The 70,212-nt window shown below is 47.1% G+C and overlaps 3 protein-coding genes across 3 annotated transcripts in view; 2 read left to right on the top strand and 1 right to left on the bottom strand.

Moving 5' to 3' along the window:
- Pgam1 (phosphoglycerate mutase 1) overlaps nt 1–1,444 on the bottom strand; it is a 6,215-nt gene extending 4,771 nt beyond the window's left edge. Inside the window, exon 1 of the mRNA XM_055591639.1 lies at nt 1,198–1,444. Within this exon, the coding sequence (XP_055447614.1) occupies nt 1,198–1,336 (139 nt within the window). The 5' untranslated portion in view covers nt 1,337–1,444. The remainder of the gene's footprint in view (nt 1–1,197) is intronic.
- Nucleotides 1,445–17,260: 15,816 nt separating this feature from the next.
- On the top strand, nt 17,261–49,366 carry Rrp12 (ribosomal RNA processing 12 homolog). The gene is made up of 34 exons (XM_055591664.1): nt 17,261–17,489; nt 17,957–18,186; nt 20,500–20,583; nt 21,849–21,925; nt 23,369–23,474; nt 23,660–23,776; nt 26,324–26,462; nt 26,547–26,674; nt 27,187–27,285; nt 27,801–27,892; nt 29,608–29,719; nt 29,943–30,040; nt 31,210–31,324; nt 32,975–33,117; nt 33,266–33,387; nt 34,590–34,654; nt 34,743–34,905; nt 35,271–35,425; nt 35,605–35,672; nt 36,151–36,244; nt 37,944–38,102; nt 38,208–38,288; nt 38,475–38,580; nt 38,779–38,886; nt 39,323–39,480; nt 40,682–40,773; nt 40,925–41,089; nt 41,190–41,359; nt 41,568–41,693; nt 43,252–43,301; nt 45,561–45,627; nt 46,772–46,839; nt 47,176–47,258; nt 48,440–49,366. The coding sequence occupies exons 1-34, from the start codon at nt 17,351–17,353 to the stop codon at nt 48,543–48,545; spliced, it is 3,885 nt and encodes a 1,294-aa protein (XP_055447639.1). The 5' UTR covers nt 17,261–17,350; the 3' UTR covers nt 48,546–49,366.
- Nucleotides 49,367–65,425: 16,059 nt separating this feature from the next.
- Nucleotides 65,426–67,524, top strand: Frat2 (FRAT regulator of WNT signaling pathway 2). Its single transcript, XM_055591560.1, has 2 exons — nt 65,426–66,538; nt 67,046–67,524. Exon 1 carries the CDS (start codon nt 65,595–65,597, stop codon nt 66,288–66,290), a length of 696 nt encoding a protein of 231 aa, XP_055447535.1. The 5' UTR covers nt 65,426–65,594; the 3' UTR covers nt 66,291–66,538; nt 67,046–67,524.
- The last annotated feature ends 2,688 nt before the right edge of the window (nt 67,525–70,212 follow it).

Here is a 70,212-nt window from a genome sequence, read left to right as displayed (position 1 = left end):
CAATCATCTTGCCCAGAGAACAGAGGGAGGTCGGGAACTAGGCATCAGCAAACTACCACAGGCTTATACAGTACCTCAGGCCACAGAGCTAAAGAAAATGGCTTCCTTTTCCAGCACTTTCCTCTCTCTAGCCTCCCTTCATAGGCCTCTAAGCGTTCTCATTTCCTGCGATCAGGATTTCATGTCCAAGCCTTCCTTCATTTGAAGAGGATGTACAAGCCCAGAGAGGGCAACGGAGACTCACAAGACCACTTCAAGCGGGCATCAGCAACCCTTTTACACGGCTGCTGCTATGTCATAGAAAACTGCAAGGCAAGAGATGCCCTAATCAGCAAACACCTCTTCACTCCAGGGATTCTCCTGGTGGCCAGATTTGCTTCCTTATTAGCATTCCAAAATCACAGCCTTTCGGGGCGCCATGCCTGGGTAGGCAAAGGCAAACCTTATCTCCTGGATTCTTCCACCCTTTGCCCAGCTTCTGTCCTTGGCCACCAGCCCGCCAGTTCCTCACACTTACTTGTTACTCCACCCAGAAATGGGGCAAGGACACTGGATTAGAACTAAGTAGGTATGACCTTGGACGAGTCTTTCCTGTCACTTTTCTAAACTATAACAAGGAGACAGGGAGATAAAAAGGAGGGAAATAAAATCCGCCTGTTTTATAGGGCTATAGAGAGCATCAACTGAAATAGTCCACTCACATCTCTGGATTTGTTTTGGACACAGTATCTGCGGTATGCTACTGATCTACAAAGCTCTGAGAAGCACGCGGGGTTTCCAGGTGTCTCGAAGGCCAGACACCCCCACCTAACTCTCCCCACTGCCCAGGACGAGCCCGTGGCCTGCCTCTTCGCCATGATCCGCAGAAGCCTATTGGGTTAACTTGGGTACAGCCACTGATGTCACAGGGCATCCTCCGCCAGTCGCCCCAGGTCCTCGTGGTACCCGAGAGGGTCGCCACAGGTGGGGGCTGCTCAGCGGGGTAGATTTTCACTTAGCATCGTCTGCGCCCTCTTTTTGGCACACTCCAACGGAGGTGACCTTGACAAGCGGGCTCCCCACGCCGCGCTACAAACTCAACCGGGGAGGCCGTCCGAGAGGCCGTCCAGATGCCCGTCTCTGGAGAGGGCGCGGGGGCTCAGGCGGCCTACTGGACGGTGCGGGCCCCGCACGCCACCGCGCTCGACCCGCTCGTACCTCGCAACGCCTGCCCGCCGCGCTTCGCCTCCTCGTGGCCTGCCGGGCTCAGGTCGGCGTCGTACCAGCCGCTGAAGCGGTTCTCCAGGTTCCACGCGCTCTCGCCATGCCGGATCAGCACCAGCTTGTAAGCAGCCATGGCGACAGGCAGAGGATGCAGCAGCAACTGAGGATGGCTGAGATTCCGCTCGCAACCCGACTCCCCCCGCCCCTCGGCCGCGCCTGCGCACTCGCGCTTCCCCGCCCCGCTCCCGCGAACTTCCTCCCCGAAATCTTTCCACTAGCTCTACAGACCTGGCCCGCCTGGTGTGCGCATGCGCCCTAAGCAAGTTGTGCCGCCCGCGAAGGGAGGGCGTGTAGGGCTCCGGGGCGGCAGTGCGCACGCGTCGTAAGTAGCGGTACCGCGTGCGCCGCACCAGTCACGGAGCGCACGTAAGCAGGGAGGGTGGAGGAGCCGGGCAGGAAGCCTGAGGCCCAGGGCGCCGGCCGCTCCGTACGTCCACAAATCCTCTCTCAGCCTCACTTGTAAAAGTGGTACCCGTCTGCCAGAAAGCGCTCTATAAACATAAACATGGGTTGTTGCTCTAACGATGTTCTTTTTGTTTACTTTTTTCGAGCCAGGGTTCCTCTGTGTAGCCCTGGCTTCCCTGGAACAAGCTCTCTAGATCAGGCTGACCTCCAATTCAGAGATCTGCCTCTGCCTCCGAAGTGCTGGGATTAAAGGCGTGCGCCATCACCCCAATCAGAACACTTCTTTATATTCCTTTTTTCGGGTAAAGAACCTTATTGCTGATTCTGCATCTTTGACACTGTTGAAGCTCACGTCTCGGTCTACAGGTACAAGCTTTAAGCTTATCCTAAGAGAAGCAAACTTTAGGCCCTTTATAACATTTCAGAAGGAGATGAATCCTAGTCTCTATCCCTCCTCACCCCAATTAGTAGTATCCACTTGTCAGGACCAATTTCTTCTGCCCAGGCTGTAGTCTCTTAGTTTATGTCCATTTAACCTCTTCATGAGCATTAAACATTAGCCATGTAGTGACCTATTACTAAGGATGGGCTAGTCTCCTGAATTCTTGTCCTTTTAGCAGAGAGCAAAACCACCATTTAAACAGCTAACAACTGAGCCATGTTCTGCATTTTACAGAGAGCCAAGAAAAGTTGTAACATGAAGGGGTCAGGTACTTCCTACAAGCTATCAGCTTTGTTAGTGCTTGATAAATATTAATTGGCTTCCTGCTTCCCTTCTGGTTTTGTTTTTTTTTTTTGTTTGTGTTTTGGTTTTTGGAGACAGGAGCCAGGGCTGTCCTGGAACTCCCTCGATAGACCAGGCTGGCCTCTAACTCAGATCTGCCTGCCTCTGCCTCAAGTACTGGAATTAAAAACTTGTGCCACCATGCCCAACTTTCCTGTTTTCATAATAACCTGTAAAGCAGTACTCTTAGAGTACAGATGAGAAAACAGAATAGACAGTTCCCCCAAGGTTACAGAAACCAGGAGTTCAGTCTAGACCAGTTTTTTGTTTGGTCAATTGTGGGGTTTTTGCTTGTTTGTTTGTTTTTTGAGACAGGATCTCGTTATGTAACTCTTGGCTGGCCTGAAACTCACTACATAGAGCAGGCCAGCCTCAAACCTGCCTTCCAAATGCTGGGATTAAAGATATAAGCCATTCTCCCACTTTTATTGTAACCCTCAGTCAAACTGCAGCATCGCTCAGCCTCATCTTTAAAAATGAACATAATAGACCTGGCTGCAGTGGTCCCAGGTTCTTAAGCAAGAGGACTAGTTCAGGGGCAGCTTTGGCTACAAGACAGGCTGTCTCTTCCTAAAAAAAAAAAAAAAAAAACATAGATGAAAAACCAAAACACAAACTGTTCAGAGGCCACCCCTGCACTAACTAGCACCCACCACCTCCCTCCTGCCTCTGGGAGAAGATGGAATTCCCTTTGGTTCATAGCTTCCAGTGCTGCACAGCTAAGACTACCCTTTAAGGGCAGGGTGGGCACAGCCTCCAACAGGGAGCCTACCAGCAAAAGCCTCTCAGGAAGTTCTCCCTCTGTCTTCCTTGTTGCAGTCCGCTGGGGCTTTGTCAGAGGTCCCAATGAAAGGACAAAGGGAATGTTAGTTCTGTATCCATGTCTAGGAGAACATTTGGCAAGGTCTAGGGCTGGAGCCTGGGCCTCCCAGGAGTTATTTTGTTTTTCTGGGAACCCTACTTTCTCCCCTGAAGGGGTATGGTTATCAGTCTTAAGACAGCTGTGTCTGAGGTATTCTGTGTCCCCTGCCAACACTAACTGATTCAGCTTTCTGCTGACGTTGACCCGTTTCTCCCCTCCAAACAGTACATTAGATGCTGTACTTCTTAATAAATTTGGATGGCATAATCATGAATTTATGCAAGACCTTCCTGCCGCAGCTCTTTGTCTTATTCTTTGTTTCTCCACCCCCACCCCCACCCCCATGCCCTAGTCTTCACCACTCAGGACCCTGTTCCTCCAGGTTCAGGCCCTCACTCATCCTCACCTAATGCCAGGCCTCTGTTCTAAATGTTGCTTTTCACACTCCATCTTTAGTTACTTTGTCTTGGCCCTAAGCTATAGCTCCTCTGTGACTCCTTACCAAATCCTTCTCCTGCCTCACAAAATTCAAGATTTCTGTGCTCTTACCTAATCGGGATCTTTCATTCCCCAACAAGTAGGAAATGTAAGAAAAAGGTGCCCTTGGAAGCCTGATTTCAAATATGTCTCTGATTTGGTTGTCTTTGGGACTTAAAATGTGTTACTCCCCTTCTCCAGTTTCCCTCCCTTCTAGGAACTAAGACAATTATCACATGTGCACTTGCATCAAGTGCTGCTGGCAGAGATCAGTGGATTACCTGGTGATGCGTGCAGTGGACTCCGTGTTGACTCCAGCAGCAGTCCTAAGTGAGATAACCGTTCACAACATTGTTAACGTAAATATTATTAACAGTGTGCCCAGGAGAAAGAAAACATTAATGAGGACATCAGGGAGCTTACCTCCCAGCGGAAAACCTAGTCAGGGATGCCTGTTTGGAGAGATGAAAGCTAAGCAAACAACTAGAATGTGCTTTGCTCTCTCTCTCTTTCTCTCTCTTTGTGTGTGTGTCCTCTCTGACTCTCTCTTCTCTCTCTCCCTCTCTCTCTTTCTGTGTGTGTGTGTGTCCTCTCTCAGACTCTCTTCTCTCTCCTGTGTGTGTTGGGGGGGATAGTATTTTCTTTTGATTTTTTTTTTTTGAGTCATGGTCTTACTGTATAGCTTGTTCTGGATTTAAACGCCCCACCCTCCTGCTTCAGCCTCCTGAGTGCTGATATTATAGGATTACATACACATGGGCTTCTACGCACAGGTGGCTAGAATTTTCTGGGCAGTAGGCCAAGGGCATCTGTCACCAATCCTGGGGAAGCACTAGCAGGCCTGCCTGCCCAGCCTCTGGGTGGAGCCTCTCTCCTCCTTAGAGTCTGGTGGACCCCAGTACCTCCAGTTACAGCATTGTATCCTGTGTATCTGAGATTATCAGAGGATTTTGGGGTTTTGTTTTTGTTTTTGTTTGGGGAGGCTGCTTATTTTTGTTATCATTTTTGGGTTTTATGTTTTGTGTTGAAAAAGGGTCTCCCTATGTAGCCTTGGCTGTCCTGGAACTTGCTATGTATACTAGCCTGGCCTTGAATTCAGAGAGCTTCCTGTGTCTGCTTCCTGAGTGCTAGAACTAAAGGTATGGACTACCAAACTCAAATGTAGTGATTTGAATAAAAATGGCCCTCACAGTTCATATATTTGAATGTTTAGTCATCAGGGACCAGGACTATACTTTTTGAGAAAGATTAGAATTAGGAGGTGTGGCTTTGTTGGAAGAAGTATGTTGCTGATGCTAAGCTTTGAGGTTTCAAAAACCTCAAAGAGAGAGCCATGCCAGGCCAGCTCTCTCACTCGCTCTCTCTCTTTCTCTCTCTCCTCCCTGTTGATTAGGATATTAAGCTCTCCTCTGCTGCTCAAGTCCACGTCTGTCTGCTCCCTGCCTTGATGATAAAAGACCAACTCTCTGAAACTATAAACAAACCCCCAGTTAAATACTTTTTAAAATTATTTATTATTTATGCAGCATTCTGCCTGCATGTGTGCCTGCCCATCAGAAGAGGGCACCTGCCCATCAGATCTCACCATGAGCCACCATGTGGTTGCTGAGAATTGAACTCAGGACCTTAGGGAGAACAGCCAGTGTTCTTAACCTCTGAACAATATCTCCAACCCCATTAAATGCTTTCTTTACATCTTGTTTTCATCAGTAAGAAGTCGATCTGCAGAAGGAGGAGACTGGAGGCTTTTTTTTTTTCTTTTTCTTTTTTCTTTTTTTTTTTTTTTTTTGTCCCTATGAAAATGGCCTTTAAAGGCTGTGCAGCCAGAATGCAGAATTCTTAGGCAAAGACAACCATTCAATGTGCATCACAGCATCTCACACCTTGGAAGCTTAAACCCCATCACATCAGGGAGGCCTCCTTTGTTTCTGTTTTTAAAGATTTATTTACTTTTATTTTTCATGCATTTAAATGTTTTGCCTGTGTGTATGTGTACAGACTGTAAGCATGTCTGGGACCCTCAGAGTCCAGAAAAGGACATTTGCTACCCTGGAACTGGGGTTATAAAAGGTTAGAGAGTGCCATGTTGGTGCTGGGAACTGAACTGGAGTCTTCTGCAGGAGCAGCAAGTACTCTTAATCACTAGGCCCCAAATCAGGAAGATTTCTTAAGCTCTATCGAAAAGAATAAATCCATGTATCTTCTCTTCAGTGTTTTTTTTTTTTAATCTTATCTCTAATGAACACAAGACACACACACACACAATGTGTCATGGCTGACTCTTCTGCCCTCCGAAGTCTAAGCTGGAAGCAGAGAAATATTTACATGTAGATGGCTGCTGGCCACAGCTTGGACATGATATGACCTTAACCCTCCTGCCCATTTCTGCAAGTGTCCAAGGGATCTATTGCACAGCTTCTGTTAGCACATGGCCTCTTCTTCCACCCTGAAGACAACTAAGAGTCAAACAGGGTCCTACTATTCTTTGGATAGAAAGTGTCCTCCCCCGAAAGAGCCTGTATTGAAGGATCCCTGTACATCAGCATTAGAAGGAGGACTTTGAAGAGGTCATCAGATATAGAGGGTCCTGCCTCTCTCAATGCACTAATCCAGAGATGGATTTAAAATTTAAATAGAAAAGAAACAAGTTAAAGGATCAAAGAAAAAGAAAAGAGCTAAAAGGAAAGGGGAAAAGATAGGCAGTTGGTAAGGAGAAGAGCCATGGAAAGTGGAACTTATTTGAAATAAGCGACTCACTTTGAGGACTGTGCCCTGGAAAGAAGTACCCTTCACCAAGGCACTTTCTTCACACTTCCTCGGCTTCCTGGCCACCATGAGGTAAGTAAGCTCTAGCTGCCATGGTGTACTGTCAGCTGTGGGCTGGCACTGATCCGAACCCCCCCCCTACTTTAGTCATTCTCGGCAGTTCTGACTTCACATGCCCCCTTCACCAGGATGCCCCTGCAGGGTCCGTGCTTGTGCCCTCCGACCTCACCCGAGATCTAAGAATGCTGCCTAAGCTACAAAGTCCCACTGGACTCCATCCAGACTTAAAATTCTGGACCCTATGAACCCAAAACTCCTCTTCTAAAGCAGTGTTTGATTCTGTAGGCTCAAGGGAACTTCCTGGTTGTCTAACCACTTTCAAGCAATGAGCTTGTGGGCTGGAAAAACTCAGAAAGAGAGAGATAGCAGCCACAGCCCTGCTATGTTCCACTATCCCTGCAGTACAATGGAACCTCCTTCAGCCCGTCTTCTCCATGCATTTTTCCTACACAGTATGGACTTATCAAGTACTGAACATTCAGTGAGGGCCTGATTTAGAAGGAGGGGGGTGAAGCACATTATCTGAGGCATGGAAGGAGTGGTTGTCATTCAGCCCCCAGGACTCCCTGTGAAGACACCACATGGCTTTGCCTGTAGAACCATCTCTCACACTCAGCGCCAAATGTTCAGCTCCGTGCTGGCTGGGAGAAAACGTCTGCCTCAGAGTGGGAGGAAGGGAATGAGCCAGGGTGGTGCTCATGGCCTCTGAGCTTCCAGGTGAAGGAGCTGTGCTTCCCTACAAAACGAAGCTCCTGTTCCAGCCCTCAAAATGTGCCCTCACTGAAGATGACCAAAGCTGAGCTGGCACTACAAGAAAAGTAAAAAGAAAACCTTCCTGAGGGCTCCTCTGGCCTCAGACCCTGGCTTCAGCCAGGCATGGTGGTACACGTCTTTAATCCTAGCATTCAGGAGGCAGAGGCAGGCAGGTCTATGACCTGTGAATTCAAGGGCAGGCTGATATCCAGTTTCGAGTCAGCCAAGACGACATAGATTTTGTCTTAAAAAAAAAAAAAAAAACTAAATAAATAATGCAAGAAAAAATTCCTGGCTTTAACCTGCAGGGCTTGCCCAGCTTTGGGACAAGCCCTCATACTCATTTGGATTTATTTTATCAATGCCAGACCCTCTGCTCCTGAGCCATGTGTGAGTCCACGATGATAACAATATGCAAAGCATGGCAGGGCGCAAACTTTTCTGAACCATCTACTTTCCTTCACATAAAACTGCTTTCCCAGCCTATATTGACTAAAATTGGAGTACAAAACAGGCTGAGCCAGGCATGGTTGTTCACACATGTAATGCCAGCACTGATGAGGCGGAGGCAGAAGGATCACTGCAATCTCAAGGCCAGTCTAATCTGTATAGTGACATTCTGTCTCAAATAAAACCCAAAAAGTGCCTGCAAGGTGACTCAGTGGGAAAAAGCACTTCCTACTAAGCTTGATCACCTTGAACTCACTTGGGGGATCAATGCAGTGAAAGGAGACAGATGACTTCCACAGTTTTGTATACTACAACTGTTGCAGAATATCTGATCCCATTGTAAACCCCCAAGATTGTGAACTGTAAAAACCTGTTTCTTGGGCTGGAGAGATGGCTCAGAGGTTAAGAGCACTTACTGTTTTTCTCAGAGGACCTGAGTTCAATTCCCAGCAACCACATGGTGGCCCACAACCATCTATAATGAGATCTGGCACATGCAGAACATTGCATACATGATAAGTAAATCTAAAAAATAAAATTAAATATTCTTTTAAAAAAAAAAAAAAAAAAAGCCTGTTTCTTTTGGCGAGGTTCAGCCCTAATGCACACCTTTAATCCCAAAACTTTCTGTTTATTGTAAACAGGTGATTATGGTGTGGGTTGGCCCTACCATGCACTTTTAATCCAAGAGCTTTCTGTACACAGGATTTAATAAAGTTAACCCGTGGTCAAGAGGCAGAACAAGAAACCAGCTGACAGAGATTAAGTGGCAAGGAGGGAGTCAGGTGCAGTGGTGCAGGCCTATAATCCCAGCAGTGGGGAGGTAGGGCAAGCAAGCAGATTGCTATGAGTTCAAAGCCAGCCTGGTCTACAAAGTGAGTCCAGGACAGCCAAGGTTATACAAAAGACACACTGTCTCAAAAAAAAAAAAAAAAAAAAAGACAAGGAGAGGCATTGCGTTGAAGGGTATTTAAGACAACAAGGAGAAGATAGAGCTCTTTGGCTTTTAGCTTTAGGCCTTGTCCTCCTGAGCTAAGTAGAAAGGCTTTTTCCTTCTGGGACATGAGCTGAGTGGGAAGATCAGCTGGGTGCTTTATCTGCCTCTCTGAGCTAGCAAGTTTTCAGCCCAGCATCTGGCTCCTGAGTCTTTGTTGGTAAGATTGAATGTTTTGGGATTTTCATTTTATAACACACACAAACAAAAACACAGTAACAACAACAGCAGAGGAGCTGGCTCAGTAGTTAGCATGAGGAGCACAATTTGAACCCCCAGAGCCCCTTAAAGTACAGACGTGGCAGCCTGCCTGTAATTCGAACACTCAGAAGGCAGAGGTGTATTCCTGGAGTAAGCTGGCTAGCCAGAAATGACATGCCCATATCAGCAAGCACTGGGTTTAGAGAGAGACTCCAACTCGATGAATACATGTGGAGAGCAATTGACAGTTCTGGCATCACAGCAACCTCAGGCCTCCACGTGCATGCTCATGCCCACACAAATACCAATGTTTGGTATATATTTGTGGCATGCAGCGAATGGTTGGGAGCTAGCAGAGTGCTTGTCCAGAATCTCTGAGAAAAGGTTGCAGAGAAGACTTGGAGAAAATATATTCGGAAAATTGCCCATGACTCTAAATGTTTCTCTGAAAAGAGGATGAGATGGGAGTTGTACTCAAGCATTACGAATACATCGCTTAGTCTGAGCCCAGAGCATTTCTATCTAAATATCACTAGGCCTAGGCCTGGAAGCTTTTAGCCTCTTGTACAATCTAATCTTTTGCAAGCCTGAACCTTAAAGGTTTCAGCTTCCAGCTTCCATTGGCTAACGTAGGCCTAGAATGTTTTCAGCCTCCAAGACTTACTGTTGAATAAGCTCACCCTTTCTAGTTCTTTCTGAACTCTGGCTGTCTAGTTCAACTCAGCCTTTCTGGCTCAAAACTCTTCAAGTTGACTGATTAAAAGTGGCTTCTCTGGAATCGGGTTTGTAGAACAGGCTGGCCTCGAACTCAATGAGATCCACCTGCCTCTGCCTCCCACAGTGCTGGGATTACAGGTGTGTGCCACTGTGCCCACCTGGAATGTTATTTTCATAAGAAATGAAATGCTGACATATGTATTATACTATGATCAAACCTTGAAAGCATAGTAAGTGAAAGAAGTCAGTCTCAAAAGACAACACAGTAACGAGGACTAGGAGTTGGGCTGATGTCTGGTAGGCAGGCAGGCAGAGGACCACAGATAGGTAGTAAAGATGGCACACTTCCAACTTCTTCCACACAGTGCTGACCAGAGATGAAGTCCTGGGAGCTGGAAAAAAGGCCTGGCTGGCTTTTTCTCCCTCCAGCCAGTAGGGTTCCCAGCAAGTGCAAGACCCTGAGCAGGACGCAGTTACCCAAGCTGTAAGACATCCACCTGCTGGCTTCATGGGTTTTAAACTACTTACTCCAAGACAGCTCATGTCTGGGAAGTTGAACAAAGGCAGTTTGCTTCTGTGGCTTCTCTACAGCAACATTCCCCTGACCGTTGACTAACCGGTGACATAACTCTTCCCCAATCTGACCATGGACTAGCCTCATACTTCCTCATCCTCTGCTCCACAATGCCACCAGACTTGAAAGGCATGGCTCTACCTTCCTTGAGCTACTTTTATTTCAGTACTGCCCGGCCTTCTGCAGAGACTGTGTTGAAAAGGATGCTGAGTACCTACCATGCATTGCCTCACTGTAGTCAAGTAGCAGCAAACGGGCTTTCAGACGTAGAAACTTTGACCTGTCCCACCTCATACAACATGGCTGTGTCTTCAAACCCAGACTTCCTGGTGCTCGGTGGCATTGGTGCCCCACCCGGGTTGTCCCAATGAGCCGCTTGGGGGCAATAAAGGCTTTCTCCATCCCTAATGCTAGAGCCCTAAGTTACACGCCACAGACTTCCTTTTTGTTTGGGACGAGAGGCTAACCCTCAATTTCCCTTTCCTACTGCCTGGTGTCCTAACAGATTACAAAACCACTGACCTATCCGGGTCCCTGCCTCTGCTGGCTCTCTGGGTGTGGTAGCTCAGCTGTCTCCATTGGTGCCTCTCAGACGGTTTTTTTTTATAGACGTGCCTACAGACAGGGTTTCTAACTAGGAGTTGTCTCTCCCGGCTTCTGCCCAGCAGCTTGTGCCCTTGAGAAGTCATGGATCCCTTTGAGACCATGTTTTTCATTTGTGAAATGGGAGCGGTGGTGCCCTCCTCAGCTTGAGTCATAAATCGGTGTTTTGGAACTCAAGCCTAGTTTCCTAAACAGCAACATCCATCGAATGCTCACCATGACCCCAATGATGTTCCCAGCACCTTGCTTGCATGCTCCCATTTAAGTGTTGTCAAATCTATGAGTAGGTATTCTTATTTTATCTTCCTACTTTACAGATTCAAAACCTGAGGCCCAGAGAATTTATTTTTCATTCTGTAAATTTTGTTCCTCTAGAGAACAGTAATAAATATATTATAATAAATATATGTGTAATTATATATATTATATCCATATTTTATATTTATATATCAATTTACACATATATACAACCATATAAAGGGGAGTTAGAATGGCTTACAGGTGCTGGGCAGTGGTGGTGCATGCCTTTAATCCCAGTATTGGGGAGGTAGAAGCAGGCAGATCTCTGTGAGTTCACACCAGCCTGGTCTACAAAGTGAATGGCTGTGATTCAGTTAGTCCAACCATGGAAGGTCCAAGAATCCAGTAGTCAGCTGTTGAGTACAGGCAGCTGTATGTCTCAGCAGTTCTTTAGTTTACTCCAGAATCCCAAAGGAGTAGGCACTAATGCCAGTGAAGAGATGGGCTTATTAGCAGGATCGAGGGAGCACGCTTCCTTCTTCTCTATCCTTTATGTAGGCTGCCAGTTGAAGGTGTGGCCAAGATTAAACGTGGATTTTTCCACCTCACAGATCGAAGAGCTGAGAGGTGACACACGCCTTTGATCCCAGCACTCAGGAGGGAGAGGCAGGTGGACTTCTGTGAGTTGAGACCAGCCTGGTCTATAGATTGAGTTCCAGGCCAGTCAGGCCTACACAAAGAAACCCTGTCTCAAAAAACAGAAAACTAACAAACAAAACAATACAATATAACACTCCAAAACAAACAAATAAGCTCCCAAAGATTTAGATTAGAAATGTGTCTTCCCACATTGAATGTTTTTTTAAAAAAAAAAAAAATCCCTTAGTGGTATGTTCAACCATTTGAATTTTAGTTAATGTCAGATGTAGTCAAGTTGATTACCAAGACTGTCTATCACAGAGAATAAGGTGACTTGTTCAAGGTGACACTTGAGTCCCGGTTCAAATGGTTTAAGTGTAGTTTGCATCCTACGGATGGTCTCTCAGAGCTTGTGTGGAGTGAGGGATCCTGGACATGAGTAAAGCCAATTATAGAATTCATAGGTAAGGAAGCTGGTACTTCACCAAGGAGGTGAGCCCTGCAGCGCAGGGTGGGGTGGGAGTGTGCTTTTTGTGCACACAGATTGGAGCTGAGGAGGTTTCTGTTGTCCTCCAAACAGCTAGGAAGAGTGGGTCTCTCAAACTCATGGTGCAAAATCCTGGTTTACAGCCTTTCTATGTGGGAAGAGCCCAAAATGCTTGAATTGCCCCCTCTTGTGGCGAAGATGTGTCTCTACATCCATGCAAAGTTTCATTAACTGTTTTTGTAATTTGTCATGTTGTCATAGACACACTATGAGGGGCTGGAGAGAGGGCTCAGAGGTTAAGAGAACTGGCTGCTCTTCAGTCCTGAGTTCAATTCCCAGCGACCACATGGTGGCTCACAACCATCTATAATGAGATCTGTTGACCTCTTCTGGCGTGCAGGCAAAACACTGTATACATAAGACATAAATCTTAAAAAAATAGACACACTGTGGTGGTTAATTTTAATTGTCAACTTGACAGGATTTAGAGTCACATAGAAGACAAATCTCTAGTGTCTCTAGTGTCGTGTGTTGTGTGTCTAATGGCATTTCTAGACACAAGCTGAGGTGTGAAAACCTACCCTGAATGTGCACATCAACATTCGAGGGCCTTGGGGTCCCAGACTGGGCAAGAACAACGCAGATACCATCAGCATCTCTCTCTGCTTCCTCACTGCGGGCACAGTGTGCACGCCTAGCAGCCTAGCAGTACAGGATGGAATATACCATCAAAGTGTAAGCCAAAATAAGCCCTTCCTTCTTGAAATTGCTTTTGTCCAGCATTTGATCACAGCCATGAGAAGAGTGACTAACACACACCCATTTTCACGTGACTCCTAATAGCGGCTGTTATGTTGTGCAGACAATTCAACTGGCCTCCCCTAATGTACCCACCTGCCGTCCTATGTCATCACCTGGGCCAGGTGCTCCAGGTAGAACCCGTCTGCCTCTCCCACCTGCTCTCTCTCTGTTCTGGTTTCTCTCCCCTTCCCTCCTTGCTGACTTCCTCAGACTCTGCCCCCTCCCAGTCCCCTCTTTCTCTTCTCCTATGCTCTCCCACTATATCTCTCTGTCACTCTCTCCCCACCCCTGCACAATAAATCTCTTCTTTACAGACTGACTGGTGTGTGTGTGTGTGTGTGTGTGTGTGTGTGTGTGTGTGTGTGTGTGTAATTACATTTGTCCAATGGGTTATTATATAAAATGTAAAAAATATATGAGCTGAACATTGTAGAATACACCTGTAATTCCAGCACTCCACATACTGTGACTCTCCCTTGTTCCTGGGGTCATTAGAACAAGGGAGCAGAAGCTCATCTGTGAGCATGAATGGAAATGACCTTCCTGGATCAGCTTTGGGGAGGCAGATCAATTTTATTTGGTGTGAAGGAAATTTATATAGAACTTTAGGGAGGGGGGTAAGGATATCTAGGGCAGGCAAAAGTCACTGGCTGAAGGAACTGAGATGCCTCATTTATATGGAGAGGCCTTCCATATAAAGAGGCCAGGTACTTACTGAATGGGTTCTTACCCGGTGAAGGGGAGTTGGACCTGTAACTTCTTTACCGACTGTGTGACATTCTTGAAATAGAAGGTGTGAGGATCTGAAATCCCCAGGCAGAGAAAATGTCTCGATGACCAAGAGAGTCCTCCACTTTACACTGAGCTCAGGGCTTTCGGGTCATGTGGACTTAGACCTTAACAGCAGGGTTTCCTGGCACATACTGAGGCAGGAGGTTTGCCATGAGTCCTAAGCAAGAATGTGCTACATGGTAAAGACCTGATTACCACTCCTGGCCGCCCCCCCCCTAAAAAAAAAAAAAACTGAAAAGAAAACAAGGAAGAGAAAAAGCACATAATACTATGACACCAGGCAGTGATGGTGCATGCCTTTAATCCTAGTATTCAGGAGGCAGAGGCAGGCAGATCTGAGTTTGAGGCCAGCCTGGTCTAAACAGTGAGTTCCAGAACAGCCAGAGCATACAGTGAAATCCTGTCTTGAAACAAAACAAAACAACAAAAAGACTGTGACAGGGCTGGGGCATGGCTTAGTGCTAGACACTTGCATAACAGGTGAGAGATTTTGGGTCCAAGTCCCAGAACCGTCGGTAAAGGGAGAAAACTGAAAGGGACTCTGGAAGCTTAAGCTGAACCCAGCATACTCTCTGTCTCCAAGCCTCCACACACTATCTTGATTAAAATGGTGTCCACACTCTTCTTCCTTCTTCTTCTCAGGCCACCAGTGCCCTTTATTGGCCTTACCACAAGATGTCAGCCTGTGACCCGCTATCAGGGCCATGGGAGGGTGGTGGAGAAGTCTCCTCAGGGTGGAGAAGCATAGTCCAAAATCTGTGATGTCTTCTGTGTTCTTTATAGTGATGCCTTCTCAATATTTCCTGTTTTTTTTTAGGCAGGGTTTTTCTTCGCCCTTAGCTGTCCTGGAACTCACTCTGTAGACCAGGTTGGCCTCAAACTCACAGAGATCTGACTGCCTCTGCCTCTCCAATCTGGGATTAAAGGCATGGGCTATCACCTTCCAGCTTGTCTTTTAAACAGCTGGTAATATTTAGATTCTGTTCTAAATGAACAGATTTTCTTTTTTTAATTAAAAAAATATATATGTACGGGTGTGCCTGCATATATATGTCTGTGTACCGAATATATGCAGTACCTGAGAAAGCAAGAAGAGGGTCTCCCTGAGACTGGAGTTACAGACAGTTGTGAGCTGTCATGTTGGTGCTGGGGATCAAACTCAAGTTCTCTGGAAGAGCAGCCAATACCGTTAACCACTAAGGCCCTATTTTTTTTAAGGTACATGCAGATAAGTAGATAAATGCACAATCAGCACTTGGTGAATGCATCTAGAAAAACCCCTAAAATACTGGAATACATCTATGTGTTTTGTGCTTCCTCTCGGCCGTTATCGGATTGCAATGATCTGGGTCTTAAGGAAGTAGACTGTGTTTGTTTTCAGAGTCAATTTGAACAGAGTCACCCCGTACGCATTCCTTCACATCTGGAGTCACTTAGCTTAGATGACACTTGCACGTAGCACATCACTGCACATGCCGTGAAGAAGCTGCCGTGTAGGGACGCTGAAATATTCCAGTACATATTGTCCTATCACAGTGGATCTGATCCAGTCTGCTGGGGGGCATTTTTGGTCTTTCCTAGCACTCAACCATCTTTTAGTAGGTAAGTAAATATCTCTGCTGGGTTTATATAGGAACGAATTGCTGGGCAGAGTAGGCATATATTTTGTTTTAGATGAGACACTACTAGACAAGCTGAAAGTTAGGGATCATGCCTGGAATCCCGCCACTTAGGAAGTGCAGGCTGGAGAATTTGCTGTGAGTTTGAGGTCAACATGGGTTATATTAAGACCATGTCTCAAGAAACAAACAGGGGTGAGGGGCTGGAGAGATAGCTTAGTAGTTAAGAGTTCATACTGTTCTGGCAGAAGACTTGAGTTCAATTCCTAGCAGCCACATCAGACAGCTCACAACTACCTGTAACTTCAGCTCCAGGGGATCTGATGCTTCTGGACTCCACAGGCACCTGAATCCATACCATCACACAGATGTGCACATATCATCACACAAATGTACAGACACGTAATTTCAAAAATAAATCTTGCTGGGGCGTGGTAGTACACACTTGTAATTCCAGCACCTGGGAGGCAGAGGCAGAAGGATTGCTGTGAGTTCAAAATCAGTCTGGTCCACAAAGCGAGTTCAGGACAGCCAAGGCTACACAGAGAAACCCTGTCTTAAAAAACAAACAAACAAACAAACAAAAACAAACAAACAGGGGACTGGAGAGATGGCTCAGAGGTTAAAGCATTGGCTGCTCTTCCAGAGGACCTGAGTTCAATTCCCAGCAACCACATGGTGACTCATAACTATCTGGTGCCCCCTTCTGGTACACAGGGTGTACACGCAGACAGAACATTGTATAGATAATAAATAAATCAATACATCTTAAAACAAACAAACAAACAAAACCCAAAAAGATAGTACAACCAGTTTTCCAAAGTGCCATACCAGCCTTCCGTTTCACCGGCAACACACGCTGATGCTGACAGCAGGCTGCGCCCTTACCAACGTTTGCAGGACTGCTCTTTTTCAGTTTTGCCTTTGGGCGGGCATGTGCATTTCCTTGTGGTTTCAATTTGCAAAGCAAGTCTAGAGCACTACGGGTAGCCTTTTTCTGTCCTCAGGCCAAAATTTTTTTTTTTTTTTTTTTTTTTTTTTTTTTTTGAGACAGGGGTTCCTCTGTGTAGCAGGGCCCTGGCTGTACTTGAACTTGCTCTGGAGAACAGGCTGGCCTTGAATATCTCCCTCCCAAGTGCTAGGATTAAAAGAGTGCGCCACCCTGCCACCAGATACTTTAATTTTTTTTATACCTCCACAGGTTTTGACTTTTTTTCTTTTCTTTTCTTCCTTTTTTTTTTTCCTTTGTTAAGTTTATTAGGCTTTTTTTTTTTTTTTTTTTTTTGACAGCTTCTCACTATGTAGCCCTGGATGTCTTAGAGTTCACTATAGCACTAGAATGAACAAGGCTGGTCTTTAACTCACAAAGATCAACCTGCCTCTGCTGCCTAGGCGTAGGGATTACGGATGTATTTTGTTTTGTTTTTGGACAGGATCTTGCTAATCTCGCAGTGTCTAGAGTAGTCTGGCTTCAGACTCAATCCTCCAGTTTGCTGGGATTACAGGAGTGCTGCCACCATGCTCCGCTTTAACAACCACGGGACGTAAATATAAATACGTTTGCTTTTGTTTTTTAATCCCAAAGACATTGCCGTGGCTTTCTCCGTGGCCAAGAGCAGCGGCGGTACAGTAGGACCCCACGGCACCTACGACATCAGAACACCCTTCTCAGAATAAGGTCTCCTCAGAGCACAGAGGGAGCCCCAAGCCGGATGTTGATTGGTTTTGCCGTAGAAACGTACAGGAAGTGACGTCAGAGGAAGAGGACGCGAAGCCGGCTGAGGACCCACGTGTGTTCTGCTAACTCTTCGGCGTGGCTAGACGCGGGTGCTCTGAGCGAGTCCGAGCCTGCGTTTGGTCACCATGGGTCGCTCGGGGAAGTTGCCCTCCGGTGCGTCGGCCAAGCTGAAGCGCTGGAAGAAAGGCCACAGCAGCGACAGCAACCCCGCCACCTGCCGCCATCGCCAGGCCGCTCGCAGCCGCTTCTTCAGCCGCCCGTCAGGTAGCCGGGCCGCGGGATTCCGCCCGCCCCGCGAGTTTGACAGTTTGCGGAAACTGTCCTCTGGAGGGAAGTGACTTGTCTGGATTCTAAAGCCTCAGGGTTGGGATGCATGGCCATCACCACCTTGGGTGTGTTGGGGTGGGTGTGTGTGTGTTAGGGATGAACCCAGGGCCCTGTGCACGCTAAGCGAACACTCAACTACTAAGCCACATCTTCAGCCTTCGGGTGTCCGTACAGTATACGACCCTAGCTCTGGATGTCGCTGCGCCTTTAACCCAGGGATGCAGAAACAGATCCAGGGTTCCTTTCTCTTGGCTGTGAAAGTTGCAAGCGTACACAGGACTGTGCGGGCAGGCCGTGTTTAGAATCCAGCCGCTGGGTTGAGGGGTGATCCGAATCCTCTGGTTCCTTCAGGCAAAAGGAAGTTTGGGTGGAAGCGGGGCCGTTACTGTAACTCTGGTTCTCAGGGAAGAGCGACCTGACGGTGGATGCTGTGAAGTTGCACAATGAGCTGCAGTCGGGGACCCTGAGCCTGGGCAAAAGCCAAGCTCCTGAGACAGCCATGGACGAAGACCCGGAGGTGGCTTTCACTGAGAAGTCCTCGGGCACGTTTCTGAGTGGCCTGTCCGACTGTACAAACGTCACCTTCAGCAAAGTGCAGCGCTTCTGGGAGTCCAACTCAGCTGCTCACAAAGAGGTAGGAGATGGCTCCCGAGGTGGGAGGATGGTAGGCGGGGCACATTCCGGACTTATTTTCTTACATCTCTGGTGACAGCAGCTTCTATTTTTGAATGGTGTGTCATCTCTCTGACCCTTTGTGCTCTTTACATATACCCTCCTTGGGGAGAGTCCACTTAAAAATGTGTGTGGTAGTGTTCATATATCTTTTTATTTTATTTTATTTTGTGTTTGGATTTTTGAGACAGAGTTTCTCTGTGTAGCCGTGGCTGTCCTGGACTCACTTTGTAGACCAGGCTGGCCTCGAACTCATAGAGATCCACCTACCTCTGCCTCCCAGAGTGCTGGGATTACAGGCCTGCACCAAGGCAGCTGGCTCTCATACATACTTTTAAATTTTTTGTTTATTTTCTGAGACAAAGTTTCTCTGTGTAGACCAGGTAATCCTCAGATTCATAGATATCAACCTGCCTTTGCCCCTCAAATGCTGGGGTTAAACGTATGTGTCGTCATGCTTAGCAAAGTAGTGTGTGTCACGGCATGTGTGTTGAGGTCGGGAGACAACTTTTGGGAGCCCTTTCTTTTTCACCATTCAGGGCTCAGGGATCATACTCAGGCACTTGGAGGCCAAGTGCCTGGCTGAGCCGCCTGGAATTCCCCAGATTCCGCTTTATAAAGAACATCTCTGCTGAGTAAAATCCTTGAGGGTAGAAATGTTTCCAACATTTGTCTCCTCCACTGTACTTCACACAAGAATTTTTACATGTATTTCCAGGAACATCAGTGTTCTTCAAGTTCATAGTGAAAAACCGTGGTTAGAATATGTTTTGTTTAGTAGGAGTTTTACTTAATTTATATTTCAAAGTTAATGTTGACATTTTTCATTGTTTAAAGAAGGAATATCAAAATGCTAAATGATACAAAGTGAAATAAATAGAATAAAATGTTATAATTAGTCTCCCAACTTGATTCCCTCCAGTGGCTATTGTTAATGGGTCATTATATGTATTTCTCTACTAGGGCTGCCCAGTGGTGACAGAAAGTGAGCCACATGTATAATTTTGAATTTTTTAGAAGCTACATTTAAAAAAGAAATAAGTGAAATTAATGTATTGGTTATTTTTTTTTTTTACATTCTCTTTATTTTTTATTTCAGTTTTATTTGTGTGTGTACATGTGTACACATGTGTGTTGGTGCCCACATGGAGGTCATATCTCCTAGAGCTGGGGTTGGAGTTGCTGTGAGCTACCCAATGTGGTGCTAGGAATAAACCCTGGTTCTGTGCAAAAGCAGCTCCTAGGTGTCCAGCCCCGTCCGTCAGGATTTGTTGTCATTGTTGTTGTTTTGTCTTTAGACCAGGGTCTCACTCTATACCCCGGCCTGGCCTGCAACTTGCTGTATAGACCAGGCTAGCTTTGAGAACAAGAGATACATGGCTTTGTTTTCCAGGCGCTGGAAGAAACTGTGTGTGCCACTGCCTGATGATAAGGTCTTTTAGTCTAGCTCAGGTTGGCCTGGGTCTCACACTGTTGCCATGTTGGCCTCAGACTCACTGTTGTCTTTCTTCCTCAGCCTTTTGAATGCTGGGATTACAGATATGCACCACCATGCCTGGTTCAACTTTCTGTATATTTTTTACTAAGGTTTACTAAAATATGATCATATTTTATGTCTATTGCTCTCTAATTTTGTCTCTCACCCAACGATATTTCTAAGTTATTGTATTTTCCCTACACGTTGCTGTTTTGTTTGTTTGTTTGTTTTTAATTTTTGTTATAGGAGTCATATAGCATTTAAAGCTGTCATTTTCTGGACAGAGTGGTACATATCTGTAATCTCAGCACTTGTAAGATTGAAGCAGGAGGATTGCTGTTAGTTTAGCCTGGGCTACATAGTCAGATCTATCTCAAAAAACAAGACAAAAACAAAATAAAACCAATAACAACCAAAGAACTATTATGTCTTAAATAGTAACAGTGTATTATATCCTGATCATAGGTTCCCCTTCCTCCTCTTTTCCAAGCCCCGGCCCTTACCCTGTAATAGTATATTATAAATCCCTTGTTGCTATTTGTCTGTTCTTCCATTTTGTCCCTGGAGTGAGTAAGTGTGCATGTTCGTGCCGGTGTTTCTCTAAGAAATAGTGTCCTTGAGGTGGCATTGGAGCAGTCTGTCCTTGGGCCTCCTTTTTGCTAGGCTCTGAATGCTGCTCCCATTTGTCTGACTTGGAGCTTTATCAGGGGATCAATTTGTGAAGGAGAAAGGGAATGGGGCCACCCAGGCCAGGGTTGTGGTTAAGATAAATCATGTATGCTTTCTCCTCCTATGCAGATCTGTGCTGTTCTGGCTGCCGTAACTGAGGTGATTCGATCCCAGGGAGGCAAGGAGACAGAGACTGAGTACTTTGCTGCTCTGGTGAGTGAGTGTGATGGGGGCTGGCTGTTCAGAACAGCAGGTCATTCGGGCTATCAAGAGAAAACAGATGCCCCTGGCCTGTGGGGCCAGGCCAACCTCCAATAGGTTAAAGTGTTTCTGTTCTCTGATGGCTTGTGGATAAAGCTGGTGGGATTTACTGTCTCACCCTTGTAAGACAAAATTCCACTTTTTGTACTTGTTGTTGTTTTGAGACAGGGTTTTTCTGTTTAGCCTTGGATATCCTGGACTCGATTTGTAGACAAAGCTGGCCTCAAACTCAGATCTACCTTCCTCTGTCTCTCTGAACAGTGCCACCATGCCAGGAAAAAGTCCACTATCTTATGAAGACCATTTAGAACTGGAAAATCCTTTAGAAAAAAACATTACTTCCAAGGTGTGACCTAAGGGTTCCTATGACGCTTTTAGAGGCCATATAGGACAAGATTATTGCTGTAAGATACTAGAATACCATTTACTATCTTTATTCTCATGAGTGTACCTTAGAGTTTTCCAGAAGTTACCTGATGGTGGAGGACAGTTGGAGGGGTTATATTTACAACAGGTTTTCACTTTGTAACTCAGGTTGCTGTTGAACCCATGTCAGTCTTTCTATCTTAGTTCCAGTGCTGCGATGACTGCACAGCGCCATCCCTGCTGCGGGTTTTGTTTTCTCTTGCAGTACTGGGAATTGTACTCAGAGCTTTGTATATGGTAGGAAGGTGCTTTAAGATAGGTTAGTTGGCTGGGCTTGGTGGAACATGCCTGTAATCCCAGCACTTGGGGAGGCAGAGGCAAACGGATCTCTGAGTTTGAGTCCAGCCTGGTGTACAAAGCAAGTCCAGGACAGTCAGAGCTATTACACAGAGAAACCCTGTCTCAAGAAACCAAAAAAGAAAGAAAGAAAGAAAGAAAGAAAGAAAGAAAGAAAGAAAGAAAGAAAGAAAGAAAGAAAGAAAGAAAGAAAGAACTGAGCCACAAGGATTACTGGGACACTTAGGAGGCAGAGGCAGGTGGATCTCTGTGAGTTTAAGGCCAGCCAGGAATACACTATAGTCTTCAGAGAATAAACAAACATAAGATTACTGGGCCAAAGTTGCACAGTGGCTGAGCTTAGATTTGAACTTTATATACCATGAAGAAGGTTCTTGGTTATAACTCTCAGAACAGCACGCAGGTTCCTCCTGCCACTTGTGCTTTCATGTGTGTACTTTATTTTATCCTGTGCGTGTTATTTTACCTATTCATTCCCTCACTCTGATCCTCAGATGACAACAATGGAAGCAGTGGAGTCCCCAGAGTCGCTGGCTGCTGTTGCTTACTTACTGAACCTTGTCCTAAAGCGGTGAGTCCAGCATGGGCTTGGCGGCAAAAATACTTGGTTTTTCAGAGTGTGTGTATGTGTGTCTCCGGCTTAGTATGTTTCTCCAGTCCCACATGTTTGGTTTTTAAGATGAAAATAGGTGGGATGGAGAGACAGCTCAGCAGTTAAGAGCACTTGCTGCTCATTCATGATAACCAGGTTTCAGATCCCAGTACCCAATGTCAGACAGCTCACAAGTTTCTGTAACTCCAGGTTGGAAGGATTCAGTGCCCTCTTCTGCTTCCACAAAATGCACATGTGTAAGAACTTACATGCATCATGAGTGTGCAGGTACAATGGAGACCAGAAGAGGGAGTCAGGTTCCCTGGAACTCCAGTTATAGCCAGCTGTGATCAACCCAATGTGGGTGCTTGGAATTGAACCCTGGTCCTCTGCAAGAATAGCCAGTGCTCTTACCTGCTGAGCCATCTCTCCAGCCTTGTTTACATAGTTTACATAGTTCAGGATTTCTTGCCTAGGAAAACGTACTACCCACAATGGAATGGGTCTTCTGACATAAATTAGCTTAATTGAGACAAACCTCCATAGACATGCCTACAGGTTAACCCAGTGTAGACAGCCTCGTTAAGAGTCGCTTCCCAGGTGACTCTAGGTGGTATAAGGTTGACAATTAAAACTAACTTTTATAATGAGATGGTAAAGTTTGTGAATGTATATTCTACCACAATTAATAATAAAAAAAATAAATATTTTAAGAATATACTTGAGCGGTTGTGACCACATGCACCTGTAATCCTATGTTTGGGAGGTAAAGGCAGAGAGATCAGGATTTCAGGGTCATCTTTGGCAACATAGTAAGTCTGAAGCCAGGCTGAGGCATGAGACCTTGTCTCAAAGAGTGAATGAAGGGGCTAGGACAATGTCTCAGCAGTTAAGAGTGCATACTGCTCTTGCAGAGGATCAGAGTTCAATTCCCAGAACCCATGTGGGCAGCTCTTAACTACCTATAACTCCAGTTCCAGGGGACTCAATACCTCTAGCCTCCACAGACAACTGCACTCATGTGTTCATACCTTCACATAGATACTCATACATACACATAATTAAAATAAAATCGGGAAGAACGAAACAAAACCAACTAACCAAACAAAAAATCCAAGAGAAGGCACTTGAATGTCCACAGGCATTCTGCATCAGGCTCTAGAAGTGGCATGGCTGTTATATCCTGGAATGAATGTTGGTTCCTGGGAAAGGGCAGTGAGGCTACACAGGAAGGAGAGGAGCTTGTATGAGGCATGCTCAGGCATGGAATGTGCACTCCCCTGAGTGACAGAATGATGAGCTTCTATCATGATTGGTGATGTGCTGAATGCCTGGGCCAGCAGTGCTCTTCTCTTTGCACCAGAGCCTGTGTCAGCTGCTTTTTCTTGGCCTCTCTGGATTGACTCTTTATTCTCCCTACAGTGTGCCCAGTCCTGTGCTCATTAAGAAGTTCTCTGATACCTCCAAAGCCTTCATGGACATCATGTCTGCTCAGGCGAGCAGTGGTTCCACCTCTGCACTCCGATGGGTCAGTGCCACCTAATTCCTGAGATCAGTGAATGTGGTTAAAGCATGGGCTCTTCCTAGGGAGTGGCTTAGGCGCAACATAGATTCTCAAACAGATCTCTTTGGCCTTTTCCAGGGTTGGTGAGTCCCTGGACTTTTTCCCTGTGGCCGGTAGAGCTGAGGGGCTTTCTTACATTTTTCTTTAAGGTCCTCTCCTGCCTGGCCATCCTCCTTCGGAAGCAAGACCTAGAGGCCTGGGGCTATCCTATAACTCTTCAGGTGTACCATGGACTGTTGAGCTTCACTGTGCATGCCAAACCCAAGGTGAGACTGTTGGGCTGCTCCAGTGTGAGCCAACCTGTCTGAGCTGGGTTAGGTAGATGACAGTGCACCTCCTGGTGCAGTCCTGTTTTATTGTTTCGGTGTGTGTGTGTGTATGTGTGTGTGTGTGTGTGTGTGTGTGTGTGTGTGTGAATAGCATGTGCATGTGTGTGTGTAGATGCATATAGTCACACATACACATACATGTGTCCTGCCCTTATCATTCTCAGCCATATTCCTTTGTTCCCAGAGTCTCTTATTAAGCATGGAGCAAGGCTGGATGCCAGTGAGGCCCTGTGATCCTTCCTGTCTGCACTATGTAGTTCCAGGGTTTACAAGTGCATGCTGTAATCCATGCCTGACTTTTATATATAATATTTATTTTTATTTACATGAGTGTGCATACAAGTGTGCATGTATGACACCTATATGCAGATGTTTACAGAGGCTATAAGAGGGTGTTTAGTCCTCTGCAACTGTAGTTACAGGCAGTTGAGAACAACCTGATGGGGATACCGGAAACCAAACTCATGTCTTCTGGAAGAGAAATGAGTGCTCTTAACTGCTAGTCCATCCCACGAGTCCCCACCCCCTTCCTGTTTTTTTATGTGTGTTCTGAGGATTTGAACTCATGTATGTACAACACTCTTACCTGCTAAGCTGTCTCCTTAACCCCAAGTCCTGAGATGTTGCATTTTGTTCTTATTTGAGACAAGGTCTCACTTTATAGCCCCTGGATGACCTGGAACTTGCTATGTAGGCCAGGCTGGCTTGGAACTCAGGGATCTACCTACCTGGGATTAAAGGCTTGGGCCACCATTCCCAATTCAAGTCCTGAGTTTTTGCCTGAGATTCTGCTCACTGCTTCTGAGGCCTGTCTACTTATATCCAGACAATTAGGAACACCCCTCTCCAGCAGGAAAGCCACAGTCCACTGCTTCTGAGTCACTGCAGCCTCCTCTGTTCTTTCTACCGTGGCAGAGGAGTGGCAGTCTTGACAGGGAATCTGCCATCATCCAGGTCTAACTTCTTCCCTCTTTTTCTTTCTTTTTCTTTTTTGTTGTTGGAATATTGAGGATTGAACCTTGGGCCCTATAAATACTAGACAAGCACTGTACCACTAAGCTATATCTTCAGCCTTATTTTTGCTTTTTTGTTTTGAGAGAAGGCAGTGCGGCTGAATCACTGGCATCAGGCTACACTGCAAGGAGAAGCGCTTTAACCAAGCTATCCAGATGGCTTTGAATTTACTCTGTAGACTAGGCAGGCTTGAACTTTCACCCTCTTGTTTTAGCCTCCCCAACAGCTGGAATTATAAGCCTTTGCCACCAGTCTCAGCTCTGAGCTGGGCTCTCAGTTCATCTTGAGGCAAGTTACTTAATGTCTGAAGGCCTGGGCCTCCTAACTAAGAGACAGTTCCAGTCCTGCTACAGGGCTGTGTGGAGTCTCGGGCCTGGTACAGTCCCTGTGCTATAGCAGGCACTCAGCAAGATGGGCTATGCTGCTTCCTCAGAAATAGAAGGCTAGGAGCATATAACAAATCCCACCTCGTGAAGTCTAGGGAGTCTTCTGCCTCCTTCCTTGTGTATTCATGTGATCATTAATTCTCCTTTAAGTCACTGTTGCAATGTCACTTCGTTAGGGGGACTGTCTTTAAAAAAAATTTTTTTTTATTTGTGTATGAATATTTTTTGTTGTTTGTTAAGGTTTTGGGTTTTTGAGGCAGGGTCTCAATATGTAGCCCTGGCTGGCCTCAAAACTCATAGTGATCTGCCTGCCTTTGCCTCCTTAGTGCTAAAATTAAAAGTGTATACCATTGGGGTTGGAGAGATGGCTCAGCAATTGACTGCTCTTCCAGAGAACCAGGGTTCAATTTCCAGCACCCACTTGGCAGCTCACAACTGTCTAAACTCCAGTTCCGGGACCCAACACCCTCACACAGACAGGCATACAGGCAGAACACCAATGCATATAAAATGAAAATAATAAAAAAGGTGTATGCCATCACACCCAGAGCTGTATGAGTGTTTTGCCTGCATGTATGTATGTACAGTACATGAATGCCCGCTGCTGGTGGAGGCCAGATGCCCAGGAATTGGAGTTCAAGTCTCTGTGTGGGTCCTAGAAACTGAACTCTGGTTCTCTGAAAGAGCAGCCAGTGCTTTTAACCTCTGAACCATTTCCCCAGTTCCTGCAAGTATCTTTTACCTTCTGCTGTATATTAGCTTATTTTTGGCCTCAGGCAAGTGTTGTCTACTGCTTACTGCACCTTTGTTAACACCTAGAGCAGTGCCTGGTTTAGTGGTCCTCATGTTGCTGGGTAATTAAATGGCTGTATCCCTATCTGAAGATGGGGAACCTGCTGCTCAGAGATTGAGTATCTGGGCTATTTCAGGGCCATTTGGCTAGCCACTGAGCTTAGGGTTCTGTAATGGTATGATCTGGAGTGAATATTATATAGTAGGTGTTCCATCTGGCTGCTAGTGCTAGTAGTTGTGCCAAGCACCCAAAATAATGATCTGTCCTTGTCTCCATTTGTTTTCTGTTTAGATCCGTAAGGCTGCTCAGCATGGAGTGTGCTCAGTTCTCAAGGGTAGTGACTTTATGTTTGGTGAAAAAGTCCCCTCCCATCATCCTGCTGCTGTCTCCACTGCCAAGTTCTGCATCCAGGAGATTGAGAAGTCTGGAGGTGAGCTAGCCAGACCCAGGACAGGTGTCGGGGAAGTGGGGCCGTATAGGGAAATTAGGAGTAGAACTCCCCTTTGTCTGCCAGGCTCCAAAGAGGCCACCACCACACTGCACATGCTAACACTGCTGAAGGACATGTTGCCCTGCTTCCCGGAAGGCCTGGTGAAGAGTTGCAGTGAGACTCTGCTTCGGGTCATGACCTTGAACCATGTGGTAAGCTCGGCACAGCAAGAATGGGGGCAACAGTAGTACGGAACTCAGTAAGTAAGCAAAAAAGTCTCTGGTGCCAGGCATCATGATGAATGGCTGTAATCCCTGCTGCTAAGAGTCTGATGCTCTCTTCCCTAACCTGCTTTCACCATAAGCCAAAGACCATCCATGGTGGGTGGGGTCATCTCAGATTTGTGTGTGTGTTCAGAACAACCGTAAGGAGTTGATTCTCCCACCTTTCCATGGTTTTAGAGATTGAGCTCAGGTCATCAGATTTGGGTGGTAAGCATTTACCTGTTGATCCCTAACTTTTGCTTTCTAGTGGTCCTCGGGATTGAACCCAGGGCCTTTTTGTGCATACCTTAGCACTGAGCTGTATTTCAGTCCCTAAATCACTTGAGGTTTTTTTCCTGGTTGCCATGTCTTACTAGAGTGATAGTCTTCAGGGTGTTTGGGAGTCTAGGGGACCTGTGGGCTCCTTGTGCTTCCTTTCTAAGTCTGTGTGATTCTTGCAGCTCGTGACAGCCTGTGCCATGCAGGCCTTCCATAGCCTCTTCCATGCCAAGCCAAGCCCTAGCACCCTGCCGGCAGAGCTCAACGCCCAGATCATCACGGTGAGGCCTGATGTTGGGGGACTGTAGGCTGTAAGGAAAGTTTCCGGAAGGCACTGCCAGGGATTACTACAGCAGTGAGGACTCATGGGCTGTGCTGTCGCAACAGAGAACAGTCAAGCTTGCAGACAGGAGAAGGACCTCTGGAATTGCATCAGTGGCCATGGGACTCTTCCCTGATCTAGTTAACATGTGAAATGATTTCAGCTTGAGCAGGGCTTTTAACCTCAGATATCTGTGGTGGACTTTTAGATAAATCTTCCCAAAATTGTTTGCACAATATACACTGAAGTACATTTCACCAGAGAAGGGCTCTGACCTCAGTAAACTCCCATGAGGGCATGAGGTACCTCACTTCCACTCCTAGAGTCTTGCATTCCTGGAAAATCAGACCTGGGAGGATTGCATAGTGTCGGGGAAGCCAGGTATCTGGGGTCATCAAGAGTATAGGAGAGGGTCATCATCTTTGGGGCTACTGCTGACTGAGACTCACCTGCTTGTTTCTGTCTCACCTCTAGGCCTTGTATGACTATGTTCCCAGTGAGAATGATTTACAGCCCCTGCTAGCCTGGATTAAGGTTATGGAGAAAGCCCACATCAACCTGGTCAGGTATGGATGTGGTAGGGTCTCTCTTTAGGCTGCCTTCTGTACATGCAGATGGGAGGGGCATGAGCTAGCAGCTGGCGAGGCCATTTAGCACCAAGGCCTTTGTTTCATGGGTGAAGACCAGCTTTTATGTTAGAAAAGCCAGGGTAGGGCAGCATGGCCATTCTGTCCAGTAAAGTTCTTCCTCACCAGAGCATCTACCAGCTAGCTGTGGATAACAAGGCACGCTGACAACAGTGCCTTTTGGGCTGGACCAAAGTTTGAGCCTGATTCTGAGCTTGCTCTGTGCATTTTGGTGAAGGGGATTATCATTTACTCTTTGCAGAAGGAGGCTCTAGGGTGTCATTTCTCTCCTTTCACCATGTGAGTTCCAGGGATTGACCTCAGGTCATCGTACAAACACCTTTATCCACTGAATCATCTCATACCTGGATTCTTTGTTTTGTTTAGTTGTTGGGTTCTTTGTTTGTTTGTTTTTGTTTTTTTTGGAAGAGGGTGTGCCTCTTATTACGTTGCTCTGACTGGGTATAATAGACTACACTGTCTTGAACTCACAGATACCTGTGTGCCTCTGCCTCCGAGTGCTAGGATTAAACACATGTGCCAGCATGCCTGGACTTGAGCTGTTGAGCCTCCTGCTTCAGCTTCTTAACTTCTGGGATTACAGTTGTGAGCCATCATGCCTAGTCTTGGTGTGATCTTTGTTTATTTTTAATTTTTGTGTGTATATGTGTGCATGATGTTTGTGAGTTTATAGGTGTTGAGTACAGGTACATACATGAACATCATACTTGTGTAGTCCATAAGAAGACCTCAGGGGTCAGACCTTACCTTCCTCAACACGTGGTCTCTTTATTGTTTGCTGTGGCATATGCCAGGCCGACTGTCCTCAAATTGCCAGGGATTCTCCTGTCACCACTTCCTGTCTTGCTGTAGGAGTGCTGGGATCAGCGCTGTGCCCAGCTTTGAGAACTCAGGGGAATTAGAACTAAGATCCTTACGCTCAGGCTACAAATGACTACTCACTACTGAGCCACTCAGCAGCCCAGGTGTTATTTATGTTGTGTGTGAGAGTGTGTGTATGCCATGGCATGCATGTGACAATCAGGAGGTGACTCTTAAGAGTGGGTCTCTCCTTAACTGGTGGACTCCAGAGATAACTCCAGCCTTGACAGCCAGGGTTGGGGGACACCCATACCACTGAGCTATCTTCCTGACCTTCAGGTGTGATGATTTTTATTTGTATTCTTTGGCATCAGATTGCCTGGGTGTGTGAATCCCTGTCACTATGCTCCACTGTGTGGCCTTGGCCAAGTTAATTTATGTGTCTCTGTTTCTTCATCTACAGAATGGGAATAGAATTTAGCAATTGTGACAAAGTTGGAGTGAAGTGTCTGTTGTGATGTCAGTATTTGGTGTGTAGTGTTTCATAAGTGTTAGCAGTTATTTTGTCTGTCTGTATATACATTTAAAACTTTGGATTTAGCTGTGGAAAGTGTCAGGGCCAGACCGGAAGGAGGTATTAAGGAAGACAAGCTCACATTCTGTGTGCTAAGCTTTTCACCCCATGTTACTTCAAGGACAGTCCCTTTTTGGAATGGCCTTCAAGGAGGGCCCTGAGGAACCCTTCAGGCCAGTAGATGTTTTCACCAGAGCTCCAGTGACTTAGGTCTCTGAGGCTCAGGTCCAGGTTCTACAGAAACCTATTTTCTTGACAGATTGCAGCGGGACCTGGGACTAGGCCATCTTGCTCGATTTTTTGGAACTGCAGTGACCTGTCTTCTCTCCCCTCATTCACAAGTGGTGGCAGCTGCTACCCAGACTCTCAAGGTACTGTAGCTTGCTGAGCCCACCATTAGCTGAGGATGCACAGCACATAAGAGGTTCTGCCTGCTGCCCTGACTCCCAGCCACCCTGGATGCCCAGCTTGGTCCTGGAGGAACTCCTCCCAGTGGGAGACAGGCTTTGGGAGCTTCAAAAAACAGCTGTCTGGGAGTGTGGGTGGAACTGAGGATATGGCCTTTACTAGACAGCCTGTGGCATCTCTTTGTAGGAGATCCTGAAGGAGTGTGTGGCTCCACACATTGCTGACATTGGCTCTGTGACTTCTTCAGCCTCAGGTCCTCCCCAGTACATCGCTAAGATGTTTAGGTGAGAATGTGGTATCCCTGTTAGGCGGGTACAAAGGGGACCTTGTTGAAATTATGTATGATGACCTGAGCTCTACTCATCACTTTGGGTAGTGCACCCAGTACCAGGTGCTCTGTAGGATCGGGGTAAGTGCCAAACCTCTGCTTGGGTAAGCAGCTCCTGCCAGTTGGGGTGTGCTGTGCCTCAGAGGCACTTAGAATAGGAGACATGCCATACTGTGGGATCTAAGAGTATAGCTCATAGATCCCTGCTTCTGAGGGTCTGGACTCTGGAGCTAGGTTTGAATCCAGCTCTGTGCTTGCAAGCCCCAGGTATCTGGAACAAGCTTCTCTACCTCTTGACACCTCTAGATCCTCATCAGTGGGAGACCAGAGCCAGGCATGTAGCTAGGCATTTAGGAAACAGAACCTGCTGACCCTTGTGCTAGGAGATTTGTATTAACCCTTCTTACAGTTGGGAAAGACATCATCCAGCTCATAAAAGGCTGACCACAATCTGCTGTGAGGAGCCATTCACAGTCGTGGCCACATCATGCTAAGCAATCCTAGGAAAGGGCCTGGGGTCTTGGGCCTGTTTGTTCTGTCTTTTGGTTTGGTGCTCTTGTGACTAATTGACAGGGACAGAGGACTTCATTCCTGTATGTCTGGCATGAGGTTTCACGTATTCTAAAGGAGTAAGACTCCTGTCTTCAGCTGACCTCAGCTGTCCCTTGCCCATATACTGCTCCTTGTTGGCCCTTTCCACTTAAAGTCCCCAGGGCCTCAGAAACTGGGGGAGATAGGACCAGCCAAAGTATACTCAGGAAGGGCCTAAAGACCTTTCTCTCTGCCCAGGCTACTGCTTCCCAGCCATCTTCCCTCCTCAGGTCATGTAGAGAAAGCAGCAGAACTCAGGCTGAGGAGCCCAGTGTAGTAATTCACAGGTCATTTCATGTCTCTGAGCCTCAGTTTCCTCATCTGAAAACAGAACATATTATTACATCATGGGTTTCTCTTCAGTCAGTTGGAAATATAACTAAACTCAGCATGGACACTTTCTGAGCATTAGCTGTCCACTTTGTCCTTCTGGACCCCCTCCCCATTTCGGGCTAGCTGGCGTCTGTGGCTCACTGTACCAGCTATTTCCTGGGATGATGTGACTGTGGCCCTGACTGTGCTTCTCCTTGGCAGGGCAGTGGAAGAAGGGCTGACATACAAATTCCATGCGGCCTGGAGCTCTGTGCTACAGCTACTGGCTGTTTTCTTTGAGGCATGTGGAAAGCAGGCTCATCCTGTGATGAAGAAGGTGAGCTGGGGGCTACTGGGGCTAGGGCACGGGTGGCACTTGGGCCCTTGATCTGAGGACTCCTAACCAGGAAGAACGTGTCTACACGTGATGCCACCCCAGTGTTGACAGTGCCAATAGCAGGTGCCTAGTACCACGCTTTCAGGAAGGTGACTTTCCAATGTGGGAAAAGCAAGAAGGATGGAAAGTAACTACCATACCAGCCCAATTACCTTTGCTGAAATGGCTTTAGAATCCTGGGAAGCCCTAGCCCTTTACATTTTTGTTTAACATTTATTTATTTTAACGTGTATTGACGTTTTCCCTGCATGTATGTCTGTGTGAGGGTATCAGATCCCCTGGAACTGGAGTTATAGACAGTTATGAGCTGCCACATCGGTGCTGGGAATTGAACACCTGTCCTCTGGAAGAGCAGCCAGTACTCTTAACTGCTGAGCCATCATGCCAGCTCCCATTTTTAAATGTTTAAAAGGTTTATTTACTTATATTATGTGAGTTTTTATGTATGTATGTGCATATGTGTGCCTGGTGGCCTAGGAGATGAGAAAGGGGGTCCTAGAGTTTAGAACTGCAGTTACAGGTGGCTATGAGCCACCGTGTTGGTACTGAGAGTTAGACCCCAGTCCTCTGGAAGAGCAGCCACGCTCTTAACTGCTAAGGCATCTGTCCAGCCTCTCAAATTTTAATGCTCTAAATTTTCTATAACCGGTGAGTATAGTGTTAGTTGGTTGGTTGGTTGGTTTTTGGTTTTTCTCTGTGTAGCTGTCCTGGACTCGCTTTGTAGACCAGGCTGTCTTTGGTCTCAGAGATTAACCTGCTTCTGCCCCCCCAAGTGCTGGAATTAAAGGTATGTGCCACCATGCCTAGTTTAGTGTTTATGTTTTAAACAGCCTTAGGTCTCGGGGTTTCTCTAACCCAAGGTAAAATCTCTAAGGACTAGGAATCCTGAGCAGACCCCAGGTCAAGGAGTGGCTGGTGGGTTAGCTCCTAGGTCTTTCTCATTGCTTTTTCCCATTGCTGTCTGGGTAATGGGACTACCTTGGAAAGCACACTTTGGCCAGACCAGGGTTAGGTTTGGCCAACATGATTTCCTACTAATCAGGCGGGTTTATGAGAAGCAAGCCTAGTTGATACTGAGGGAAATTGGAGGGTACCACTGTGCCTCATCAGTATAAGATAATTGCTCATAGTTGGATGTAGGCCCGCCTTGGTCACATCTTTCCATTCTTCAAGATAATTGGAATCTGCATTATGTGAAATTTTGTAGTTTTTCATGTTTATAAAACAACTTTTTAAAAGTCCTGGGCCTTGGAAAGGGATTGGACACACCAGTTGAGTCAGTTGGGACATCAGTATGTGTCTCTTTGGACTTCATTTATCCTAAAATCTGGCTCCATCCTTTGGGATGAAGCCTAGCTTGGTCGAGATCTTGGATCCCTTTTCTGAGATGGATCTGTAGAGAAATCAATAGAGTAAGGAGCTTTGTGATAATTCAGCTCCCGTTCCCTGGTCAGCAGAAAAACTACACGTTGTTGTTTCTGTTATACTGGAGATTGATCCCAGACCTCTAACATGCTAGGCAGTTGCTCTGCCACAGTGTCACAGCTGGTCCCTGCCATCATGTCTTTCTGTATCCTCTCATTGTTCTAGTGCCTCCAGTCTCTGTGCGACCTGCGCCTCTCCCCTCACTTCCCCCACACAGCAGCCCTAGACCAAGCTGTGGGGGCTGCAGTGACCAGCATGGGACCCGAGGTGGTGCTGCAGGCCGTGCCTTTGGAAATTGATGGCTCTGAGTAAGTGTGACCCTGCTTGGTCTTGAGGGACCCAGGAGACTCATGTAGCTAGTTCTCTTCTAGGAAGGGTGTCCACTAAGTTGTCTATGCAGAGGGACCTTCAGTCTTCATTCTGTCACCTGTTCTCACTGAGTCCTTCTTCCCACAGGGAAACTCTCGATTTCCCACGGAGCTGGCTGCTGCCTGTCATCCGGGATCATGTTCGGGAAACACGACTTGGTTTCTTCACCACTTACTTCTTGCCTCTGGCCACCACTCTTAAGAGAAAAGGTATGGAGCCCTTGGCTGTATGCAGCCTGAGTCCCCTCCGCTCCATGTCTAGGAGTCCCAGCTGGAAGAGGTCAGAAAGGACTGAGTCTAGCATACACTTTTGGCTGCATTCCTCTGAGCAGTTAGAAACTGCCCAGCAAGGGTTCTCCTAGGGAGCCTCTACAACTGGGATCTTATTCTTCCTTCTTGAATCAAAAGAAAGAGTTCGGTTCTTCTTTGTCATGATAGCCCTTTAGGCAGGTTTTTTTTTTTTATTTTTATTTTTTTTAATTTTATGGCTTACATGTGTACAGCTGGCACTAGGTTCTGTGTTACAGACTCAGTCAACTACAGACTGAAAATATGGAGGGAGACGATTCCCTAAATATTATTGTATAACAGTCCTTCACATGGTATTTCACTGTTGCATTGATAACACATCTAGAAGTGATTTAAGGAATAGGGGTATGAATAGAGTTTGCATATAAACAGTATACCAGTCTACAGAGGAGACTTAAACATTCATATTTATGGGAATCCTACAGCCAATCCCTCATGGATACAGAGGGAAGGCTCTATAGATTTATAAACTACAGACCAATTTACAGATGTATATGTTTATATATATGGTTTCAAACTCATAAAGATCTGCCTGCCCTTATGTCCTGAGTACTGAGACTAAAGGTGTGCACCGCCATACCCTGCTACATCTGAAGTTTGCAAAAAACAGTGAGGTTTTTAAGTATATTAAAGTGATATTGCCACGATGGTGTTACTCAGCACTCAGGAGGCAGAGACAGACAAATCTCTGTGAGTTCGAAGCCAGCCTGGTCTATAGAGGAAGTTCCAGGACAGCCACGACTTCACAGAGAAACCCTGTCTCCACAACAAAAAGTCTTATTGAAAAGTAACTAAAATGGGGACTCATTCACATACCTGTTAACACTGGGGGTGTTGGGTTATTTTTTTTTTTAATTTGATAAGTAGTTGAAGATGACCTTGAATTCCTGATCCTCCTGTCTTCTGAGTGCTGGATCATAGGTGTCTACTCTCATGCCCAGATCCATGGATTTAATTATTAGAACAATTAGTGTTACTGTTAACTTATGGGGGATATTATCTATATTTGTATCCTTATTGTAGGGCTTTTGGTTTTGGTAAAATGAGGCCAGTTGGCTAAGAGGATTTCTGGGGTCACACCATGTCTTTGTCACACCCTCCAGCAATGGACCTGGCTCAGGCAGGCAGCACAGTGGAGTCGAAGATTTATGACACACTCCAGTGGCAGGTGAGTCAGCTGGGGAAGGAAGGGGGAAGGAGCATGTAGGGGCACAAGCCACTGGTGACACAGTAATTTCTAAATACCTCCCTCCCAGATCTGGACCCTCCTGCCTGGGTTCTGTACAAGGCCCACAGATGTGGCTGCCTCCTTCAAAGGCCTGGCACGGACGCTGGGCACAGCCATTAATGAGCGCCCGGATCTGAGGGTCACTGTGTGCCAGGCCCTACGCACCCTTATCACCAAGGGCTGTGAAGCAGGTAAATGTGGGAACTAGTGAGAAGATGGTCTGGGGTGCTGGCCTGCTGTGGCTGACACTGCTAGGCAGCCTCTGCACTGCTGCTATTGCTGCTGCTGGCTCCAGGGGGCTAACATTAGTCCTACCATTGCACCGCTCACTGAGTGTGCCGGCAGCTGCTGTGGATTGTGCAGTCAGTATCTGAACATGGATGCTGCTTGTTCTGTGTGTCCTGGCCTCAGCCTGCCCTGGAAGAAGGTCCATTCTGGTGGCTTTTTAGTTCTGCCACAGGATCCTCTAAAAGGATGACACTGGCCTGCCCCCCCGGTGACCACTAAGTTACTATTAGTTCTGTCCCCTCAATGTAATCTTGGGTCCTCTCGCCAGAGGCTGACCGTGCTGAAGTAAGCCGCTTTGCCAAGAACTTCCTGCCAATTCTCTTCAACCAGTATGGACAGCCTGTTGCAGCTGGGGAGGTGGCAGCCCCCCGTCGTGCTGTGCTAGAAACTATCAAAACTTACCTCACCATAACTGAGTCTCAGGTGAGTGCTGGTGAAGGAGGGATGCTGTTGGGTGTTGGAAAGGTCAAGACCCCACCTCCATGCCCTGGAGAATGGGACTTTACACGGCACTTGTTGGGCTGGAAGCTCCTAAACCATGTGGACCAACTCAGGAACCTGCTGCATGGTCACTCTGTTTCTCTCTCTACTGGGGCTGTCAGTTGGTGAATGGCTTCCTGGAAAAAGCCACCGAGAAGGTACTGGATCCTGCCAGCTCTGACTTCACCAGGTAAAGTACTCAGGGCTTTCTCACTTAAGCTTGGTAGCCAGGGGTACCCAACAGAGGCCTTAGGATTCACTCTGGAAGTCTTGAGATATCAAATGTCCCAGCAGCCCTGAGAGGTCTGATTAGTTCGTTATTCATTCATTATACTGGAGGATGGAAAGAGGAGCCTAGAGATCTTGGGTTCAAATCCCAGCTCTACCACTTCCTAGCTCATGTGGCTTTGGACAAGTTACATACTCTACCTCTGAGTTCTCATCTGTAAAATGAGTGTGATAATAGTACCTGCCACATGGCTCTTTGAGGACAGAGAAGTAGCTGTGTGAAACACCTAGAGCACTTGCCTGGTACTCCAAGTACTCCGTGAGTACAGTGCTACCGTGCTTACCCTTCACAAGTGCCTCGGAGAGCCCTTGTCCCAACCCCGAATGGAAACAGCTTCTGCCCTCCTCCAGTGCCCCCTTCCTGTTTCTCAATCTGGCAGATTGTCTGTCCTGGACCTGGTTGTGGCTTTGGCTCCTTACTCTGATGAAGCTGCCATCAGTAAGCTGTACTCCACCATCCGGCCCTTCCTTGAGGTGAGCTCTCCTTGTCTTCCTCCCTTATAAATTGCCTAGACTGCGCCCCAGCTGCTCCCACAGTGGTTTCCCTTTGTGTCCTGCCCTGCCCATCTGTACTAAGATGTACAGCAGGGCTGTAGCCTGCCTGCCAAGGTGTGTGTTGTAACAGAGGCCGTGGCCCTTTCCTGCTGCTGTTCTAGGCCTGCCCCATCCAGTCGAACTTCCACCTTCACCCAATTATAGCCTCATCAGACTATTTCTGTTTTAAGTCTGATACATGGATATATCCGTGTATCTCAAACAGGCCTTGAACTTTGTATGTACTGGAAGCTGGCCTGAAACGCCTCATCCTCCTGCCTCTACCTCCCAAGTGCTATGGTTGTAGGTGTGCACCTCCCTACCTAGCCTTTATTAGGCTATTATTGACAGTCCTAGATAAGTCCTGTACATATTTTTAAAGATTGATGATTCATTCATTCATCCATTTATTTAATTAATTAATTTATTTATTTTATGTACGTGATCTGGCATATAATATACACTTATATGCCAGAAGAGGGCACCAGTTCTCATTGTAGGTGTTTATGAGCCATCATGTGGTTGCTGGGAATTGAACTCAGGACCTTTGGAAGAGCAGCCAGTGCTCTTAACCTCTAAGCTATCTCTGCAGCCCAAGACCTTTATTTTTCTACTTTTAAAAATGTTTATTTCATTTCTTTGTGTGTGATGATGAGGATAGGTTGAAGTTTGAGGACAATTTTGTAGAATTGGTTTTCTCCTTCTACCTTATGTGGGCTCCAGGGATCTAAATCAGGTTGTCAGGCTCACACCATCAGGAAACAAGTACATTTACCTGCTGAGCCATTTTGCTATTCTGTTTTCTCTTTTCTTTTGCTGGATAGACCCAGGTTCTCATGGATGCATGCACTCTATGAGCCACACTCCTGTTCCCACACTCTTGTATAGAGCCTGTGCATTTGCTCATACTGGCCCTGTCTGAAACACTCATGCTGTGGCCTCTGGCTGTGCAAAGCTCAGCCCAATAGCACCCTCCTGAGGACCAGTTCTCCTGTTCCCTTGCAGGTTTGTGTAGCAGCTAGAGGATGAATTTGCCTTGAGGAAGGATGTGCAGGTGGACACAGATGACTAGGCCATGCTGTGATTAGCTGGGAGAGTGCTGGGAACTCCTTCAGAACTATAGGAGTCAGTGCAGTAGAGAGGAGAGTGCTCTAGTCAGACAGAGGCAGTACCGGGTATATCACTCCTTGCATATTCTGATGCCAGCAGCCCAGGCTTGAGTGTCTTATTAATTTTAATTTTTAGATTTTTTTATTTTTATGTGTATATTTTCCTGCATTGTGTGCCTGGTGTCACACAGATCAGAAGACGGTAGCAGATCTCCTGGTAGTTGTGATCTGAAAGTAGAGTTACAGACAATTGTGAGTTGCCATATAGGTTGTTGGAACTGAACTGACTCCTTTGAAAGAACAAGTACTTTCACCCACTGAGCTGTTGCCTCAGCCCCTGTATCTGTTTTTTGGGGATGGTAAGAAGAGCAGCTTGGAAAAGCTGTCTGGCTTTGTCCCTGAAGCTATGTCTCCTGTTTCCAGACCGGCTACTCTAAATGCATCTAGGAAGATGCTTGGGGAATATTATAGGATGGTGTGGAACCCATTCCCCTTTCTTGTTATCCCTGTGTCTTATTTGCCTCTCTCAGAGCAAGGTCCATGGGGTACAGAAAAAGGCCTACCGTGTGCTGGAGGAGGTGTGCGCCAGCTCCCAGGGCCCTGCAGAATGCTTCGTGCAGAGCCACTTGGATGATCTGAAGAAGACTCTGCTGGACTCACTGCAGAGCACGTCTTCTCCTGCTAAAAGAGTGAGGACCCCCAGGCTGCCTATGCTGAAAGGGAGGAAGGTGTCAGCAGGGATATCCAGGAGTTGGGGACACTGAGGCATCCCAGTGTTGTCTTTGTGCCCACAGCCCCGTTTGAAGTGCCTCATCCACATTGTGAAAAAGCTGTCGGCTGAGCATGAGGAGTTCATTGCTGCCCTCATCCCAGAGGTAAGGGCTTGAGAGGAGGGCTGCATTTGTATTTTGCGATTTCTTAATGTGGTTTCTAAGAGACGGTTGTGAAGTGGGAGCTGTAACTAACAGTGCTGAGGGTATACTCCATTCATTGCCTAGGCCTGTGTAGCTCACCCAGGCTGTCACCATGGATAGCATGTGCTAACAAGGCTGTTTGGCCAGGTAATCCTGTGCACCAAGGAGGTATCAGTGGGTGCAAGGAAGAATGCGTTCACCCTGCTGGTGGAAATGGGTCGTGCTTTCCTGCGATTTGGCTCCAGCCAGGAAGGTGAGACTGTGGGATACAAGCTGGGGTGGACATGCTGCCATCAGGCTTGGATAAGATTCTTAAAGCCATTGATCTGAGGGAAAAGGTAGAAGGAACTTCTTATCCTGTTCTGCTGTGGCTCTGAGTGGGCTGCTGCTGTAGGTCTGTAGTGCCCTGGGCACCCTGCCTTCGAGTGACTGTCCCACTCTCTGTTCTCAGAGGCTCTGCAGCGATACCTTGTTCTGATCTATCCTGGCCTTCTGGGTGCGGTTACCACAGTTAGCTGTAGCATCTTGGCTCTCACCCACCTCTTGTTTGAGTTCAAAGGTAAGTGTTTACCTGCAGGCCTGGGGTGCCGTCATAATAAAGAGTGCCCTAGAGGTCAGGACAGGGTGACACCAAAATGGGGAAAGTATCAGGAGGCAGCAAGGAGACCCGAGAGCCCAGTTCTGAGTCCCAGTCTGTTCTCATAAAATGCTGCCTTCTTACTTACACTTGCATCACCCAGCAGCGGTACAGATGTCCTGGGCCTTTCAGATTGGTTAGAAGGAGGTCTTAGTTCTAGTCTCTCCTCTCTCATGAAACTCTGAGCAACTTCACTAACCTCTTAGAACCTGTTCATCTCTAAGATGGAAGGCAGAGACACTTCGTGAGTGGTGATTCAAACTGTGTGAGGCCAGAGAGAGGCCCTGTTAACATCTGAGCCATGGGTGGGTCTTGGGTTTGAGTGGTTCTGGTATCTGACAGTGGCTGCTGTGCACAGGGTTGATGGGGACAAGCACAATGGAGCAGCTCCTAGAGAATGTATGCCTGCTGCTCGCCTCCCGCACCCGTGATGTGGTCAAATCTGCGCTGGGCTTCATCAAGGTGGCTGTGGTGGTCATGGACGTGGTGCACCTTGCCAAGCATGTACAGCTCGTGGTGAGACTCCATTTTTTTTCACTGGGTGATGGAGGCTCTTGAGTGTGGACTCCATGGGTCAAGTTAGTTTAGAACTTTTTCATTATCCACTGGTATTTTGAGCAGCAGAAGGACATTTAGAAGCCCTGGGAGGGACTTGTAGGGGAATGCTGACTGACCCAAAAGGCACAATGCCCATGGTGTCTCATATTACTCTATGTCTCCTCCATAGAAGCTGGATCTACAACCCAAGACAGAACTCCTTCCACATTGTACAGTGTTCAGATAGAGAAATGGAGGCCAGATACTTATTTTCAAGGCCTAGTCTCAGGACTCGGACTGGGCTCACCCTCTTTAGGGTCCCTCTTTTTGGCCACTGCCAGGGCACAGAAGGATCTGAAAAGGGATTGGGTCTCTGGATTTCTTCTACCCAGGGGAGCCTTTTCCTACAAGCTGGAATAGTTTGCTAACATACTGCCTTCATTTCCCACTTCCAACTGGTTGAGTTACATGACATTTCAGATCTCTCTGCATACCTTTTCTGAGTTGAGCCTTGGCTTCAAGGAAGGAAGTGGGGATAGATGTTCTCCAAAAGCCTACTGCATAAATGGGAGCCAGGTTTAAGAAATGGCTACAGTGAAGATCTATTGTAGCTACCTATAGTTAGAAGTTATAAAATCCCTTCAAAGGATATGAGAGGACCTTGTTCCCTGACCCAACTGGAGACCATGCTCTTAATAAGGTTTGCCACTCACGTGTGTCACCAACACTAGGCAGGATGAGCATGACTGCATGATAAAAAGGAAATATGATAGTATCTGGATGCTGGATAGTATCTGATAAAGTAGAATGAGTGGGTGATGCCTTTATGGCCACTTGACAGTCAGGTAAGCCTGTGTCTCAGCTGGTAGCCTATGCCTTGGTATTGGTATGTGTCCCATCGAGCTGCTGTAAAGAACCATTGGAAGAACATTTGGAGTGTTAAGTTGTTACCTTGGAAGGATGATTACAGCTCTGTTATGAAGTAGTGCATAGAGGAAAGGAGGGATTCCAGATTAAGAAAGCATAGTTGAGCCAAGAAAGGGTAGCCTGAGGACAGGACAGCCGACACCTCCCTCTTAGCTAGGCCTAGCTGACTGTACACAGGTGTGAACAACAAGAAAAGGTGGGCAGGGTGAAGGCACACCATGCTCTCCCAACACCCTGGTGCTTTGTCTGCTAGATGGAGGCCATTGGGAAGTTGTCAGATGATATGCGACGGCATTTCCGCATGAAGCTTCGGAACCTATTCATCAAGTTCATCCGAAAGTTTGGGTCTGTGCACTTGAATCGGGTGGGATGGGGTGTGGGGTTCTTAGTCTCTTCAGGAGCCTTGAGGAAGGGTTACTGGTTCTTGAACATCTCTTGCCCCTGGGGAGGGATTCCTGGCAAGTACTTCTAGACAGCTCTTCTCCGCCCCACTCAGATTTGAGCTGGTGAAGGGTCTGCTGCCTGCAGAATACCACAAAGTCCTGATCAACATCCGGAAAGCTGAGACCCGAGCCAAGAAGCATCGTGCCCTGAGCCAGTCTGCTGACGAGGAAGAGGACGAAGAGGAGGAAGAAGAGCCTGTCCAGAGCAAAGGCGACAGGTAAGACCACAGCACCGCCCTGAGGCCCTAGTCTGCTCCTACCCAGAACCTGTCTTGGCCTCTCCCAGGAGTGTTTTGATGTTAGACTTCTCTAATTTAGCATTGAGGAGATTTTGGCTGACTCCGAGGATGAAGATGAGGAAGAAGAAAGAGGCCAGGGCAAAGAGCAAAGGAAGCTGACACGACAGAAGAGTCGGGCATGGCTGAAGGAAGGGGGTGGAGATGAGCCCCTCAACTTCCTGGATCCCAAGGTGGCACAGCGAGTTCTTGGTGAGCAAGAAATGGTTGACTTAGGAGTCCAGAGTAGACTTGCCTTGTTACTGGGTTCCCGGGTGGTAGGCAGGGTTTGGCTTCTGTCGATGGCCTGTGGGCAAAGGCTAACAGTTGGGAGCTTTGGTGTGGGGGGGACTCTGAGGAAGGAAGGTATGAATTAGTTAGGACTGAACTATCCTCACCTCATTCAAAACTACTTCACTAGCCACCCAGCCCGGGCCTGGGCGGGGCAAGAAGAAGGACCATGGCTTCAAGGTGAGTGCCGATGGCCGGCTGATCATACGTGAAGAGGAAGATGGAGACAAGGTGGAGGAAGAAGATGGTGCTAAAGGTAGGGGTCTCCCACAGAGAACAGCTGCTTTGGCTGGGAGGGCTTTATACTCATTTACTCACTTGAGGGCTCATGGTGACCATTTACTGAGAGAGCATAGGAAACAGATCTGAGAAGCTTACATCTAAGGCTGCTCCTGAGCATTCGGACTCCTCAGATTTTTCCTAAGCATACTTTTATTTCACGTATTATCTATACTTATTTATTTACTTTTTTATTGTTGTTTGGTTTTTTTGTTTGTTTGGTTGGTTTGATTTTTTGAGACATGGTTTCTCTTTATAGCCTTGGCTGTCCTGGACTCACTCTGTAGACCAGGCTGGCCTCGAAGTCATAGATCCTCTTGCCTCTCCCTCCTGAGTGCTAGGATTAAAGGCATGTGCCACCAGTGCCTGTCTACCTATGACTTTTTACAAATACAGTATACATACATAACAATTTAAATAAGACTTGAGGGAACTCCCCTCACTTGCTTGGATGGTATGATCATCTCTTCTGCTGCCTGCTGCTTTTTCCTTTCTCCCTTTCTGTTGTTTGGTTTGATTTTTAATGGAAACTGCTCAGCACTGTGGCTGATTTAGATGCAGGAAGAGTCAGCCTATGAGACACTTCTAACTTCCCAACACATCTGTTATACAGTTGTCTCCTCAGCAGGACCTCTTAACTCATTTAGTCTCTCCAGGTCCCTCTTCACACACAGTCAGTGAGATAAAGAACACCCATGTCTTTTACAAAAGTGTCAGCCTTCCCAAAGAGATTGTGCCACTCAGTAACAGAGCCTGTGTCTAGAACACATGAAGTGCTGAGTTCTGTCCCTAGTACTGTGGGGCAGATATCTGTCTTCTGGTTTCTTTGGCTCTCACTGCTTAGCTCAGGGCCTTTGAGTCACCTGCTTTTCTGACATACTCACACAGCTCCTGTTCTTGCTTGCCAGCTGCTTCTCTGACTGGCTCCTGGCTATGCTTGATGTAAAGGTGGCTCATGCTGTTCCTTTGGCTGGCTCTTTGCTCCCCTCCCACCCTTCGTCCTCTCTAGGCTTCTGTGGACTTGGTGCCCATAATTCCTATGGCTGGGGAGCCCCTCTGCTCTTTAGGATCCCACACTGGTCCTTTGTGTCCTTTCAGGGTCTCTTAGCCAGTAAGCCTTGTCCCACAGAACTCCCACAAGCCAATTGTGTTTCTCCTGTACATCTTTAGTCATAGGCTGGTTTATTTTCCTGCAGTGCTAACCCAGCACTTGATATATGCTAGGCCAGTGCTCCACTGAGCTCTACTCCCAGCCCTACACATTCTGTCTTCATTGTCTTCTGGCTGTTACTTTGCTGGACTCTCTTCCTTCCAGATGGTCAGCTTCATATTTTCGCTGTTATTCCCACATGGTGCCAGTACACAGAGTGAGCAAGAAAGCTTTTGAGTAGGAGGGTAAAATTGTCCTTTTGCTAAGTGGGGGCATGTGTGAGGTGGAGCTGACTCCCAGTCCCTTCTTGCTAAGGAGGAGGCATGAGGTAAGGTAGATTAGGGATGCCCAAGTGCTCATGAGCCTATCTTCTTTCTGACTCCAGGGGAGGAGGAAGAGATGACTGACCTGAGGGAAGATGTCGGTGTCAGAACTGTGAGTACTTTGTGGCCTAATCCTGGCCCACATCTCATATACCCGAAGCCATACAAACACGCATTTGCCCTACTGCCGCCCACAGTGTTATCAGAGTGCAGGATGCTGTTTGGAGAATGGAATGAAAGTCATGTGGGAAAGTCAAAAGGAGAGAAGAGAGTGAGGAGTAGGAAGTGTCTCAAGGGTGCCTAGGGGTAGTCACCAGTGGTCTCTGTTGCACAGCTGTGTGATACCTTTCTCCACAGACCATTCCAGTATGGCCCAGCTCTGCTTACCAGGGCTCTTTCCTTGTGTTCTGCCCTTCGTCCGCCCACCTTCATCCTCAGTCCAGCCTCACTTTCCAGGCTCCAGTAGGAAGGTGTGAAGGAGCCTATCACTGTCTCCAGGCTCCCAGTCCAGGTTTCTGTGTAGAGGTCGTGGTGTGTGAGGAGCTTGGCACTTGGTAGTGCTCAGCGAGCCATAAATGTTCTTTATAACCATTGTTCATTTTCCACAGAAATATTCTGGTTGAGTCATTCCTGGGTTTTCTGGAACCTTTTTCGAGGGGGGGGGGAGCTGGTGATCACTTGGCAGCTGCCTCTTAGTCCTGACTAGCCAGGACTGACCACGGTCCTCTGTAGGTGGCCATCAGTTCAGAGCTGGCAAGATTAGACATCTTTCCTTGAGGCAACAAGAAGGCTCTATGAATGACCACATCAGTGGCTCCTGGCAAGTCAGCCAGCTCCTGCCATCGGTATCCTAAGGCTATCTGTGTGGCACTTGCTGAGTCCTTCTGTATACTTGGTTCAGGGAGCATGAGATGCTAGGGACCAAGACATCCTTAGTGGAAGACCAGCTAGTGGGCTAGCCTTGGCTCTGTACCAGTGGAACTAGGATAAAGCTCAGCCATCATCCTCTGTTGTGCAGTCTAAGTCCCACATCTCCAGTTTCTGGACCTCAGTACATACAGTTCTGTGCTACGGCCAGTGGATGTGGACCTTCCATCCAGATTACTGGACACATGTTTAGCCAGATCCCTTGGCCTGGCATCCCTGGCTCTCAGTTCATCTCACAAGGCTTCCAGGCTGGTGTCATAGACCACAGCATAGGAGCCAACCTTGGGAGCTAGGACAACCCTGGCTGACCCACCCACATCCCTACCCACTGTGTAGTATATTTGCTTGATTGCTAATGTCTAAGCCTAAATATTCCTCAGAGCTGCCCTGTGGTAGAGCTTCTTCCCTTCCCATGTATTTCTTATATAGGCATGTGTTGTATTAGTCATTAATATTTACTATTGATATATCTTTTAGTAAAGTTGCGGTTAATCCTAAACAGCTGTTTAACCAAATCATCACACGGAGACTGGAATTTATTTAGTTAACCTAGAACACAATGCTGGGCAATAGTTACTCCATCCTAAACCTCCAAGCCCACATAGTTTCATTCCATTCAGATTCAGCCATTATACTTGCTTTTAGTGATATCTTAGGTCCGGTTCATTTCTCCACGTCATTCCAAGACCTCCCCTTCAGCTTCTGCTCTCCCAGCTTCTGCTCCTCTTCTCCCTCCTGCTCCTTCCTCTCCTCTGGCTCCTCCTACTCTGAACCAGGATGTCTCACCCAATCCTCTCTATTGCTCAACATTGTGGCTGGTTGTTTTATTTTGGCATGTTTACACAAAGTTGAGACAGGTGATGCTTAGAATAAGTATCACAATGCAATGTCTAGATTGAAACCAGAGAGTGGGGGAGAGAAATTAGCATTTGAATGAACAAGGGTAAGGTGTATACATTCCAAAAGAACATTATACCAACAGGCATGTAGTAGGTGCTTTATTAGCACATGCCATGTCATAATTGGATAAGTCCATGTGTCCCATTGACATATAGCTTCTGTGAACCTACTGTCCATTGGGGGACGGTAATGACTAGTTTAGCCCAGGGTCTCCCACCTACCCAGGTATTGATGAGGGAAAGAGGTAGAACCTGGCTTGCCTGTAAAAAGGCAGGGACCTGGCCTATGTAGGGTTTCCAGCTTCTTTCAATAGCTCTGGAGTGTGAAGAGGGAAGTCCAGTTGTCAGAATGTAGGTAAGAGGGCTCTCCCACCCCCAGTTCTGTGATGTGAGATAATCACAGGGGCTTCCTGTGCAACTGGGAATGAGAGCTTGGCAGAGGACTTTGTCACAAAGGCAGGTCACTACATCTGTTCCCACCCTCTTGGGTGGTACAGTCGTGCCCCTTTGCTCACTGACTTTCTGCTTGTTGCCTCTTTCTATAGAAAAAGAAGCTTAAGCGGCAGAAGGAGGAGGAGGAGGATGAACTGGAGATCCCACCTCAGTACCAAGGTAAGGCATCCTTTTTTTGGGACACAGATGTCCATCACCTGCATCCCGCTGGGGAGATACAGAGAAGAAGGCAGAGACATGAAGTTGCACTCAATTGACAGTTCCACAGATTGGCTGACTCAGGACTAGACTGGGGGGACAGGGAGATACTGGTCCGAGAGAGAGACTAAGGGTTAGGTTTGTACCTGGTAAATCTAGCCCTTTTGGGAAGCTCCTTAGTTCAGCTCCTCCCCACCCAGCCATCCTTCCTTGAGGCTTATAAGTAGCCCTTGTGAGGTGTTATCCTCTCTTGAATACCCAAGATTAGAACTCTAGCCAGAAGGTTCCTCTCTACACTAGCAGCAGCAGGGTATCTCCTCTGCTCCCTTCCTCCTTAGGTGCACCACAGCGCTATGTCCTGGGCTCTGCCCTAAAGCAGCTCATGGTGCATCTGGAGGTCCAAAGCTATGGGCAGTCTATGATTCTGGTGGCAGTATGTCCTCCAGATCCCATGTCATCCTAACCCTGTTGCAGGACCTATGGCTTGACTTACACCTCGGGATTCATAGCCTGGCCCCCTGAGGCCTACACTGAGATGATATTGTGGGCAAAGACCATTGTAATCCATGGGAAAAGAAGCCTGAGCTGAGCTGTCACTTAGCTGTATGACTTTGTTCTGTCACACTGCTTCTCTGAGTTCCAGTTTCTTATCTCAGAGGGACTTTCTGAGTTGGCATTTGAGAATTCCATCTATGACTTTTGAGGGCCAGGCCAGAAGTGACAAGCTGACCCAGCTGATCTGGGCAAGGTTTCTTGCCTCAGTAAGCTCCAGTTCCCACTTGCATGGTGGGATAAAGAGCTGCCTGTGTGCCAGAGTGCAAACAGGATGGGGCATGGAAAATGAGCTGTCCACAGGCAGGGGTGAGGAGTGTAACTTGGGAGAATGTGGGTCATTTGTGTCAATGCCAAGCATAAGTATTTGCAGTAGTCATGGGCAGGGTCTCTTCAAAGGAGGAATTTGCTCACTGCCTGCCAGGGTATGGAACCAAGTTCCTGGCCTTTTGTCCATCGACTCCCCAGAGGCCCTCTGAGAGTGTTACCTCCTGCCTCCCAGAGGGGGCCAATCTGGCTCTATCTGACTCGTGATCTCTGTGCTTCGCTATAGCTGGCGGCTCTGGCATCCATCGCCCTGTGACCAAGAAGGCTGCTCCTGGAGCTGAATACAAGGCCAAGGTGAGACCTGTGGGCAGGGCATGAGGTCTCCTGGTACCCGGGGGATAATGAAGGGGCAAAGAAGATCTGTGCTCATCACCATCTTAGCTCTTTGAAGCCAGACAGGACAGAAAAGAAAAGGGGCACCTAAGTCATGGCATTTGAAGTTGGAAGCCTTGACAAATGGCCTTTCAATGCCAGAGAAGGCTGTTAATGCCACCTGAAGCAGAAAGGCAAGAAAAGAGGAAACATGAAGCTAGCTGAAGTCAGGGACAGGGAAGGGAGCCCACATTCTGGCTGCCTCTCACTCTAGCTTTGGTTTTTGTTTTTGCTATTGCTGTTTCTCTGGATGAGCAGAAAGCGAAGGGCGATGTGAAGAAGAAGGGTCGACTGGATCCCTATGCTTATATCCCACTCAACAGATCCAAACTCAACCGCAGGTACAGTGATAAGCGGCTTAGGAGCTACAGGGCAGGCCTCTCCTGGTTATGTTTATATCTCTGTGTATGTGGGTGCCTGTGCCTTCATGTGTATGAATGTAAAGGCTAAAAGTCAACCATTAGTTGTCTTCTGTTGCTCTTTATCTTTTGAACTGGGAAGTCCCCAGTATCCCCTGGGATTGCAGGTGCATGCCATTACACCTGGCTTTTTATATGGGTGCTGGAGCCCTTTTTTTTTTTTTTTTAAGTTACATTTGGGAGCCCATCTTATGCAAAAGCACTTTACCCACCAAATACTACCCAACCCTGTTTCATCTTATTTTAATTTTATATTTATTTATTTTGTGTATGTATGTTTGTGACAGGTAATTTGTGTGAGTCATTTCTTTCCTCCTACCACATGGATCCAGGTTATCAAGCTTGACAGCAAACGCATTTACCTGCTGAGCCACCATGCCAGCCTCCTTCTTTTTATTTTATTTATATACTGGAGTTTTTTGAGACAGGGCCTCTCCTCTCTGTCTCCCTCTCCCTGTCCTTCTTCTCCCTCCCTTCCCTCTTCTTTTCTTCTCCCTCCCCTCCCCTCCTCTCTTTATTCCTGTGGTGGTGCACACTTATAATCCCAGTACTCAGGGGAGACAGAGGCAGGTGGATCACTGTGAGTCCAAGACCAGCCTGTACTACAAAACCAGTCCAGGATAGCCAAGATGACACAAAGAAACAAAAAAAACAAAACAAAACAAACAAACCAACAACAATAATAATAATGAACATGAAATAAATCATGACCTTCAGTCACAAAGATTCTGGAATATATGCCCTCTACATAGTCACTGACTTTAATCATTTTACCTTATTTGCTTTTCTGATCCTCTTGCTGGAAAATTAGTTACTTTGATCATTGAATGGGGCTCTTCAGGGGATTTGTGTAGTAGCCAGGTCAGAACATACATGTCTGCCTATTTCACCCTGTCTGCCAGGGGTGCCCATCTTTTGATTTTGTTTGTTTTTCTATTGAGACCAGGTTTCCTATGCAGGATCTCAGGCTGGCATTGAACTTGCCATCCTCAGTTTTCCATGAGCTGGGATCACAGGTGTACAGCACCACACATCAGCACTGTAAGGAGAGAGTACTGCCTGTTCTCAATAAGATATAGCTCTTTTGTTCTTTCTTTCTGCAGGAAAAAGGTGAAGCTACAAGGACAGTTTAAAGGTCTGGTGAAAGCTGCGCAGCGGGGATCCCAGGTGGGACACAAACTCCGCAGAAAGGATCGACGTCGGCCCTGAATCCTTGCAGGGAATGGAGCTGTTCTTTGCTATAGTCCAAGGCCCCTTTCCAGCTGTTAAACACCAGCTCTAGGTGTGAGCTGAACCTGGACCAAGAAAGACTCACTGGAGCCAGGACTCAGTTCCCAGAGAGATGCCTAGAATTTTAGAAACTCCAAATGTTCTTTAAAAACATTGTCAACATCTAGGGGTGGAACCATGTGACATTGCTACCTGTGAGAAGGCTCTGTGCGGTGCTCTGCTTTCTGCCCAGCATGGCCATGAGAGTGGTGATGGTCATGGTGTGCATGTGTGAGACCTGCTGTAACCAGGCATAGAATAAATGCGCATGACTATGCGTCAACACTGAAAACGGGAGTTTCATCTCTGCCCCTCAGGTGGGTAAGAGCAGCACCTGACTAATGGCCTGAATGACTTCACCCCTTTCTGTCCAACTCCCAGCAGTCTATCTAGACTACAGCGTCAACCTGAGTCAGGAGGGCTCCCTGCAGTCAGAAAGTGGCATTAGGAGGTAGAAGAGGCAATGAATACTCCAAGGCTGGTTGCTGGATTACAGGGTTGAACCCCAGGGACCTGGACCAGAAGGAGGCAGTGGCTGACAGCCCTCAGAGAAGCATTTAAACTGCCCCTATTCACAAGCCTCTATCAGCATCTTTGTCCATTGATTCAGCACAGCTATTGAGCCCTCCCTCACTCCAAAAGTCATTGAGAGAACCAAGCCAGGAACCAAAGCAGAAAACATAGAGGAATGCTGCTTACTTGCTTGCTCAGCTTGTTTTCTTAAACATCCCAGGACCTCCTGCCCAGGGGTGGCCCAATGTGGGCCTTCCCACATCAGTCAGTAATTGAGAAAATAAATGCCTCTGCAGAAGGCAGACCATTCTGATGGACACATGTTCTCAGATGAGGTTTCTCCCAGATGACTCAAGTTGTGTCAAGTAGACAAAAACTGGCCAACACACCTAGTTCCTTTATTTTTTCTTCTACATCTTGTTGTGCACTGTGACTCCCAGTGGGCTTTTAAGTACTCCTAAGGTCCCTTGATCCATCAGCCCAGAAGAGAAGGACCCTAGTGTATGCAGTATGCTTTATCTTGATTAGTGAGCGCTTGCTCATCTGTTTTCTTTGAGATGAGACCAACATACACATTCTTTTTTTTCTTTTTTTCTCAAGACAGTTTCTCTGTATATCTCATTCTGTAACTCACAGAGATCCACCTGCCCTCTGTCAGTGCTGGGATTAAAGGTGTGTGCCGCCACCACCTGGCCCAATGTACACATTCTTAAGTAGTCTCTGTTTTGGTTTAATTCCCTCTGCATTGCTAGGGCATTTCCACCTGTGCCCTTGGACTCAGACTCTTAGAGGAACCACAGTATGCCAAGAGGTGGCACTGTTTACATGCCTTGCTTACAGAAGTCTAGAATGGGAGATCAAGCTAGGAAGGTAGCCAAAAGATTTATTAAAGATTTACAAAGGTTATCTAATCCATGGCCCACATTATTACCACTCAGCATACATTTGTCTCAACCCAGGCCTTTTCCTGGTTCCCCTTTCTCAGGAAATGGAGCTACATGCATTAGGAAGCTTCATGTAAAGAGGATGGGTCTGAGCCAATCACCTAGTATTGATGTCTTTACAAAGAAGCCTGAAGCCAGCCTGCTTATTATAGCATGTCTTCCAAGAAGCTCTGCTTCCTTCTGAGGAGGGAGGGTATGTGACCTGGGAAGGCTGGTATTAATGAAGTGTTGAGCGCTGTTCTTTGATAAGTAGATTTTGAGAGTTTGGTTTTGTTTTGGTGCAAAGGCAAGCATTAGCCTTCTCAGGTGCTTGAAAGATGTTAGGGAATGTGGTGCTGTTTTTCCGTCCACAGGGGCATGTGTAACAAGACCACAGCAGCACTTCTCTCTCAAGAGTCATTCTATCACAAGGCTAGTGGAAAAGTTGCAAACTTTATCCAAGATCCACATTTACAACTTAGCTTGGTGGGTTTTGCTGATGTTGGAATCTGAGTCGTCTCCAGGCTTTCTCGTCTGGATCCGTTTTCCATTCATTCCCAGAAACTGAAGGGAAATCCATGCCCCACCTGACTCATACCACCAAAAAGGCAGTTCATCCACTGCAGGTGTGCATGAGCTTTGGCCTTACAAAGGCCATCTAGTCAGGCGACCGTCCTGGTGGGCCACTGCCCAAAGAGCCTGCCTTTACTAGGTTAGCAGTCTTTTTTCAGGCTGATCAGCCTTGGAAAGGTTAGTTTGGTTTGGTAGCCACTGTCTTCAGTCCTGAGTCCTTTTCCCACTGTTTTTCTTAGTTCTTTCAAAGAGTAATCCAAATTAAAATGTATTTTGTATTTCATTGTGAAGGAAAGATTCATAGAACGTTTGAGGGGAGGGAGAGGAGGGACTGGGGAGATGACTCAGTGGTTAAGAGCACTGACTTGTTCTTCCAGAAGACCCAGGTTCAATTCCCAGCATCCACATGGCAGCTCACAACTGTCTGTAACTCTAGTTCCAGGGGATCTGACACACACAGGCATACATGCAGGCAAAACACTAATGCACATAAAATAAGTAAATAAGTAAACAAGAGCTAGAATCTTTACCAGATTCTCATGTAACCCGTATGTACGTGATTCAGTTCCCTTTTTACTGCACTCAGGGCTCAGGGCTCACTTTGGACAGATCTGTATTTATTTTGAAGTGCTTGGGAACAAACAGACTGTTCATGGTAGGCTAGTGTTCTACCACTGAGCTGTAGCCCCATCCCTAATACTTTCTTTCGCTTGTTTTCTTTGAGACAACTCACTTGCCCTGGCAGGGTGTCCTTGAATTCATAGAGATCTGCTTGCCTCTGTCTCCCAAGTGTTGGGATTACAGTGTGCATAGTCAGATCTGGCTGCTCTGTTGTTTTGAAGACAAAGGTCTCATGACTTAAGCCTAAACCAGACTGAAACTCAAAAGCCTGCTTTAGTGTCCTGAATCCTGGGATTGCAGGCAAAGTACTACTTCCATTTAAGAAATAAGTTTTTTTTTTCTTTCTAATTATTATTATTTTGGTTTTGGTTTTTCAAGACAGGGTTTCTCTGTGTAGCCTTGGTTATCCTGGACTCACTTTGTAGACCAGGCTGGCCTCGAACTCACAGAGATCTGCCTGCCTCTGCCTCTCAGACTGCTGGGATGACAGGTGTGCGCCACCAGGCCCGGCAATTTTTTAAAAATATTTATGTGTATGAGTGTTTTGCCTGTTTGTATGTATGTACACTGTGTGTCAGCGCACAGGGGTCAGAAGAAGGTATAGGATCCTCTGGAACCAAAGTTACAGATGGTTGTGGGTCACTGTGTAGATGCTAAGAAATGAGCCCGATTCCTCAGCAAGAGCAACATGAGCCATCTCTCCAGCTCCAAAGACAATGTTTTTTTTTTTTTTTTTTTAATATAAGCATATATATAACAAAGTTTTTACCCTACCTGAGTAAATACTAAAGCAACCCAGTTTAGAACATCTGCCCAGTGGACAAAGCTCAGTTTATTTATAAAGGCTTTTGGAGGCCTTAAGTATGGTGCTCATTGCTTACGCAGGAATTTAAAGCCACCACTTGGTGCTAGATTGTACGTAATATTTAGAAAATGACATGATGAATACTCTGTTCTATTTTTGATATACATTATTATGATTAGATAGATGACTGTACTCTAGAAAATAACCCTGATTTGGGACAATGTAAGCCGGTTTGCCATTTCCTGAAATCATGCTTAATGTAACTACTGTCCTTAGAAACACTTACCAAGCTGTTAGCTGACAGCAAGTCATGGAAGGCCAGGGCTGCACAGCAGATGTTTGGTTCTTCCCAACCCTCCCATTGATTGCCATGGAAATGCTCAATGGGTCCTCTTCAAGAACAAGCACTCTTAACCTCCACCGTATCTCTCTTCCCCCTCTTTTGCTTTATTGAGAAAGTCTCATTATGTAATGTTGGTTGGCCTGGAATTTGTGGCCCAGGCTGGCCTTGAACTCAAAGGTATCCTGCTTCTGATTCTCTGAGGCTGGAGTTAAAGAAGTGCATTACCATAACCAGCATGGGTTTTTGTTTTGTTTTCTTTTCTTTTCTTTTCAACTGGTTCTCTTGTAGCCCAAGCTGGCCTTGAACTTGGTATGTACCCAAAGATGACCTAGAATTTCTAATCCTCTTTCCTGGGATTATCAGTATGCACCATCATAGCTAGTTAATGTGGTGCTAGGGATTGAATCCAGGGTTTTGTGCATGCTAACTGAGCTCTGTCCCCAGCTCTCTAGAATAGAATTTTAAGGCTGTGGTCAGTCATCAATGAAGTCATGAAGAATGTACAGGTTTGAATAAGAATGGCTCCATAGGCTCACATATTTGAATGTGTAGGGCGTAGCACTATTTGAAAGATTAGAGGATGTGGCCCTTTTGGAGGATGTGTGTCATTGGGAGTTAGGCTTTGAGGTTTCAGAAGCTCATGCCATACCTGTATCTCTCTTCTGCTGCCTCCTGGTCTGGATGTAGAAATCTCAATGTCTCCAGCATCATGTCTGCCTGCCATGTTCCCTCCCATGGCAACAATGGATAAAACCTCTGGAACTAACTGTAAGCCAGCCCCTGCAGAGAGAATATCTTGTGTATTGTATAGATGCATTGGTTGTCAATTTAAAAACCTGTGATCTATAGGAAAGGGTAGAATAGAAGGTGGGACATCAGCAGACAAAGAATTCTGGAATAGAGCCAGGTGTCAGAGATTCTTCCAGGAAGAAGTAAGGAGGACAGATGCATGGTACCTGAGCAGAGGTAACCAGCCATGTGGCAGAACATAGATTAGTATAAATGGGTTATTTTATACTAATTATGAGCTAGTCAGAGAAGAGTCTAACTATATGCCTAGGTATTTGTAAATATATTTTGGGTCTCATGAGTCATTATTACTATAAGTCCCAATTAAATGCTGTCTTTTATAAGAGTTGGTGTGGTTATGGTGTCTCTTCACAGCAGTAGAACACTGGCTAAAATATATAGGTTAAGCATGATGGCACATGCCTTTAATCCCATCACTGTAGAGGCAGAGGCAAGCAGATTTCTCTGAGTTTAAAGTAAGCATAGGATGCATAATGGGACTATTCTCAAAAAAAGAAAAAATTAAAATAGTAGGACTGGAGAGATGGCTCAGTGGTTAAGAGCACTGTTGGTTCTTCCAAAGGACCCAGGTTCAATTTCAGCACCCACATGGCAGCTCACAACTGTCTGTACCTCCAGTTCCAGGTGATCTGACACCTTCACACCAATGCACATAAAATAAAGTTAAATAAATTATATATTTAAAATAGTAGCCATGTGCTGTATTCTCATACGAGAGCTGGATTTGTGTGGTCAGCTCTGCAAGTTTCAAATCAGAATTAAACAGGTTCAAGAGAAAAACCTGGGCTCAGGAGCAAGTCTAGTCAAAAGTGTAGTTTCTTTTCTTTCTTCCCCTCAGACAGGGTTTCTCTGTGTAGCTGTGGCTATCCTGGGACTGTAGACCAGGCTGTCCTCGAATTCACAGACTCACCTTTTGCCTTGGCCTCCCAGAGCGCTGGGATTACATGCATGAGCAAAAGTGTAATTTATTAATTTGTAATGAGAAATGTAACTACCCAAAATACAATGATTGGCCAGAACATACTCTGCTTTGCATTAAGTCCAAATCAGTGGTTAAAGCAACTACAGAACAGGAAGAAAGGGAAGCCTGTTAATGATACATTGGTAGTTTTGTCTTTATGGTGGGACACACCTGCAGATTTTGCATCCCCGCCCTCAAGTAGCCTGCTAGAGTCCAACACCCCAGTGACTGAGCAGGAAAGATCATTTTCTCCTGTGTTAACCAGACTCTAAGCCTGTTCCCTGCTGCTGCAGAGTGTTTCTGCGATTTAATTAGGCTGGGGCTCCTTCACACATGGCATGCCTGGATCAAATTTCTCAGCCCAGCTCTTCTGGCTCTCGCACAGAAGACAGTCTGTTCCTTCTAGGGCCTGGTTGGATAACTGGTCCTCCATCGTGTAGGGTAATGTCCAGAGGGCAGTTTAGTTTTTAGATTCCTGTGATGTCACTTTGAAGACCTAAAGATACCCTCTAGACCTGACTGTAGGCTTAGATTTTTTCAATCAAACCTACTTTATTAGGGTTCTTAAGCGCTTCTACCTCCCTTCCACCCACTGACCAGAGGTAGGGGAGAAAGATTATTAGGGGAAGGGGGTTGTAGACCTTTTTAAAAGTAGTTCCTTTGGATGAGTCCACTCTTCATTGTCCAGATACCAGTGCAAAGGCCAACATGAATCAGCACAATTCAGCAGATCAGGACAAATCAGTGAAAGCGGCAAGACTCAGTTGGATTGCCCTGAGAAGTTCTCTGAAATATTTTTCTCGGCAAAGTCAGGAGTCGAAGCCCAAAGATCAGTGCAGTGATGTCAAGCCAAAAGCGATCTCTCACTATCTGTGGGCTTCTGTATATCTCCTCAGAGTTCACCCATGGATGTTCTCAGCTGGCCAAAGTCATGCCCCTTGCATGGCACGAGACAGCTCACAGCAAAATATCACATACCCTCTCACAAGCCAGCCTCCAGCAAAACATCACATGATTCACCTGAGTCTTCAAAGAAACCAAAACCAAAGGATAGGAGCTCCACAAGGACCAAATATATCTGGGCACAGGGTCTTTTCTGAGACTGACATGCAACCAAGGACCATGTATGAATGTAACCTAGAACCTCTGCTCAGATGTAGCCTGTGGTAGCTCAGTAACCAATTGGTTTCCCATAGTGAGGGGAACAAGGACTATTTCTAACAGGAACTCAATGACTGGCTCTTTGGCCTCCCCACCCCCCAAGGGAGGAGCAGTCCTGTTAGGCCACAGAGGAGAGCTTTGCAGCCAGTCCTGAAGATACCTGATAAAACAGGATCAGATGAATGGGGAGGAGGTCCCCCCATTAGTGGACTTGGCAAGGGGCACGGTGGGAGGGAGGGACTGGGAGGGAATGAAGGATCGGGACACGGCTGGGATACAGAGTTAATAAAATGTAACTGATAAGAAAAAAATAAAATTCCAAAAAAAAAAAAAAAAAGAAACCAAAACCTTCCACTTCACCTAACTGTTGGAAAATCACAGTTCCCAAGGGCACGTAGAACCCAGCCTCCACGCAGACGGATTGTAAATGGACAGGAGTGGCCTGTGCATCTTCACAGCTCCTCTGCAGGTTGTGTAAGCCTTTGAAGCCCTGCTTTTAACCAGAACTGCTACTACCATAGAGCTCCTAGACTTGAGGCCACAGAGCAAATAAGCCTGTAAAATGACAAGGCATGGTTATCAGCTTGAGCAGATTTTTTACAGCATGTGTATTGATTGCATCATTGTACCGTAATCTTATCTAAACATGCTTTCTTAATCATTCCAGCTAGAAGTTCTGCTTCTTACAAGGAAGTGGGCACACCCAAAGCTGTGCCCACTGTGGCCACCAAGTGGCAACTCTGACATCTGACATCTAGTATTCTGAAGACAATTTCCTGCCAAGATAAGGACTGTCATGTGGGCCACTACGTAAGTTCCCTTACGTAGCACTTCACACAGAGCCCGGGAAGTACAACCAGGCACACCTGATCCTTGTGACTGGATCCAAACTCCTGTATGGGGGTAGAGGGGACATCAGAAGTTGAAACCCAGAGTGGTGTGGCTTTTACCTGGGGCATACACACACACCCTCCATCTCTGGACTCCTACCACAGTCAATTACATTTTGTTTGTGGTTTATGATTCTTACCTAGCAGCTTACCTCACCCTTACTCTTCCAAAAGCTACACCGCCAAAGTTTGGGTGGACTCATGATTCAAGTACTTATGTGGCCAGGCCTGGGAAATTCAAGTTCACGCCCCACAACCAGCTGTACTCGGCCCTGGAGAGAATATGGTGACACCAAGAGGATTGGCTATGAATTTGCAAATGCCCTGTGAAGTTACCCCACCAGTATCTGTTCTTCCCCATAGTTACTTGGGGGATCTTTACTCTCCAAATGCAACCCTGAGACAAGAACCAGGTACAGCGATGGTCTAGGTGAGACAGCTAGAGCAGAGCAGTGTCAGAGCTGACCACTTGACTAAGGTGAAGGGCAGGCCAGGCCAGCAAAGGGCAGGACTGAGTGTTCCTTTCCCTTCCACCTTCAAACCTGCAAGTTTTGCTTCACATCATTTTCTTCTTTCACATTCCTTATTTTTTTTCCTCCCCCATCCCTTTTCCCCTACTTCCATACACCCTTCTGCACTTAGATTCTGAGTAAAGCACTTCCAACAAAAAATTGGAGGCAATGGGGCATAGTAGGAAGCCAGGACAGAAGGATCATTGCTGTCTCAAAGTTGAGGAGGTGAGGGCTGGAGAGATGGCTCAGTGGTTAAGAGCACTGGCTGTTCTTCCAAAGGTCCTGAGTTCAATTTCCAACAGCCACGTGGTAGCTCCATCTATAACTGTAGTCCCATAGGAGCTGATGCTCTGATGCCCTCTTCTGGTGGGCAGATGTACATGCAGACAAAACACCCAAATATATACATAAATAAATCTTAAAAAGAACAACAACAAAAGTTCATGAGGTGAAGATAGATGAGAAAACAATAAAAGGGGCTGGAGAGATGGCTCAGTGGTTTAGAGCAGTTGTTACTCTTGTACACATAAATAATATATTGAGAGACAGAGAGAGAGAAATGGGCCGTGGAGATGTTTCATAGCAGTGTGTCTTCCAGAGGATTTGTCTTTGATTCCCAGCATCCACATGGTAACCTGCAGCCATCTGTAATGCCAGTGCCTTCTAGCCTCTTGGGTACCAACACTGCACAAACATATATGCATCCAAAGCACCCATATGCATAAATTAAGTATAAAAATAAAACATGAAAAATGACTGGAAGAGCGCTGTGAAGGACAGCATGAATGCTTTGAGAGGCCTTGCTTGAATTCCGGGGCTGTGGCAGGAGGGCCTACTGGCTAACACATGAAGGATGAGAGGGTTTAGTGTCCAAACTTCCCAGGTGTCTAAGCCTAAGGGTAGCAAACTTATCTCCAAGTTCTTTTTGTCCCCGGCTCACTCTCTTCCTTAGAGTACATGTGAGGAGGTAGGTGTGATTGGGGAATAGATAGTTCTTCCACTTTGGGGTCATGTAGCTACAGGCAAAGCTGGGGAGAAAGAATGACCCAGACTGAAGAATAGTATATGACCTCTTGAAGCAGAAGTTTGGCCTTTTCGAGTAACTGATTGGAGGTACTGGATTTGTAGGATTGCCCAACCAAGGAGCAATGAAGAGGGAGTGATCGCTTCCCGTGAGTGCCATCTCATCAGCCCGTCTTCTTGTCTCATATTATACCATCATCCTCACAGCATCCGATGGTCTCTCTCTCCTCTCCTCTTTCTGTTTCTTTCTCTCTTGGTTTTTCGAGATAGTGTTTCTCTGTGTAGTCCTCGCTGGCCTCGAACTCCACCTGCCTCTGCCTCTGCCTCCCACGTGCTGGGATGAAAGGGGTGTGCCACCACCTACTGGCAGCCAATAATCTTTCAAAAAAAGATAGCGAATGGATCAGAACAGTGACCTGAGTACCTGTTCCCAATTAAAGATGGGACAAGCCTGTAAGAATGGTCATCAGCAACTGCCAAGTGCAACAGCCTGGAGACTCACAGCTAGGGGTGGAATTCTCAAAATAAGGGTGAGTGATACAGAGAGAGACCACCTCTAAGATTTGAGGCTAGGTGTCCCAAAATGAGAACTAGAGGAGGAATAATCAGAGAAAAAAACACAGAATAAACACCAGGGCCCTGGGGAGATGGTTCAGCTAAGAGTATGCATTGTTCTTTTAAAGGATCCCAGTTTAATTCCCAGCACCCAGACTGAGCAGTTTACAACCTCCTGTAACTCCAGCTTCAGGGGATCTAACATTGATGGTAGCCAATGACAGACATACAGACATGTACATTAAGAACAGTAAGTATGATGATGAGGTGGCACACACCTTTAATCCCAGCAGAGGCAAGTGGATCTGAGGACAGCCTGGTCTTCAAAGCCCTTTTCAGAACAGCCAAGGCTGTTACACAAAGAAACCTGTCTCCAAAACAAAAACCAAACATAACAAAAATTAAAAAAAAAAAAAAAAAAAAAAAAAGGGAGAGAGAAAAATCAGCCAGGTGTACATGGTACCCTGGAGGCTAAGCAAAGGTCACATTTCAAGGTAAAGGTTGTCAGGAGCCTGCTAAAGGTCAGAAAGATGGGTTATAGAAAGGTTGTAGGTAAATCTGTTAATTTAGCAGTTCAGGCTAACCTTCTGACTAAAAGGAAGTAGGAGTAAACACTTAAAACAGAAGCTTAGTGCCAACTTTTGCCTCGAAGACACAAGGAAGGCCCTGGGTTTCTTTCCCAGACTGCTGGGAGTGGGAGGAACACTTTTGTAAAAGGTTTTAATTCATTAAATGTGTAGAAATGTTTCTCCTGAATGTTTGTATGTGCACCAAGTGTGTGATTGGTGCCCACAGAGTTCAGAAGGCATCAGATCCCCTGGAACTAGAATTACAGATGGTTGTTAGCAACTGTGTGGGTGCCAGAAATGGAACCTGGGTCCTCTGCAAGAGCAGCCAGTGCTCTTAATTGCTAACCCAGCCCCCTATTCATTATTTTCTTTTTAAATTGTGTATATGTGTGTGTGTGTGTGAGAGAGAGAGAGAGAGAGAGAGAGAGAGAGAGAGAGAGAGTGGTGCAAATGCCCATGGAAGCCAGAGGTATCAGATCTCTCTGGAAATCGGGAATTATAGGCAGTTGGGAGCCGCCCAACATGGGTGCTGGAAATCAAACTTGGGTCTCCTGTAAGAGCAGACATACACAAGGACCTCTCTCAAAAGTAAGTAATAAATAAATATACATACATAAAAGCGAAAGGGAGGTAGACCATTTTAAAATAAAGTTATTTAGCCTGATCTACACACAATATTTCAATATGTAGGATAATGTAAATTCAGTATATTTTGACAGTCTATGAAGTCGCTTTATTTTAAAAGAACTGATTTTTATTTTATGTACATTGGTGTTTTGCCTGCATGTATATCTGCCTGAGGGTGTTGGGTCCACTAGAACTAGAGTGGCAGACAATTGTGAGCCACCATGTGGGTGCTGGGAATTGAACCCGGGTCCTCTGGAAGAACACCCAGTGCTCTCAACCACCGATTACTCTCTCCAGCCTCCCCCCCCCCCCGGTTATGTTTAAATGTGATGGGTTATCTCCATTCGGACTAGCTGTGTCTCAAGTGCTCAACAGTGTTTAGGGATGGAGGCTTACAAAGAGACCTTACATATCATGCCTCTTCCTTTAGAGCATTGAATTCCCTTTAAACAAGACTTAGGTTTTATTACGTATGATGTACATGCCATAAAAGTGGCTCATTGTATGTATGTCTGCAGCTTTTAGTAAAGCCATTGATTGTGTGACAACTACCAGCTTGCAGTTAAAGAACATTTTGAGCATCCTAGAAAAGTTTTCTTATGTCTGTTTTTTGAAACAAGCTCTCACTATGTAGCATGGGCTAGCCTCAAGCCAGTCCTTCCATTTCAGCCTCCTAGATGCTGGGATTACAGGCATGCATTACCACACCTGGCTGGCAGTTTATTTTCTCACATTGCTGAAAAATTCTTCATTGTATGGATACACACACGGTTTTTCCACTCACCCTTTGAAGGACAGTTGAACTGTTTTCAGTTTCAAAACCAAGACTAATGCTGTAGTGAATATTCATGTGTCTGTCTGTGTGGACAGGTTTCCAGTTTCTTTGAGTGGAGTCCTAGTAGTAGCCACACTGGGCCACACTGGGGGGGAGAGAATGGAACAGTAGAGAGACTGATACTTCCAAACTGTTTCCAAAAGCAGAGGCATCATTTCACCTGTCTTTTGAGGATAGGCGAGGGTTCTGGTTCTCTACCATCTTCTTACGAACATTTGTTATTTTCTGTCTTATATATTTCACCTTATAGGGATGAATGTTTTGCTTACATGGATGTATGTACACCACATGTGTGCCTGATGCCCTTGAAGACCAGAAAAAGGCATAAGACTCCCTGGCACTGTAGTCACATACAGTTGTGAGTGAGCTGCCTTGTGGATGCTGGGGATTGAACCAGGGTCCTCTGGAAGAGCAGCCAGTGGTCGTATGCTGAACCATCTCTCCAGCCCCATTTATTTGTATGTGAGCATACCGTAGCACATGGGTGGATGTTGATGTCTTTTCTCTCCTTCCATCATGTGGGCCCTGGGGATTAAACTCAGGTTGTCAGGCTTCGCTGCAAGCTTTCTTACTCACCGAGCCGTTATGCTAGCCTTTATATGGCATTTTAAGTGTACCACTTTCAGTGTGCCCTCAGGACTGAAGAAGAGCAGCCTTGTGTTGGGAAATGGTGATGAGATTATTTCATGTCAGCAAATAGACTGTGGCTCTAATTATGAATAAAGAAGGGAAACAAATGCCAGATACAGCATGTAATTATTATTATTATTTTGGTTTTTCGAGACAGGGTTTCTCTGTGGTAGGGCACTTGAGCCATGCAATGTGACTTTTTGTTGGGCTTCTTTCCCTAAAGCTCATGTTATAGCATGTATCAGTACATCATTCTTTACAATCTGTTTCTGTGTCTTTTATGTATACATGCAAATGTATGTACAGGTATGTACCCATGCATGAATGCATGCGTGGAAGCCAGAGGACATTGGGTATCTTCCTCAATCATTTTCACCTTATTTTTTAAGAAAGGATCTCTCAATGAACCTAGAACTCACTGATTGGTTGGTTAGATTAGTTGGCCAGAGAACTCTTGGGATCCACTTATATTGGCCTTCCCACATAGGGTATACACGACTTTGCTTAACTTTTGCAGTGGCTGGAGGGGATCTCAGGTCCTTAATTTGTGCTCAGGCAGGCATTTTACCCACTGAGCCATCTCCCAGCCCCTTTAATTCTTTACTTATTATTTATTATTATTATTATTATTTTGAGACAGGATTTCTCTGTGTAACCTTGGCTGTCCTGGATTCACTTTGTAAACCAGGTTGTCCTTGAACTCACAGTGATCTGCCTGCCTCTGCCTCCCTGAGTGTTCGGGTTATAGGCATGTGCCACCATGCCCGGCTGCCCCCTTTAATTCTTTAAAACCTATTCAATATCAAAAGCTCTTCCCTCCCCCCAAAAGAATGGGCTCTGGATTGTATCTGTAACCACAAATGGAGCTGTGTGTGCTTCATTCCTTTTCTATGATGGAATAGGGTTCCAGTGTATATCACAGTTTATCCATTCATCTACTAGTGGGCCATACCACAGAACTGCCTTTTGGCATTTCAACATGCCGAAAAGTATTTCTGCTCCTTAGGGTATAACTCTACTCTAGAACTACCCATAAGCCTTTCAGAATATAGCATCCCCTATTTTACAGACTAGGAATCAGAGGCACAAAAAATGAAGTGACCCTCCCCGCCCCCCCCCCCCCCCCCCCCCAGTGGGAATCCCCATTACCCTAGCTACTGGAGCTGCTGTCTCTGAAGGCAGGTATTTTAAAATGAGGTCCTTGAGGCAGGCAAACTCCCTGGGGGAGGGCTTCCATGTGGTCTGAATGAATGCTGAAGCCCCTGACTCCTGTGTTCTCCCCAGGGCGTTCCTGAATGCTTGCAATGTCTCTTTCCAGGCTGGCAGCCAGTGTGCCAGGCACACGGCTCTCATTGCTTCCTTTTTTGATACCTTCTCATTACTTTTAATTGCATCTGGGCCTCTCTCACATCTTGTATTTTGCTTCCTAATCCAGGGCATTCCTCTTCGCCTCCCACTGGCCCAGCACAGCACTTCTCTCTGAGCTCTCCCGAGAAGTGCCCCAAGAAAATGGAGCAGGGCTCCTGAAAGGCATTCATCTCTGTAATGAACAGTCTAATGTCCACATCCCAGCATATTTACATAGCAATCTGCACACAAAAGCAATGTTACAAAGGGAAGGGTTTTTTTTTTCTTTCATTTTTTTTCTTAAAAAAAAAAAAAAAGCCATCTCACAGTTCCATTTCCTACAGTAGTAAGAACACTATTGGAATTACTCTGACAGGAAGACAAAACAACTTCCAGGGATGCTGGGTTAGAAACAATAGCTTTGCCAGACCCATTAATGTTTAAAGTCAATGGAGCATAAAACTGCTTTTCTCTACTTACAGGCAGGCATCATCTTACGGAATGGAGGGGGGAAAATTGCCATTTTAACTCTGCTGAAATCCATAAGCCCTCTCCTAATTTTCATTCTCCTTGAAATTCTCCAGTAAGTACCATCAGAATGAAAGCGAGGCTTTCTCTCCAGGGAGAATGGCTTCCAGCCTTCAGCAGTGAAGTGTGTGAAAAGACTTGGAGACAGAGGAGGGAGCTGCCTGCTGAGAAAGGTGCCCTCACACAAACCTGCAAAACTAGCTGTAGTTATGACACACCTTAACATTTCGGAGCCCTGAGTGCTTTCTGGAAGGCCCCCAACAATTCCAGGACAAAGTCCACAGAAGGCAGAATTCTAAGGGCCAGCCCAGTCCTAGGAAGGATTGCCTCCAGGGTCTCCTTTACTTAGTGGGCACAGGGAATAACCTTTATTATTAAGATATTAGCGTTTTCCCCAGGGAACTGCTGGAAGAGAGCCCAGAGGCTGTCTGCCAACCTCGGGGCCTAATCCCACAGTACATTTGTGTAATGCTTGACAAAGCCTGTTCCCATCATCTCATTTGATCCTGAAAACAATCTCCAAAGGAGGCAGGGCGGGGGTTATTTTTTTTCCATTTTACAAGTGAAAACACTTGTAAACTGATTTGCCAGGAGTCCCACACCCAGCATGGAGGGGATGAGACTTGGATCTAGGTCTTTGTATAACCTGTTTAGAGCTCTTTGGACTCCCAGGAGACTGATGAGAATATTCCCAGCCCCACCCATTCCTCACACCCACCAGTCCCAGCATCTGGTAACTCAGGACAGAGCCTCTGTGTGCCCTACCCACACTCCTCTCTCTCAGCCAGGAAACAGCCCTGGTTGGCAAGCTGAAGGAGAAGGGAGAGGAAGAAATTAATTTCATCTCATCTCCCTGAACCAAAGACCAAAAAATTCCAGATGGATTTGAGAAACAAACAAAAAATTCCAAGTGACAGCAATAAGGCATTAGAAAGAAAGCAAAAAAAAATTAGCCTGAGCTATTTGATGACCTTTTGAAGGCTGGAGACTAGATTTAGCATTATGTTAGAAGTCTCAAAGAAAGTTGAGTGGAAGTGGTGCTCGTCTTTATTTAATCTCAGCACTTGGGAGGCAGAAGCAGGCGGATCTCTGAGTTCAAGCGTCCCCCTCCCCTCCCCTACAACAGAGTTCCAGGACAGCCAGGGCTACGGAGCAACCCTAACGACAACAAATTTGTTGTTTTACAAGGTTGGGGGGCGGAGGGGGTGACAGAAAATAACGTTTGTAATAAAATATGACAAAGAAATGGTTAACTTCAGGTATGCCAAGGAATCGTGGATATAAATAAAATCCCCGTAGGGAGAACTTACTAGGGGGCAATTTAACAAAAAGGCAAGTAAGATTTCCTTAAATTTGTAAACTCACTCTTAAGGTGGAGGCAGGCGGATCACTGAATTTGGTCTACAGAGGAACTTCCAGGACAGCCAAGGCTTGCCTCAAAAATAAAAAACAAAAAAACAAAAACGACAATCTGAAAAATGTCAATTTCACTTGAAAAATAGGCACACAAACACACAAAATAAGGTTTTCAGTGATGCTATTGGTTTCAACGAATGACGTACATCACATAACATACTAATGAAAAGAGTACATTCACCCACTTCTAGGTATTTCGCTTATTTACAAACACAAAAAGGCCAAACTCAAAAATACTCTTATCCTTTGACCTGAAACTCTACTCTTAGGAATGTACTCTGAAAAATGAATCATAAATTTGGAAAAGTTTTACGGGGAAAAAACGTTAGTCACATAGTACAACGGTGAAACCGGAGAAACGGCAAACGCTGAAGGAGTTTAAACAATCACAAGCTCTTAATGGAAATTTACGTAATCATTACAATGTTTTCAAAGCGCGTGCAATCACTGGAAAAGCGTTTATAATTTAATGCGGGGTTTATAGTAAAAGCCTAATGTTTTGTTGTGTGGCTCTTTGTATAATGTACACAGAAAAGTCTGAAAAAGAGAAAAAAAAATATTTTAATCTCGTTTGACTCCTACGGTTACGAGAAATTGTTCCTTTAAACTACAAAGAAGTCATCCCTCGCCAGGATGTGGCTCTGAGAAGTGGCAGCAACGGGAGGAAGTCTCGGACACGCTGACCGCAGGGTCTGCGCCCAGCAGAGTCGGTTCCTCCGCCTCCCCCGCCCCCAGCCTCAGAGCCGCCCCTCCCTCGGGGCCACCCCTCCCCCCGAGGCCGCGCGGGCCACTGCGGGTGCGCGGAGTGGAGCCGGACCGGCGCAGGCGTTGCCCACACGTGGGGGAAGGAGCGGGCGCCACGGAGGAGGGGCTGGGCGCGATGAGGGGTGTGTCCGCGAGTGGGAGATGCCAACTGGGCAGCCCCCGAGAGGGCCTCCTTTCCGACCGCTCCTAGGGTCTGGGCCGGACCGGGGCGGTGCCCAGACCCGGGGTTCCACACCGGCAGAAGAGCCAGCCCCGGGCGGAGGGCGTCGGCCGCGGTGCCGCCCGGTGCGCGCCGTTCCGCGCCGCCAGGGAGTCTAGCGACCGTCCGTCCCCCCGCGGGCGCGCGCGGTGGTAGCGGCCGCGCGACGTCACCCATTGTTTACAAATCAACCCGAGCCGGCAGCGTTCCGGCTCCCGCGGCTCTCAGGCGCGCGGTGCGACTGCCCGGTGGTCCCGGCTTCCGCGTCCCAGGCCCGACCCGGGCCTCTCCCCCTCTCCCGCCCCAGCCGCGGCCCGCCGAGCCCGCGGGCAACCGAGCCGCCAGAGACGCCCACACAGCCGCGGGGGCCCGGGCGGGGGGCCATGCCGTGCCGGAGGGAGGAGGAGGAGGAAGCCGGCGACGAGGCGGAGGGGGAGGAGGACGACGACAGCTTCCTCCTGCTGCAGCAGTCGGTGACCGTGGGCGGCTCGGCCGACGTGGACCGGCTCATCGCCCAGATCGGCGAGACGCTGCAGCTGGACCCGGCGCACGACGGCCGGGCCTCGCCGTGTGCCGCCCCGGCGCCCCCGCCCCCACCCCCGCGGGTCCCGGCGGCGCTGCCCGCGGACCAGGCCCGGGCCCCGGCGAGGCGGCTGCTGCGTCCGGCGGCGCCTGCGGAGGCCGGAGACCCGGCGCCCCCGGGGGCCGTGCGCTGCGTGCTGGGGGAGCGCGGGCGCGTGCGGGGCCGGGCGGCGCCCTACTGCGTGGCGGAGCTCGCCGCGGGCCCCAGCACGCTTCCCGGGCCGGGGCGGCGGGGGTGGCTCCCGGGCGCCGTGGCTTCTCGGCGAATCCAGCAGCGGCGGTGGGCCCCAGGCGGAGCGCGCGCGGGCGACGACGACCCGCACCGGCTCCTGCAGCAGCTCGTGCTCTCGGGAAACCTCATCAAGGAGGCGGTGCGCAGGCTCCAGCAGGCGGTTGCCGCGGTCGCCGCCACGAGCCCGGCGAGCGCCTCGGGCTCCGGGGGTGGCCGAAGCGGACCGGACTCAGTCACCGTGCAGCCCTCGGGAGCCTGGCTCTGACCCTGGGGCCCTGGAGGCGGAGAAGAGGACGCGGCTACGCTGATTCAACAGTTTCCTGCCCCGGACAGTCCGGAGCTGAAGCCGTCGTCCATCCCGCGGGCCCCAGAGTTACCGGCCGCGCGAGGCTGTTAGAGAAAACGGACTCGACTGAGCAGCACCGGCAGCCGAAACCTGGGATCTACCGGGAGAACTGTGGCAGCTACTTGATGGACTTGGACCTGACTTAGCATCGTGTGCTTGGATTGTTTGTAGGTGTTGCTCGCAGGGGCGGGAATCGGGAGGGCTTTCTAACAATACTTGAAAACGAATAGTAGGCATATGCAGTCTCGTTATTTTCGGGTGGAGACGCTTCCTGAATATGGTGCTACGGTTGCAGAGCTCTTTGCTGACGCTGGGATGAAGAATGTAAAAACTTGGCGGTTGGGTGGGTTGGTAACGCCCGCTTTCTCCTACTTAGTTTGTGACGTTGAAGTTGGGCGATGGGACCCGGTTGGTGAATTCCCGAAAGTGGGGAGAGATGAGTTCAAATGGGGAATTGTAAATGACTTCACCTTGCCAACTTGGACTCAAGGTCAGGTTGGTTGTGAGTAGGGTGTTGAGGGATTCTTGGGAGAGCTACTCCTGGTGTCTTTCTGTTTTTTGATCCAAGCGCGGACCTGTCTGCTTTGCCACCGCTTGGAGTCTCCCGAGGACACTTAGGCCAACAGGGCCGTGTAAGGAGAGTTATTTGCGTTTTTGTGCTTTTCTCTTTCCAGAACTACTCCTCCTGCTAGGCCCCTCTTGGCCATGGCACCAGCTTTCTCAGAAACAGCTATAAACAACCTCCTGTCCTCCCTGCCGCCATCGTGTTTGTGGTGTGTGTGGGGGGTTGGCTGAAGGCCGTGGACACCCTCTTCTGCTCTGTTTTGGCCCTCTGTAGTGTCGGAGGGAGCCTCTCCTGCTTCCTCACCTGCCATTTCTCTGTGAGTGACTGAAACAGTTTAAAAATGTGACTCCGGGTGGAGAAACCGCTGGCTTTTCCCTTGTGAAACTTGAGGGCGTCCTTCCTGAGGTGCCACCCCCAAACATTACGGTAGCTAACTTTTTTTTTTTTAAGATTCAATGGCTTGTTCATCCTCCAGATGTAGCTATTGACGTACACTTCGCAACGGAGTGTCTGAAATTGTGGTGGTCCTGATTTATAGGATTCATAATTAAAATGTCTGCTGAATAAATTTGGTTTTGTTTTGGAAAATGGTCGGCTTATGATTGGTGGTGGGAGGGGGAAGGTAGACCAGGTGAGGGGTTGGGTTGACCTTAAAATCGAAGTCTACATTTGGGGTAACTAGGGGTCTTGGGCCAGAGCCATATTTTAGTTGACTCTCGGAGGCAGTGTGCTTGAGTGACTCTGGGTTTATTTTAATTTTGCAGACATTCATTTTGAGTCGGGTTCGCACTGGCAGAGCTCACTAGGTGTAGATCAGGCTTGCTGCAAACTCAGGAGGTCCCCTTATCTCTTCCTGAGTGCTGGGATTAAAACAGTGCTCCCTTCACCCAGCTAGTTAGGTGTTTTTACATTTATTCCGTTTGTGTAGAGGGCCCACATTCGCAAGGGGAGCCTGTGAGACCCTTCACAGCCCTGGCAGGTTTTCGCCTTCTACTGTTTGGGTCCCGGATATCAAACTTGGGTGGTCTGGCTTGGTGGCAAGTGTCCTTTACAAAGCCATGGGGCCATCTTGTCTGCCAGTCTCTGGGATTTTAGAAGCTGCTTCGTGGGCACTCCCATTGATCATACTCTAAGAATGCTTTCTGAGCTTGAGGGCAAAGAGGCACTGTGGAGGGTGGGAAAAGAGGTTTTCTTAAGAATGGGAGTGCACAGGCGAAGACAGCCTGTCTTCTTTGAGATGCCCAGCCTTGAGCTGCAGTCTACAAAAGAAAGAAAAACGATTTTTTGTTTTGTTTTGTTTTTCCGAAACAGGCTTTATGTAGGCCTGGTTGTCCTGATGCTGTGTAGACCAGGCTGGCCGCCTCTCCCTGCCTCTGCCTGCTGCGTGCTGGGATGAAAGGCCTGTGCCTCTACACCTGGTGAAAACCATGATTCTTCCAGCCATTTCTTTGGTGGTTGTAAAACAGCGTGGAATCCTCAAGGGGGTTAGATGGGAGTTATTGACATATCCGTTCATTTTCTTAGCTCCATATTCTCTGGGCAAGAGTCATCCTCGTGGCTTCCTACCTGGCCTTTCTGTTTTTCCTTTTTGAGACTGTTAGGATTTATAAGAAATTGCACCCTGCAACAGGTGTGATAGAGGTTTATTTGAGAGAAGAGAAGGAGAGGAGTTAGGGCCTGAGGAGTGAGCCATGAGGGTGGAGAGAGAAAGAGGAGAGGCAGAGGGATAGGAGAGGAGAGGAGAGAGAGAAAAAAGCTGGTGGGTCTTTATCGGTATATGCCTGGGGTGCACCTGGCAGCTGCAGGTGATGATGTCAGCGGTTGCTAAGCAACCCAGAGGGAGGCTGTTGGAATCCCCAGTATGGTAACAGAGACAGGATTTCTGTATGCATCCCAGGTTTACCTTAAACATAGGTCAGTTCAGTCTCTGAACCCGCCTCCCCTCCCCGCCCCCGCCCCGAGTGCTGGGATTACAGGTGTATGGCATCATGCCTAACAATTTCTGGTGGTTCTCTTTGTTTTGAGACAGTCTCACTTTGTAGACCAGGCTGGCCCCAAATTTGTAGCCATTCTACCTCAGCTTTCCCCATGCTAGGATTATAGACCTAAGCCACTTGGCATGCCTCAACTGCATAAAGAAACTTTTTTGGTATAGCCTCTGCTACCAAGTCCTCTGGGGCACCTCTCCTGCTGTGTCCCATCCCCCCCCCTGGGTACCCAAACACATGGAGCAACCTAGTGCTTAAGGACTCCAGCTCCACTTGGTGAAGTCTACTGCAAGTCACTGCCACCGTCACCCTGCCCCCACACCCCCCAGTGTTCCTCTTGTTTCATTTGTAAACCAGTAGTACTTAAATGGTTGGGAGAGAGATGAGTTCAAAACAGAAGCTGCTCCTCCTTGGTCCTACCACATGGATTTATGTCCCACGAAGCGGGTGCTTTCTCCACTTAGATATGAGGATGCTGAGGTCTGGGCCTTAAACATGGTGCTTGAAGATGTGGCTGTGTAGACAGAAACCAGAGCTTCACAGAAGCCAGGTGAGCACTCTGCTACTGAGCTGTCTACCTGCCCCTTTCATATTACGAGTACTGTTTTGTTCATGTGTGTGCAGATGAACACGAGTAGATAGATTCGTGCTTGTGGGGGCCAGAGATCAACAGATGCGTTCCTTGATGACTCTCCACCTTAGTTTTTGGGGATTGAGACAGTTGAGCTCACTTACTCAGCTTTACTGCTTGTTGCGCAACCTCCCAGGATCCTTCCCTTCACGCTGTGTCCTTTCTTTCAAAATTATTACCATTTTTATTTATTTTTCCAAGACAGAGTCTCAGTAGCTCTGGCTGTCCTAGAAGTCACTAGTAGACCAGGCTGGCCCCAGAGATCCACTGCCTCTGCCTCCTAAGAGCTGGATTAAAAGCGTGCACTATTAACGCCCAGCTTTTTTTTTTTTTTTTAAAGTATGTGTGCCAAGGATACAAGCTGAGTTTCCCATGTTTGTGCATCAAGTGCCGGTGCCTTAAGACCTGCTGAGCTGTCCCCCAACTCCATTTCCCCCACCTAGCCTGGCTTTGAATTTGCCGTCTTCCTGCCTCAACCTCCTAAACGCTGGGGTTAGAGGTGTGTGGTGTCACACTTAGCTTTTTATTTCGAGGCAGGATCTGGCTAACTTGCCCAGGCTGGTCTCTTCATATGAGGATTCTCCGTTTCTCCACCTCCACAGTGACCGTAGGTCCAGGTACACACACAGCCCATGTGAGGCATTCTTGACACCATAT

This window comes from Psammomys obesus, unplaced genomic scaffold (assembly GCF_907164565.1).
Source record: "Psammomys obesus unplaced genomic scaffold, mPsaObe1.curated_primary_1811, whole genome shotgun sequence".
NCBI classification, from domain to species: Eukaryota; Metazoa; Chordata; class Mammalia; order Rodentia; family Muridae; genus Psammomys; species Psammomys obesus.
This window is presented reverse-complemented; position numbering and strand designations above follow the sequence as displayed.

Coding starts and splice junctions, on each gene's coding strand:
- Rrp12 (XM_055591664.1), top strand. CDS start 17,351: ATGGGTCGCTCGGGGAAGTTGCCCTCCGGTGCGTCGGCCAAGCTGAAG. Junction 23,777..26,323: donor CTGTGCATGCCAAACCCAAG/GTGAGACTGTTG, acceptor TTTTCTGTTTAG/ATCCGTAAGGCTGCTCAGCA. Junction 40,774..40,924: donor AAGTTCATCCGAAAGTTTGG/GTCTGTGCACTT, acceptor CGCCCCACTCAG/ATTTGAGCTGGTGAAGGGTC.
- Frat2 (XM_055591560.1), top strand. CDS start 65,595: ATGCCGTGCCGGAGGGAGGAGGAGGAGGAAGCCGGCGACGAGGCGGAG.